At 38.6% G+C, this 72,089-nt stretch overlaps 1 protein-coding gene across 1 annotated transcript; it reads left to right on the top strand.

Moving 5' to 3' along the window:
- The first annotated feature begins 16,188 nt into the window (after positions 1 to 16,188).
- Positions 16,189 to 35,114, top strand: LOC131679109 (potassium/sodium hyperpolarization-activated cyclic nucleotide-gated channel 1-like). Its single transcript, XM_058959670.1, has 8 exons — positions 16,189 to 16,289; positions 16,354 to 16,958; positions 17,026 to 17,139; positions 17,195 to 17,414; positions 17,474 to 17,665; positions 34,271 to 34,410; positions 34,486 to 34,629; positions 34,719 to 35,114. Exons 1-8 carry the CDS (start codon positions 16,220 to 16,222, stop codon positions 34,914 to 34,916), a joined length of 1,683 nt encoding a protein of 560 aa, XP_058815653.1. The 5' UTR covers positions 16,189 to 16,219; the 3' UTR covers positions 34,917 to 35,114.
- The last annotated feature ends 36,975 nt before the right edge of the window (positions 35,115 to 72,089 follow it).

Here is a 72,089-nt window from a genome sequence, read left to right as displayed (position 1 = left end):
ATTAAAAAGTTCACGAAAAACGGGGAAATTACCATTCGTGATGCAGATTTCTCAGACACAGCCGTCATTAGAGGGTAGGTTAGTGGCTCAATCACAAACGAAAAGTCATAAATAGAAGCAACGCATGTCCGTTTAAATCAGTTGTTGCTCTTATCCCATATGAGCAACATCGTCTCCGGGCGATGCAATAAGCGCTATCGATTTTCGGCAACGTTGGCATTCGCACACACTCGCACCTAAGTGACTAAACCATATACGGTTAGTTTATAAATAGAGGTGACGCGTACCCGTTTGAATCAGTTTTTGTTCTTATGTCGAACGGGTAAGATCATGGCTGCAGCGTCTGGGCACTACAATAAGCGGTAGACGCTATGCATTTTCGGCAGCGGTGGCCGTGTGCGGATTTTTCGGGTACCAGCACGGTGTCACAGAATGATTTGCAAAGTGGGTGGGTGGGGTGGTTTGGATTTAATTCAATACGGTGTGTGCTGCTTAAGAGTGTTGCGTTTGAAAAAATATATTTATTTTTATGCATGCGTGTGCGTTGTAACTTGTTAATCCATGTTTACGGCGCTTTGTAGCTGCGTAGGGTAAAGAGCCTATTGGTTTTCATATTTCGGTTATATGTTTTTTATGAGTAAGGCATCTGACAACGTGCTTCTGTAGTTATTGCACTGTTCAGCAGCGTAGTATTTTATATAGGAGAGTACACTCAGGTTTTTTTACGCGGATTTTGAAATTTACGCGGTTTTCATTAACGCGTTTTTTTAAATTTTACGCGGTTTTCATTTACACGGCCTGTATCCCCTGCGTGAAAAATCTGAGTGTAATTGCATCGGAAACAATCACATTCCCAGCAGAACTTTTTGTTTTCTAATTTCAAACACTTTTGTTTCGTACTGCACACAACGGAAAATTTTAAAACAGAACTTACCGTCCCAGCAGCAGTTTAAGCGGGTGTTCTTTTTCGATTCAAATTCAAGCCATGTCTTAAGCGTTACTGGACTTAAAATTGTTTTCCCAGTTTATCCAGTCAGAATATCTGTCCTACCCTATGTATTTAAAACACAGTTCTAATTGCGTTTTAAAGTATACAACAAAGAGAACGGTTGGGTATACAATTTTAATTTTAAAATAAATCTGTTTTAAATTATGAAACAAACCGCTGTACTGAAGATAAATTATGTCAGTCCTATTACCACATAAAACGCCTATATAACATAAAACGCTGCAGAATTGGTTTAATTATACAATGTTTACACTACAGAGTTATAACACGTTTTAATAATTAGCAACAAGAAAAATGTCACCAAGATAGCATAAAAACCCGTTTTAACTGGCAGTGCGAACGTTGTATAACAATGTAATTTATCAAATAATTTCATTTGTTCAATCACTAATCGATCAAGGACTACTTAATCTTAAGATTGTTTACTTAAGCTCATTAGTACATTATTGAAAATTTAAATGAAAAATGAAATTTCATATTTCATGGAGAATCTGTATATTTCCGTTGGCGGGCGTGGGCTTCCTCATCACAGCTCTCAATATGGAACTTTTCTTTTGAATATATTTTCTGGACAGACCAGCCTATTTTTACTAGATGGATCAGCCAAATAATGCCAATCACCTAGTGAGATACTTGATTAATTAATAGATTACCGTTAAAAGACCTTCAATAAATTATGTTTTGACGGGGAGGGTATATAGCAAATTGTAACATATGAAAACAGGCGAGTGAACAAGAGCGTGAGTCGATATGTGTGATAGATAAAATTCATTTGCACGCTCTTGAAAAAAGCTACATTTTTAATGTCACCGTGGTCGTGTCCTGTACACAACCCTTTCATTTTTTAATTTTTCGAGTAAGTTGGTGCACAGAAGAGTCCCAGGTGCACAGCACGACAAAAAGGTGATCAAAATTGTTTTGACCATGAAGAAAACAAATTTTGAGCTATTGTGTAATTAGTAATTTTAATCACGCAAAGACATATATTGAAAAAACTACTAAACCACTATTATTAGGCCATTCACAAATTATACTACACATTTAAGTGGTGTGGTGATTAATAGATTTTATTATAATTTTAATTTAAACTAGAAGATTTTGAATTTTATAAAAGAGAATATACATATATCCAATGCATATTTTTTTCTAGTTGGGATGCTTTTAGCCCCCTCCTCCGTTTCTTCTCTCCACTATGTAACAAGATGCTTTATGCTTCCTTCTTTTACCCTCAAATATGTAGTGTAATTTATGAACGACCTCATAGTAGAGTTTTAGTCGTTTTTGAATACAGTGAAGACCCGTTTTTATCAGCCCCTTGGTGAATTGACATTGACAAAATGTGCACATATTTTTTCTGGTTTTGAAAAGACGATGTCGAAACGCAAACACCAAGACGAATACATTTTTTTCCTTTCTTTTTAATAAACCGCAGTGGTTAAAATAATCTTCTTTAATAATCGACAAAGCCTCATAACCCGTTCTTATTATTTAGTAAAAATTTCGCTTAGGAGTACAGTACAGTAGTATTATTTTTGTATATTTTGCAGTATATATATAGTGTTTGTTTTGCAGATTCGTCTTGGTAAAGCTATACCTGCGGAAATTTGTGGCTTCCATACCAAAACATTGCTTTTTGGACACTAAATCATTCGATAACTTCTAAGTTGTAAGAGATACAAATAAACTAACATTACAAAAATTCTGTACTTTCTTTGTTGAACGAAATCTTGGAACATTTTGAAATTCTACAAAATTACCAGGAAAAGTATTTTGAAATAAGCAATTTTGTGGGGTATATCAAAGAAATCTTCACAAACGTATAATTAAATCGACAGATAGACACATAGTCTCTTCAGCGAAATTAATACTAAAGATATTCTCAACAACTTTGTCAAAAAAAGGTTTTTTTAATTTTCATTTAAATGACCAAACAAAAACTTGCTTCTCAGCTTTAGAGGGATTAATCACCTAACTAATACTTTTTAAATGCAAAAAATATAAATAAACTTTGCTGAAGACACTATAGCTAAAAAATGTTTTTCGTGGTTCAAAGAACTTCTTTCACCTTTTTGCCATTTTGGAAACACTGTGCACTGGTGGATTCTCCTGTGAATTGAAAATGTCCAAAACTATCCATTTTCAACTGCCAACAACCTACCCTTCAATATAAAAAGTTCGCGAAAAGTTGAAAAAAAATTTATTTAGACGCACCGACGGTACATGTCCAAAACTATTGATTTTAACTTATTAATAACTTCTTCAATATAATAAACTTTCCCTAAAAATTGAAAAAATCCATTTTGACACATCGTCGAACCCCCTGTGTATTGAAAATGTCCAAAACTATTGATTTTCAACTGCTAATAACTTTCCCTTCAATATAAAACACTCCAGAAAAGTTGACAAAAATTCCATATTGACACATCGTCGAACCCCCCTGTGCATAGAAAATGTCCAATACTATTGATTTTCAACTGCCAACAACATGTCCTTTAATAGTTTCTAAACAATTGAAAGTTAACCGTATCAACTTCAACTCCAATAAACGGGAAAGTAACGCAAAATGTATCGCGATAACCACCGATGAATTATCGACGATGACGATGAATCCGACGATACATTATCGTTAACGGAGTTTCCGATGACGTTGACGGGTGGTTAACGTTATCGACGATGACGATTAATTATCGATTAACAACCCTGCTCAAGACCTTTTATATGCATATTTGGTTTGATTCATACTGGACGTTAAGCGCTTCTCTAAAGATGAGTCGAATTTTTGTGATACTTTAGATTGATTGGTAAATCGGCTATATAGTTATCGAATTGACACCCAAATTTTATTTCAGCTTACAAACGTCTAGTACAGCTTACATACAGAGCCTGTACATTCGTTTTCGGTATGTTTTTTTTCTCAATTTCTTCTCTTCCTGATCATTTGCTTTTCGTCCTTCGCTACTCCTTTGGTCTTCCGAAGTTCGCGATTCATCATGGCCCAATAGGTTTCGATCGGACGGAGTTCAGGACAGTTCTGTGGGTTCATGTCATTCGGTACAAAATCCACAGAATTTCCCGCATACCACTCCTATGCGGTTTTGGAATAGGCCAAAAGAACGGGTTTTGATCGTGCTGTCTCAAAAATGGCAAAATACGTTTTTGGAGGGTCTCATTTTTGTAAATCTCACTGTTCATGGTGCCTTTGGGCACGATTCCCGATCGGAATGAAGTAACAAGTTTATAACAGAACGCATTTTCTGTAACACATTGTGTTATAAATTAGGTCTCGTTAGTAGTTAAAATAACACAAATTTATAACAAGTAACAATTCGAGATAAAGTTTTGAAATATTTCTGTTATGTGTTTCTAATCGCGTTGGTTCATTATGTTTGCCACAAGTGCATATGGCCTGCCAAATCAGGTACTTTGAAACGATCATCCACATCAAACTTGTCTCGTGAAATATTTCTATTCCGACTACTGCTAGAATTCCGCTTTGATGTAGTTTCCATCATCAATGACGCAGCACCGGTATTTCGTTAGCCGCGTCGCACAGTGGCTCGACGAGTGACAAAACCACAAAAATCAATGTCTTGTAATTCTTTTGTAAATATTTATTTTATTTTTCTCTCAGTTTGAAGAAAATTATCTCAAAATTTTATGATAATTGGATGAAAAATTAATTTTTAACATGTCGTTGAAGCAAGTGATGTCGAGGATTTCTCTTCCATTTAATTCATGAAAATTGTTCGTACCGTCGAAGTTCAAATAGCGATATCTCAAGAACTACATGGCCGATTGTAGTAGTTTTAAGTTCTTTGGAAAAAAGAATGAATATGCCAAACTATAGATGTGATCTTTTTGTGCAGATATATTTTACGTTTGTTCTGAGTCAAGAAAAATCCATTGAGAAATTCAATGTCATATCAGAAATTTATCTTTCTACGTCTCACAATTTTTGAGATGGTCTCCCATGGGTCACTTATCATGAGTCTGACTCAAAATTGAGTATTGTTTTAAGATATATAGGCGTGATGGCGCGCATTTTTGCGCCGAAGTTGCTATATCTATGGATTTGAAAACACCCATGTGGAGACGCCCTGTAGCTCATATATCTTCTTACAAATTGGTTGCCTAAACAACTTCATACTACTGAAAAATTAGTGATTTTTACTAGTTTTGTCATCCATTTTTGTTATCCAATGTGATTGGCTACTACTATTAACGTGTATATTAATCCTTTAACAACCAACGCCTTTCCCAAGTAAGCCATTGCACTATATTAACTATACATTTGCACTAATGTCGCATTGAAACACCATTACAGCATTAACAACGCAAAAAAGCTCCATGTTAGCATCAATAATGCATAACTGCACAGCCGACATATAGCATTATCGATTGCTCTATATGCGTATATAAAGCTGATATAACGCGTACATGCTTCAAGGATCTTTAAAGCATGTAAGCTTCATATGTGCATTTAGTGCCATTATAGAGCAAATAGAAAGCCGATATAAAGCTATTGTAATGCTGTGGGTTTATTCGTTCTGTAACTCTTCTTGAAGATTATATTCGGCATATTTCATTTCAATCGAACATATGCAATATAGTCCAAGCAGCAAACGCAGCGCACTTACCGTGAAGAACGAGGCAAGGTACCTCAGTTCGAGACTTACTAAAGGTAATTTTCGTAACATATTCATATCATGTGAGAACGAAAACCCATTACAATGCAGTAGAGGAGAGTCAATTACGCTTTTAAACAGAACATTTTATTTTAAAATTTTTCCTTTTTGCGCATCATACCGAAAGGAAACATGAGAAATGGTTTTAAAACCATGGCGGACAATGACAGCCAACTGAAGCTTTTTAATAGCATTAGTAGTGCCAATATAAGGCTTTCAAATTTGACATTTGTGCGCTGGTGCTATATCATAGCATTAGTACTGCAGAAGCGAGCTGTCAATCTCTGCACAGTAATAGCACTATATTTCGCCTTTTCTGGCATTATACCAGCATTATATCAGTATTTATGGCTTCACGGTTTTTAAAACAGTTTTATATGTGGATCTAAAGCAGATATTAGGCTACGTTATTTTTTTTTTAATTCGTTTATTTGACACGGCTCAATGCGTTAGCTTAGAGGAGCCATGGGTCTTTTATATATTTACGATATGCAAAAAATAAAAAATAACAATAAATTTTATTTTTAACCTGTAAGATCCCGTGCGCCTAACTTGGTATTGCGAGCGGAGATCTTTTTTCGCGTCGGGAAGATGTTCCTTCTCTCGCCAATTTCGGGGTTATCCATGTCTCTCTCGTTGTCGTTTACGCCCGTATCAGCATCTTGATTACTACCTTGACACTCGCGATCAGATGTTCTTCCTGGCTTCTTGCCCTTGCTGGTCACGAATGTGAACACTCCATCCTTGGTGGTAGTTTCTTCACTGGTGGTATTATTTGTTAAGTTTGAAGTACTTGACGCAGCTTTTACAGTTGTCATTATTACTTGAACAGCAGCCACAAATTTGGCAACCGTTTGCGGTTCGGGTGAAGATATTGGAGCTTCGGTGTTGGCATTTCTTTCTGCAGGTGAGCTTTCCTCGGCGGTTTCTGGGCAGGATTGTCCGTAGTGTGCCGTTTGTTCACAGAACTGGCACGTATTAGTTTGTCCTTGATATGTACAAAGAGTTCGCTGGGTAATGGTATCACCCCCTTCTGTGTTGTACTGCAGGGTAAGGTAGGAGGGAATGGGTTGGTCTACCCGCATTCTCACCACAAAGCCACTATTTGAAATACTTGGGAAGTAGTTTTTCCATGTGTCCTCCGCAATAGATTCCACTGTTCTGAAATTCGACATGAATCTTTCGATTGCCACTTTGCAAGTAAGTGGAGATAAATCATGTAATTTAACTTCAATATTCCCATTATCCATGTATATAGGGATCTTGATTTCAGCGTTGTCACAAACAAGCACGTTGTTTAAGTTGTTCTGCAAACTGAATCTTTTCGCCTGGGCGAATTTTGTTGAAGGTTATCAGCACCGCATGCCTGACGTGCTCAAGCTGTATGGAGGTGACTTCCGAAAACCGAAGCTGCATTTTCACCTTCAGCAGATGTTCCACATCACGAATACTTGATCTTATGCGAAAAGACCTGAAGTCAATGGCCACTGTGCTAGGCCGAATAATCACGTTTTGTTGATGAGACTCAGTCATCATGATAGGTCACGCAAGAATAAAATTAACGGGATCCTTTGTTCTTCAGGCAATGCATACAAATAACTGTTTTTTTCGTTCGCTTTGCACTGGCGCGGATAGAAGCAGGAGCACACTGAGTATCGTGACCGATGTGCTTGATGGTTGCAAATAGACTGGTGCTACGTTATAATGCTTATTGCTTACGGCGCTCTACTCATCGCACGCAGTACGGCCAGAATAACCCGGTAGATGTTTGCTGTCAGCTCTTCAATAGCGTTTTTCATCATTTTGACTTTAACTTAAGTAGAGAAATGTTCAAATTGAAAATAGGTTTAAGTTAGTGTAGTATTTCAGTCTGTACGAAAATTTAGTAATTCGAAGACAATATATTAATTCTAAATAATTCTACTTGGGTTGTATGAAGAGGTGCCACTGTGCGTCGTGTAGAGTTTTCGGGTCTCGATTTGGAAAGTTCTGCACCTTGTGCGTTTGCAGCCCGGATCGTTTCTTGCCCCTCTGGACGAAATTTTGTGAAACATAAAAGTTTTTTGATGAAATCCCGCGTCGAAAAGTTTGGATCCCGATCGGAAATACATAACAGAAACATTTCAGAATTATATCTCGCGCTGTTACTTGTTATAATTTGCTGTTATTTTAACTACTAACGAGTAACGAGACTAAATTTTGAGTAAGCTTACTACGAAAATTGCATTTTGTTATAATCTTGTTATTTCATTCAGGTTGGGATACAGCTGAAGGAGAGCAATTAGGTATTTTTACGAGGTGCGCCCGGTTTTCGTACGGCTTTCATTTGTGGTCCAGTGTCTTCCGGTCCTGCACGCTTATTCAGAATTACTCAAAATTTGTGTTGATTGTTTTCAAAAGTAATAGTAATATGTCAATAAATGAGTTTTAATTTTAGTAGAATTAACTCATCTCTTGAGTAAGCGTTAAATTTTCAAAGCTCTGAGTGAAAAAAATTCTCTCAAAAAAGTGTGCGGAGTCAGGCGTCGACTTAAACTTAAAAAATAGCTTGCACTTGAAGACGCTGATCGTTCTTAAAGCTATAAGGTAAGTTTCATTGAGTGTTGCTTGTTTTCAAATGTAACTTCCAGTTGTTTTTTGTAGTTTCTGCATTATCTACAAGGTGCCGATCAGGTAAATGACAATTGAAATGCCAATGAAAATCTCTGTAATTTTATTAAAAATGCGGAATGATTTTCCTTATTTGCCTTTTGAGTACATTTTATCCCAAACTCAAAACTGAATAAACGAGGAAAACTCAATTTTTGACTACGTGTACTCTTTATGAAATTGAGTGGCTGGTAACTGTTATTAATGAGCCTGTGGAACCTTCCAGTTTTATCAAGGCGCGTTGCGACAACACAGGCTTTTGCATGTGGATGAACAAAATCCTTTCGCAATCGGTTTACGAAGTTCACTTACAACCTATCTCGAGTATTTTCCAAGATATCGACGTATTTATATCTATAACTCTACTGGAGACAACAAGAGACAAGTTAAATCCATTGAGTTTTATAATGTTGATATAGCACTTCTAATTACAATTAGAGCTGGCTGTCCGTTTTTGCCTGTTTAAAAGTTTTTACTTTTAAAGCTTTCGATAATTTTATCAAAAATTACCCAATAACTTCTAAGCTGCAAGAGACATATCGCCGATCTCTTTTGGAAAAACACGTATCTTAACAAGGCAAATAACTTTCTGGAACATGCTGAAACTTAAAGATTGTTGGTCTTCAGTAAAGATGTTCGTTTTCTCGATCCAGATGAATTACACTAAAGTCGTGGATGCGAATGCGAATGCATCATATTTCAAACTGTTTAGTAAAAGTTTGATAGAATCGATTTTCGGGACGATACTTCTGCAATTCCACTGTAGAACAGCAACCGAATCGGTGACCTCGCTCGATGACTTAGCCATCGAAGAGGGCCATTTAGAAGTCAACAGCTTCAACAGTGTTCGCACTATTAGGGGAAAAAGTATCAGAAGTAAGAGAATCAGAATTAAAATTATGTCCACTTCAGAAAATTTCATTTCATACTGAACTGAAAATTCATTTCATACAGAACTGAGCATCTGTTTGAAAAAAGGGGACACTTAGAATTTTTGATGTTACTGGAGCAGCTGGGTACTCCTCCTTGGAATTGAAAATATCAAATCCAGCAGTAATTTGCTTAGGCTTTAAGGCAGTACTACCAATGTTGTTATTACATGTAGTTGGCACAGTCACAGAGGAGGATACCTTTTAACTCTTGCGAGGCAGTTTCGGGGTGGACAGATTTTTGCTCATCCTGGACGTTTCTGGTTTAACGAAAGAGGATCCCTCTTGTGGATGTGGAGATTCATTCTCAACACGAGCCAAAAGAGCAAGGGAATTTTCGGTGTGGACAGATGGCGAGACATTCTTAAGCATTTCTGCAGAAGAACGCTTATGTTTATCCCCGCGCGGCTTGTAGCCAGCACATGAAGGGAAATAATGCGGAGTCCCCCCGCAGAAAACAAACGTTTCAGTTTCTTTTTCCGCACGAATCATCCTCATGTTCTTCCCCATATTCACCACCCTGTTTCTTATTGCCGCAATAGGTGACTGTGTGGCCTAACTGCTTACAGTTAGTGCACTTCACCAGAAGGACATAATTGGGAAGAGAAGACCCGGAAAAGGTCGCCCGAAGCGAGTCTGATGGAGAATAAGATGTAAAAGTCTGACTGTCTGAAATACTCGCTGAATACAATTGCTTGTATTTGAAGATCTTCACCTGCTGAAGTGAGAGCTCCTCGAAGCAGCCAACCTCGTATTTCAACATGTCTTTGCATTTCAAACCCGGTTCGGAGATGACCCCATTGATCTCTACGGCCTTAGCAAGTACGGAGACACTATAGTCGTAAAATGTAAGCAATGTGGTTTGCCTGGTGGAGATCATTTATGGTAACCCGTACTTTGTTTGCACCCGGGCTACGGCCGAGTACTGCGCTGTCAGGTCTCGAGAAATTTCCAATAAATTGACTACTTTCTTCTCGTTCCGGAAAAGCACCACACATGACGCAATTGAGTGAAGATCATAGTGTTCAATTCGGGTGTATTAGGTTACTCAAATGGGCCTTTTGGAACATCATCAACTTCCATGTTCATATCAGGGGATTCATCGCTCTCGGCCATTTAAACTCGAAGGAATCACGTTATGCAAACGAGAATGTGCGAGAGGTTGACAGAGCCAGAAAAAACGAAAAAACTTCTTTTCACTTGCTCTGTGATCGATTCCTCTGCACCAGTGAGAACAATGGCGATCCACACACCACCTACTAAAGGCTGAGCATCACTTCACAGAGCTAAACTGAACTTGGTTCACGGATTTAGGTAGGTGTTAGCTCAATTGACTTTCCGATGACCCATTTCGTGTACAGAGCCAGACATGTTCCGAGGTCATCGGTCCATCAATCAGCCCCGCCTTACTGTAATGTTTGTATCATTTGGATTTTAACATTACAGTAAAACTTTCGATTCCTTTCAGGAAAGAAGAAATCGACGTGTATTTAGTGTATTACTTTGATTTCCATATATAAATGTAAACATGTGTACTAGAAAACTTACCATTTTTGCAGTATGCTACCTTTTTTTCCTGCCTCCTATTTACGTTTCCTTTAACTCCATATTTCTTGAAAGTCCTGCTTATTGAAGAAAGAGAAGAGGAAATAATAAAAAAGGACCGATAGAGCCTGTGTCTTCCTCAGCGCATTCGTTTCTCTTAGCCTGTTGTCACTGCCTGTAGGACTTGCGCAGGTCGTTTCATTGGAGATCTCCAAGGAGCTGTAATTGGAGGAAGATCTGGCTGCTATCTACAAGTTTTTGACATCAATACATTATATGAATGTTTGCATGTAAAATGCAAACCATTGTGTGTACATTTATATATACATACCCACATACATATCCGCACTTTCATACATGTATATATACACAGGAAGGAGGATCCCACGATTAACAGCTCAACTCCCAGTGAAGAGGCAGAAGTTAAGCCTTAAGCCCGGAGACGGTGATTGTGTGTAAGGACCTGGATGAGATCACGACTGTAGATGAGGTGAGAGGTGCACTGAACCAGCAGTTCAACGATCCGGTTAACGAAGGGGTATGGAGAGACTCAGACATCGATGATTCTTTTATCGGTATCCGCTGCTGACAAGGCGCTGGAGGTAGGCCAACCTACGGTTGGATGGTCGCGATGTCCATTGAGAGCCGCCCTTCGAGTGAATAAACAAGCGGAGAATTACCTCAGGTGTTTGAGCCCATGTTACTAAGTATATGATAGTATACAAAGCATGAGCATAAACATAAGCATAAGAGATCGCCCGAGGTTGCTACTCCGTTATTGATCAGAACCAATTGAGATTTTAAAATGTTCATTGGAACAACTTGCTTGGGAATAGCACGATGAGTCACATTGTACAATCTCTATTGATCCCTGCATGCTGATCAATACCGACGCCGGCCACGTCCGAATGCAGATCTTCTGGGGAAGGAAGGAATGTTAGTCCGATATATGTTGCTGCTAGAGACCGAGGAATCCTCTGCATCTCCACAAGTATCACGGGAAGGGGAGATTTGTTAGTAAATGTGCCGGTAGCGTTATCATGTAAAAATTGTTCTGGGCAGCCGGCTGCCGAGAATTTGGGAGATTTATCATTTGTTGCATTAATGCGATTGGTTAAATATGCAAATTAAACTCCAGATATCCGTCTATGAGGAGTATTGCTTATATTTTAATAAATCGATATAGTTCAATTTTTCATCACGCCGCGAATATTTTGCGTATTCTGCCGTGTCTATGTAGTTTTCCCGGCGAACGTTTGAATAAAATTCCGAATCTTAGGTATTTGTGCGCGATTTCCTTTTTCTCGTGTCAAATAATATTCTTATAGATTGTTGGAATTGCATACGTATATTGTTTTCGTAGTAAGAGGAAATTTTACTTCTTGAATTGCAAAAATAGAATGCCGACTCTCAGCAATCGTTTCTGGTTATACTAAGTAAGTACAAGATAAGTGTAAAACATGAGATAGTTAAAAGAATTAGTTTTATTTTATGTTTACGTAGATATAGGAGTCTCTTACTCCACCCTCCGAGATATTAAAAAAACACAATTTTTCACTGAAACGGGAAGGCAAAACGGATTGAGACCTCCCTGCAAACTACAAAAAACATCTCGGTCCCGAGCAACAACCCCCACTCCTTAGAAGAACCGAAATCCCGTTCCCCACTCCAATGCACAAAATAGATAAAATGCGGCATCATGAACCGGGGCTCGCACGTTCACCGAAAATGAACAATCTAAAAGGGTCCCAAAACACATTAAATCCAGTCCAGTCCACGACCCATTCCCCTTCAAGCAATCATTAATATAGTATTTATTATATTTATTTATTAAATGGCCTTCCTTCTTCGAAAAATTGTCCTCAATCGCACCTAAAAAACATTTACAACCAAAAACATCCAAAAAAGATGGGTCAAAGACCACATAAACCAACGAGCTTTTAAACGAAAGAAGGGAACGCTTTAGCTGATCCTGAGGCATCCATGATACCAGTCCTGAAGACGTGGTTTCGAGAGAAACGCAATTACTTTCATATTCTAATCCGGTCAAACAATGCACCGCATTACTTCAACAATAAGACGCATAATCGAAAGATTGCGCACCGACATCAGAATGCGAGATGCGAAAAACCTGCCTGCCGCAAACCAAAGACATCATGTCAGAGTGAAATCCGAGCAGATCTGCGCCAACTACTTGCTTTCACTCTGACAGGCTCAACCCGATATGCTGCAAGCAGGCCCCTCGCATCCCGCATCACACCGTCATCAACCCATTACTGATAGCACATGCGTTTCATCCGTCTACGCGCACGCGGTGTGCTTACACGAATACCACCAAACCAAATTCCGCAAAACTGCACTTCACTCGCTCGAGCCGACTGCTTGAGGCGAAGACCGATACACAGCTGCCTGAGAATGCCCCGTGCGAAATCTCGCACACATGCGTAATCCGATTAATGTTCAATATAATAAAATGCAAAAATAATATAGTGAAATTGACAAAGTAAAGCGAAATCGAGCTCGTTAGATTATGCTAAGCGTACGGTAGAAGCTAATATAACTACCATATGGATCCGTCCAAAATGACAACATAATGAAAATACTCAACAACAAACGTTTCACGACTGTACCAACAACCCTGCTCGCAAATTAAACATGCATTTGGCGAGATGGACCGTGAACGGCCTTAGCCGTCAGTCAATCCAGACACACACAAAAAATAAGACATGAATCGTGCAAGTCTTCTCCGGTTAGACACTACATTTAAAAAATAATAATCCAAACATGCGCCACTCTTTCCATTATGTCAGATACTGGTAGTGGAACATCGGAGCAATATAGAGAACCGCTATACGTTGGCGCAGTCCTGTCCGACCACAACCGTTAAATACAAAGATACTCCTCGGATCCTCCATTCAAGCACCGCAGGCACTCGAATCACTTGGATAACATGCACTGTCTCTCTCACACCACTAACTAATTAACAAACCCAGTCGCTCCGAACACGCCATAAAATCAAGATGCACACTCACAATACAAGACAATCCACACAGCCTCGACGCGTATTCAAACAAGCAAGACAAACTGCAAAACCTCAGACGGCACGCACTGTACAACTCACACAATGAAGCCATTCGACTCTACGGACAATGCTAGGCTAAAGCGGCCCTTACACGTTCAATATTTTTGTCAATACCAGTATTGACGGTATTGTTACAATATTTCAGTCCCGTTTGAAATCCACATCGTCAATAAAAAATTTTCCATTACACGTACAATACTTTTGTCAATACTCTCTAGTATTGACAAAAATATTGAACGTGTAAGGGCCGCTTAAAACACAGGGCCGTTCTTTACATAACATGCCCGTAGAAATCCCATAAGCGGACCCTACACGAGACAGAAATATTGTCAATAAATATATTGACAAGACTGCATCAATCCGTCAATCCCATTTAAATTCTACAGAATCAATATTTTCAAGATGACCTTACACCATCAATACATTGATCAACATATGATTTATTGTCAATATTTCCGCTCGTGCAGGGTCCACCATACATGAGATTTTTTCATTCGTCACGCAGACAGCTATGCGTAAAATGGCATGTACAACACTCACACTACCAAATGGAATAATTGTAGGAATGCGCCATCGCTAAAAAAGTAGTTTGATTTATATGGACTGCTTTTTGGAACTGAAACCTAAATCCTATTAAGCAAAATCTATTTATTTTTAATCAGAACAAGCTCACCCAGTTTATTGGCAATATTCTTATCCAACTGCCTTCCTTCTGATAACTATTTCTCCACCACCGCCTGAACTTTCTCTCAGCTAGGGTATAGCCGTCGGGCATCTGCTATATAAAACCTGTGCACTCATTTTTCTTTCACTTTATTTAGTTTATGAAGTACTTTCATTAAAAATTTCACTTCGCTGTATTCCGGAATCATCAACACATTATAGCCCTCGTAGGGATAATTTATATTCTCTTTTATTTCATCTACAATATGCGGCGAAAAAATATAAGAGCAGCAGGCGCATCAGACGTCCGAGCGCGGCAACGACACGAAGTCAACTCTCACGAATTAAACGAGATATTTGAAACAAAATTTCAAATGTCTCGAAAACCATCCCATTTTGAAAAAACATTTTGACAAAAATGTTTTTTTTGCATTTAATTTTTTTTAACATAATCGGATGCATTTTATCATTGGAAGAAGATTCTCGGCCTCCTCGGATTGCGCAAAACTGATTCTTTCTATGGATCCATTTCTTTTTGGCCCTTCATACAGCGATAATGTGAATGTCATTTTTTACTGCTCAAAATATGGTAATCGAACAATTTGTTTTGACAAAATGATCTGATTGACTAAGGAAAATGTTTATACTTCCATGCCGGGTGGGAACAAATATTTGCAGGGTATGGTGGACAATACGAGTTACTCAGAATTGCGTAAAGTGTCTCAATATTACTCACTGTCTTACCCCTCGGATAAACATTTGAAATCTTGCTTTTTCCAACATTTTGAAAAGATGCCTCTACATTGAAAGGTAAGCCGTGAGAGATATGATGTGATGTGTGTTGCAGCCACCATCAGTACAATTACCACGTGAGTGGCTGCAGTTGTTTTTAACAGCAAGGTCAAAATTATTCGAGCGAATATCCTTCATTTGTGGCTATTTGTAGGGGTCAACAAAGGTTGGATTCATAAGCAGAAGTTCTTATGCGCACTCTACAGCAGTGATTTTCAAACTAGGGATCGTTGCTGGGGGTCCGCGGAGAAAAATAAATTTTCGGCGCTCATATTGAAATTTCAAGTCTTATCAAATTACATATTGATAGCATACAAAATCGATGTATATCCGTTGCGGTCCGCAGCAACCCAGGGTGATTTCTAAGGGGTCCGTGGTAAGAAAAAGGTTGAGAACCGCTTCTCTACAGAATCTCCTTCCAGCAATAAAATTTGAATAACGCAATTTGCAATACTCGTTGAGACACTGGGTAAGCCGTTAGTCTCAAAAGCTAGTCGTTGTAAGTTCGAGCCCCGATCAGGAAAGATTATCAGTGTCAGTGGGGTCGTAGCTCTACCCGATCAGTAACACATATCAGAAACCTTTCGAAGCTATATCTCGCGTTGTTACTTCAAATTCATCGTATTCTCGTAGGAAGTCTAATCATTCCCGATGCTATTGATACCAGGATGTTCCCAGGACTGAACCAAAGTCAATTTGTATTTGACCGAATGTCAATTATAACCATACAACTGAAGTGCCTTGCCTGGTGAATCCGACGAAAGCTAAATCTGCCATTTTCAAAGTAGGCTATACTCAATAGCCAATCAATATTGTACGCTTTGTTAACTGACACAACACGGCTATCGTGTTTCGTTTTGAATACATGACAATGTCCTCGGAGAGACAGAAATCTAAGGAAGTTCTTTCTCATGTCCATGAATGCAGCTTAAAAGGTAGTATATTATTTTTTCCTCCTAAAATATGTACACTGACACCTACTATCTTCGCTGATTCCAGATGAAGCCCACTATCTGGTGCATCGGATCAAGTCACAAGGGAGCTTCGCATTTCGGTCCCGCACCTGGTTTCTCATCGATCCGGATCACCCTCGTACGAAGCGGTTCTACCGTTCCGGCTACATGTTCCGAACCGAACTGATTCGTCACATTAAAAGTGACTACTGGTACATAATACATCCCTTCAGCCGATTTCGGTTCTATTGGGACATCTGGTTACTGTTGTACTATTGCGCTCTCATGATTCTAACCCCTCTGGTGATCTCGTTTGCCCAATCATTGAGACATTCCAACAAAATTTACTATGTAATGGCTGTCATCAACGTGATCGCTGGTGCTGAGATTTCGATCAATTGTATCACTGGCTACTCCACGGACAAGTATTATCGGAATATCCAACTGAGTCCGTGGGCAATCTTCAAGCACTACTTGAGTGGAATGTTTGTTATAGATTTCCTGTTTGCTTTTCCGAAGTCTACTATTGCAAGAATTTTCAATTTACAACAAAAATCGGATCCAATCGTTCGAGATGTTATTAACGCAGTATTATTGCTGAAGTTGGTCTCCGTGCGATACATTTGGGCCATCTTGACGAATCTTTTTGAGGTGAGTGAATCTTTTTTTCAAATTTTATATGTTTCAGAGAACCAACTTTTAAGAATGAAATTCACAGCGTTTCCGTATTGATATGTTGAAATACTATATATTACGATTGATAATGATATCGGGACTATTTCTGCATTGGTGTGTTTGTTTCTACAAACTTGTGGCAACTGTAATGGATGACGTAAGTTAGTTAATTGGAATGTTAGCTTTTTATTCAATTCTTCAAATAATTGCAGCCAGAGGTTGGGTTTGATATATCCTGGGATGAGCACGTGGAATACCTTCGAAATGTCGACAATGACATCATTGATCGTTATGGAAAATGTTGCACTACGATTATGTACTATTTATTCCCGAGAAGTTTCGGTGAGTTGGGCGTACCAAAAACGTTTTTCGCCAAATTTGTCGCATCGATTTGTATCGCTGTTGGGATTAGTTTCTACTGTTACTTAATTGGTAAGTTTGTTTGAAATTGCCGACATCAACTGCAGGTTTTTGTTACGTATATGTTTTAGTTCAAATATACAAGTTAATAACCATTATGAGCTCGACCAAGCGCAAATATGCAGAAACGATAAGCCAACTGCAGGCGTATATGAAGATGAAACAGTTTCCCGTAGAAATGAAGAATCGATTGTTGTACTATTATGAGAAGAAGTTTGAGAAGTGTTATTTCGCCGAAGACAAGATCATGGAAACGATTTCGGGTAAAGTAGTTGTTTATGTTTATGTTTATTACCTTCACCAACATGCCCCTTGGCCCCAATGGAGGTACTTTAAACTAATTACATTTTAAAATTGCCAACATTTTCGCTTTTATCGCATTCCGGGTCCGGTTGAAGTCAAAGGCCGTCGCCACACTGTTCGCTGGAGTCCGGTAACAGCGCTCTGGCAACCATAGTTGGTTCTCCTGAACGGAACTCGCAGAAGAGAGTTATTACGTAGAGCTCAAACACGGGCTTGAAGATCCAGACGTCCGAGGATTGTAGGGCAATCCACTCTGGCAGAGAGTTACTCGGAGACGAACAGGACTCGAGAGCAGTCCCTCCGAATGCTGAGTGGATCGATGTGTATTAGCTGGTAACGGTTTTCATAGCTCGGCAGCTGAAATCTGTTTCGCCATGGGAGATGCCGAAGGGCGAAGCGTATGAACCTGCGTTGGACAGCCTCGAATCTGTCAATCCCGTTCTGGTAGTACGGATTCCAAACAGCAGAACAATATTCTAACGTTGAGCGGCCCAACGCGCAGTAAAGCGATTTAAGAAAATATACGTCCCTAAAGTTTTTCGCTATTCGGAAGATGAACCCAAGCTGTCGTGATGCCTTATCCACGATGTATTAAGTATGTGGTTTGAATGTCAGTGCCGAATCCATGATGACTCCGAGATCTTTGATGTGAGAGTGTCTTGGAATGCTCGAGCCGAATAAATGGTAGTTAAACTGAGTCGGATGGCGTTTCCGCGTGAACGTAACGATTGAGCATTTGCTCGGGTTTAAAACCATTCTGTACAGATCACACCACGTACTAAAGCTGTCCAGTTCCCTCTGAAGAAGCTCGGCATCGGTTTTATCCCGTATTTGTTGAAAAAATTTCATGTCGGCGAAAGAAAGGCGGGGTCCTGTCCTGTGGGGTAATGTGGTATTGACGTCATTAAAGTAGAGGAGGAATATTACTGGACCGAGATAGCTTTCTTGTGGTATGCCGGATGTAGCGAAGAAGGGTGCAGATAGACAGTCCTTAATGCTGATTTGGAGTTGCCTTCCATCGAGGTAGGAACGAAACCAGTGCAGAAGTTGTCCATGAATCCCGAGTTTGTCCAGCTTCTCTATTGCGATATCATGGTTGATTTTGTTGAAGGTCGCAGATAGATCCATGTAAATAGCATCGGTTTGCAATCCGTCAGCGAATCCATCTATTACATATGTTGTGAACGAGAGCAGGTTTGTCGTTGTCAATCGTTGAGGCATGAAACCGTGTTGGTCATCTGCAATGTAGTGTTTGCAGTGAAAGAAAATAGGATCTAACACAACCAACTCGAACAGTTTTGATACAGCACTTAAACACGAGATTCCACGATAATTGTCAATGTTCGATTTGTTTCCTTTTTTATGAACTGGAAACATGTGCGCTGCTTTCCAGCAGGAAGGGAATGTACCAGTAGTGAGTGATAGCTCGAAGACTCGCCGAAGTGGTTCAAGAAGCCCGCTGATGCACTTTTTGACAAAAATCGAGGGAACACCATCTGGACCCGGGGAACAAGATGCTTTCAGTTTGGCATTTGCTGCAAGAATGGCAGCATTATCGACACAAATTCGGTTGATGGTTCGTCCTAGAGAAGGAGTTAAATTGGCGGCGGCAGCGACTTGTTGCGGTGGCAGGCGCTCGTTGGAAAAAAACGCTTGAAAATTTGTCGGAGAACAGTTGGCAAATTTCCTTAGTGTCGGTGCCTAAAACTCCATTAAACGACATACAAGATACCCCATTCTTTTCGCTGCTCGTTAACATACTTCCAAAACGACTTGGGCTTGAATTTCAGTTGACGCTCGACGTTTCGCTGGTGTCTAAAAAGGCGCGTCTGCTTTTTTGTTTGTATTCGTGGTTGAGTTGAAAGTAGTGATTTCGTAGTACAAGTGTCTTATGCTTCGAAATTTTTTTTAAATGCAGTTCGTTTGGCAGATTTTAAACGTCTAAGGACGGTTGATAGCCAGGGAGGGTGTTCATCGGTACTAATTGTTCGTTTTGGCACATGGCGGTCGATAAGGTAGTTAATACTAGAAAACGTCATCGCTGCTTCGTTCGCGTCTTTATTGTTAAGATTTTCGTCCTAGTTTATATCCAACAGCGTGCTAACGATGCTGTTGTAGTCAGCGTTTTTAAAATCGTAGACGATAGAGCTTGAGACGTCTTCAAAATTCACTCCTAGGTTACCAGCGAATACAAGATGTAGTGGGGGATGATGACGCACCTGCTTGACTAAAGGAGTCGGTGCAGTGCAGCAGTACGGAGCGCAGTCCCGGGCACTTACAAAGCAGAGGTCCAATATACGTCCATTCTCGTTGGTGACATTATTAATTTGCCGAAGAGTTGCGCTGCTGTAGTTGTCCAAAATACAACTGGCATAGGTCATAAGCGCAGATTTTTCGATATTCAATCGTAGAAAACCATTACTTGCCTGGCACCACGTCAAGCCAGGTAAGTTGAAGTCGCCCAGTATAACAATATCATCAGACGGGGCGGCGATCGAGGCGATAAAAGAAACGGATGAAAGATGTACATCGATCAGGCTGGAATCACGAATTCTGTCATGTGGAAAATACACAACACACAGGAACAGATCGCGATCGGCAAGTTTCACTGATATACACACTTGCTCGGAGCTCGCCCACCGGTCATCGTTGATCACTTGGGCTTTTATACCATGGCGAACGGCGATAAGCACACCACCGCCTGATGTCTTTTGACTGTTGAGGGCATTGCGGTCACAGCGGTAGACATCGAATGTTGAACCAAAGACCTGGCGAGACAGAGTACGGTTGTCGAGCCACGTCTCGGTCAAGGCGATAACGTCGTAACAGCAACCCGTGGTCGCCCGAAAATAGCACTCCGTTGATGAATTTAAGCCACCGACTTTCTGGTAGTAAACCTCGATGTTGCTAGAGGACGGATCAGGTATAAGAGAGCGCGAAGCCATGTTGCCATGTAGGAAGATTCTTTCGTCAACCCCACGAACAGTATCGGAACGGTTCACGGTCGATTGGTCGACTGTGGTGAGGGATTCGAGGCATCCCGAATCAACTGCGTCGCGCTCCAAAATACGACTATCGTCGTCGTCGAGAGAAATGGTTGGCATCTGATAACCAGATGTCGGAGCAAAAGGCAAAAAACTGGAAGCGAAGAATACATCAGCGCTTGAAGTGTTCGGAACAGATGTATACTTGCCATTTGCGGCAGGTTGGAAGACCCTTTCACCCATCCCACACACAGGACCGGGACGACTGATGATCGCTGGCTGCAAGTGCTCGACTGTGGCGGGGGATGGAGGGCTTCCAAGGTGCCAACTGCGGTGCGTCCCAATATGCGTTGAAACTCGATGGCGGAATGCGGAGAGCAAGAACGGGGTGGTAGCAGCTTACACCGAGAGTCGTACGTTACAATTTGTATAATACTTGCCGAGAAAGGCGGCTTGGAAGACCCTTTCTCCACCCATACATACAGGACCGGGACGACTGCTGAACGCTGGCGGCAAGGGCTCGACTGTAGCGGGGGGATCGAGGGCTTCCATATTACCAACTGCGTTGCATCCCAGTATGCGATCGACATCGATACTCCTTCACAAGGGCGGTGTAGCTTTATATAGTGGCATGGCCAATCGTTGCGGAGTCCTCTGCAGGACAATTGACGGTCCGGGTTGCATTAGAGAAGTACATGCTTCATTTGGAGGCGGTGGAAAATCAGTTGGCGGGCTCCAAATGTTCTGGGTACGGCTGTCTTCAAATTCCCTGAACAGTATGCCTTGCGGCCATGTGTCAGGGTTAAGAGCTGCATCACGGTACTTTGGGTGAACTACAACTTTGGAGGATGTGAAGTTCAAAGTACTGATGTTGCTATTTTCGACTAGCTTTCGACCACCAACAAGAATATCGCTCGGATTAGGGCCATCCTCGCGACGACGTTTCTGAGGTGGTCGAGAGGTACCGGAGTTTGGCCGGACTGGAGTAACTGTTGAAACCTTTTTAGCGAGGCGCGAAATTTACTGGTTATTTTTGGATAACTCGGCCTTTAGTTCAGGACAGCCGTCATCCGTTTTCCCAGCGATAGCAGCGATAACACATCCAAGTGAAGAAACGGTGTCGCGCAAGCGAGCAAACTCTATCAGCTTGACACATTCATGGCACATCCAAAATAAATTTGGGTTTTCCGCAAGTTTTTTTCAAAAACGGCTTGTTAAGTTGTTTCCCACATTGCATATGTACCACATTTTTGAAAAAAGCCATACATTCGATAAAGTCGTCATTCGATTTGACGGTTTTCGCGCAGTGAGAGGCATGCACTTGCCATAATGCATGCCGATCTGAGAATGCGAACAATGAAATATAGATGGCGCTGCGTTCGGTGGAAAGTTTTGGTGGTTAAGTCACAGAAGTTCACTCAATTGCGTTCTTCGGGTTCTTTGCTGGTTTTTTCGCAACACAAAAGCAAACAGGAGACACTTTCACACTGTATAATAACAATGTTAAAAACAAAATTCTCAGTTGATTAACACGACAAACAACGATAAAAACTTCACAAATCTCGTAAAAAAGTAAAAATGGTTGGAGCGATTTTTGTAAACAACTAATCGGTAGGAATACAATGAACCAAAAAAAAGTTGTGCGTAGTAGTTAATACATTGGATCCATTGATAATAGTTCGCCAAGGCATGTACGTCCGAGGAACATTTTGAATGTATCCCTTATCTGCTCGTCAGTCACAGTCCCATTTTGAGAACCTACATTAGGGTTCTAAGTCATCTTGTCGTCCTAACGAATTTTGCATATATTTACCACTGAGAACTGACATACAAGTAAAGTTTTCAACTTGTGTAAGAAATAAAACTGTCGCTTTGAAATGACAACAGCGAGTAGCAACTTGCCACTGGCCGGCGCTTCGGTCGGCCAGCAATCGCTATACGGGGCTTGCGTGCAAATTTGGATACAATGGTGACTCACGCATGCGAACCTGTATGCGAGGGTGATTTTCAACGTATTTTCATTTAAATGTTTACACAGGTTTTTCGGGAATGTTTGTTCTAGCTTATATGTCTGTTTTCTGTGTATTTACTATTCATGAAACAATATTTATTAAGAACTCGTCTTTCAAATTTGTGTCACAATTCTCCGATTTTACGAAATTTTGGTGCTTTTTTATGCATATATTGGATGCACGTAGATTCCTACTTTGACGGGTAGTGGGGTAAATGGGGCAGTGAAAATTAGTCCGAAGAAATAGGTAGAAATTTTGAAATCTGCCCAACTCTGGTTTAATTTGATGAAATTTAATTCTGTTAAAAAAAAGTTGGAATAACCCCTTGTAATCGATGTATTTCAGTACATCAATACAATATTTAGATTTTTGACAGTATTAAAATCGTTTGCATATTCTTTGCGAAAACCAAATTGAGAGTAGGTTTGTATGAATGAAATTTAGAATTAACTTAGAACTATAAGCTTCTGGTAATATTCTTTGGGGGTGTCTGGAAAGTCGTGAAATATTACATTTTGTCCAGAAACTTCATATTTTCAAAATATATTTTTACGCTTCGAACCCTTTTTCTGTTCTCTGATAATTGTACCCTAATTTAATGTACCTATAGTAATTTTTTTATATATTATATATTTTTTATAATATATGTAAAATCCTTTGTTAAAAAATCTGGGATTCAGCACAATCGATAGACTTCCATTGAAAAAATGCAATCACCTGATGGAATTAAAATGAGAGCTACCTCATTTTATTTTTCATTTTTTTATATTTTAGTAATAAACAGAAATAGATTGCACCAAGTTAAATATATTTTAACCTATTATGGACCAGCATATGAAATTTCAGGCGCAAAAGCAACGCAGCTCTGAATTATATTTTTTATGCAATAGTGGTGTCTTGAAACTTCCTGTCTTCGTTGAATGTTAATTAATGCCTAATAACACGGTACAGTGATTTTGTATTTTTCAAGTGACCTAGTATAGGTTGTAGATCTCGCCAAATGCAACACAAGACAATGTTTGTAAAATGTTGTATACCCTGAAAATCTTGATTTATGGCTAAAAAAAACTATTTTTCGGGATTTTCGGCATTAAAATTTTTTTTGCGCGGTCATTTTTCAACCGCGATTTTAATTTTTTTGAATGTTCTGGAGAGAAAAGGAGGTAAACTTTCCAACAGTATGCTATGTTATGTTCTTTTGTCAAAGATACTTTCCATTTTGGGTCAACAATATTAAAACAACCATAATTTTGCGATTTTTCCATGAAAACTAAGAAAATTGCTCAACATTCTTCTAAGGAAGCGCCTTTGTTTTAATGAACTTTTCGAGAGAGCATTCAATTTCGCATCCAACGCATCAAATTCGGTTGAAAAAATGGCAGTTAATAATTTTTTTTTCCAAATTACAAACTTGCTCGCATGAACTCTTAAGGGGTTAGTGAGGTATTGCCTCGCACTATAAGATGCTATAATTGTATCTTCCGTTATTTTTTTCCAATTTCAAACTCAAAGTTCACACACATACCTTTGAATGTATACGTAATCGAGCAAAAAAATATTTTTTTTGAATTTTATATGAAAAAATGATTTGGATCATAAATATTTCGTTGGATGCGGAACTTAATTTTCTCCCTAAATTTCTTTGTTAACAAGGACGCTTCCTAATATAAATGTGAAGCAATTTTCATATTTTTAACCCTAGAACATTGCACTTGCGTTTTCCACCCTAAAACGTTGCACTGGGGTACAAATGTACCCCACGCGGTTGATCGCAATTTTCGCAGTAAAAATGCAAACAAAAGAAATGTATAATACATCATTTTCTTCGTTTTTTAATTGCGAAAACAGCTGTGTAAGAAAAAATACGGAACTTATTGAATGAAAGATACATAAACTGGTTTGAATAATAAAATTTGAAAAAATCGTGGTTTTGACTTTTTTCACAAAAATTACTATATCTTGGCGAATTTTCAACCGATTTGAAAAAATCAACTGATTCTAAAAGTTGAAAGAATGGTCTAGACACGCTATAAAATGGAATTTCGATTTTTTTTTTAAAAAAATGCAGTTATTTGGGAGAGTGAAAGTTTAAAAATTCGGTTTTGGAAAATGCCACTAAATGGGGTGGAAATTGAAATGACAAAAAAATATTTCTGATTGTAACACGTAACGTTAATGTCACAGCAGATACTGTGCTCAAATTATACTTGCGAGTCATTATTTTGAAAAAACTATTGAAAATAAACTTTTTTACATTTTAACGACATTCAATTAGCTAGAGATTATTGGGTAGGGAAAGTTATGAAACTTAGAGCCATAGTACTCAAGGGAGAGCAAGGATGTGAAGTAAACAGATCGGAAAATTGGAAGTGGCAGGGTCATTAGAACAGGCTTAACCTTTACAGTACCAAGCTAAATTTTTTCTGAAAATTTTGTTTAAATTTTGCTCTCATTTCGTCAATTTTTGACCGAATTGGATGGAACTGGCTTTAACAGATCTGGAATTTAGTCCAGTTTCTATATACCGAGTAGTGTTCAAATCCGTGGACCGGTTCCGGAACTAATCCGAATTCCCTTGGGGTATATCCGGCATCCCAGTGGGGTGACGGACGAGTTTTGAAGAAACATCCCGTAAATTTAAGTAATTGTATTTTGAAATGTGCTACATATGACTATTTCCCATTGATCCTTCACAATAGACATGAATTGGACCAATCTTGGCCACCGGAGAACTGTTCCGGGAGAACCTAAGAAAATGTATATATTTTTCTATCATTCCAGCGATTTCGGTTCATAGCTTTATACGAAATGCGAAGTTCTTCCAAACATACGGTTCTACAGCTCCCTCAAGGCCATTCCGGCACCGGTTCCGTACGGATGGACATTTGACGCCATTTTGAAAACCAAGATGGCAGCTTCCGGTTACCACAAAATAGTGAAAACCACCATCAATATGGGTGTTATTTGAAAGAGAACGGCCAGCAAAAGCCGGAAATTGATAATGACGCCATTTTGAAAAGCAAAATGGCCATTTCCGGTTACCACAAAACAGTGAAAAGCATCATCAATATGGGTGTCACTCGAAAGGGAGTGGTCAATAGAAGACAGAAATTGATTTTTGACGCATTTTCAAAACCAAGATGGCGGCTTCCGGTTATCACAGTGCAGTGCAAACCGCCACCAATAATGGCGTCATTGTAAAGCGCTAGCGATCAGCAAAAGCCGGAAAATGATTTTTGACGCCAATTCGAAAACCAAAATGGCGGGTTCCTGTTCCAAAGAAACAGTGAAAACCGTCATCAATATGGGTGTCATTAGAAAAGAGATTGTCACTTGAAAACTAAGATGGTAGCTTCCGGTTACCACAAAACAGTGAAAACAACCATCAATATGGGTGTTATTTGAAGGAGGAAATTTATAATTGACGTCATTTTCAAAACCAAGATGGCGGTTTCCGGTTATCACAACAGTCAAAAGTATTGTCAATATGAGTGTCATTCAAAAGGGGGGGGGTCAATAGAAGACAGAAATTGATTTTTTCGCCATTTTCTAAGCAAAGATAGCGGCTTCCGGTTTCCACAAGGCAGTGAAAACCACCGTCAGTAATGGTGTCATTGTAAAGCGGGTGGTCAGCAAAAGACGAAAATTGATTGTTTACGCCATTTTGAAAACCAAGATGGTGGCTTCCTGTTCCAAGGAAACAATGAAAACCATTGTCAGTATGGGTGGCATTTGAAACGGGGTGATCAGTAGAAGACGGGAATTGATGATTGACGCCATTTTGAAAACCAAGATAGCGGCTTCCGGTTTCCACAAAACAGTGAAGACTGTCATCAAGATGGAAGTCATTTGCGAGTGGATGGTCGGCAGATACGGATATTGATTGACGCCATTTTGGAAAGCAAGATGGTGGTACCACAAAATAGTCAAAATCATCATCGGTATGGGTTTTATTTAGAAATGAACGGTCACCCAAGCAGCAATTTTTCACACCAACAATAAGTATGTGCTGTTGTGACAGACAACTAAGTTTCTTCGTGACTCAAAAGGTACAGATTTAGACTAATTTTCAATATAGTTCAGCGAAACTTTTAAAACTTGCTCCCATTTCGTAGTCATTACTATGCGAGAATAACCGAATTAAATCATATTGTTGTCAATATGTTGAACGCAGATCTGAACAAGATTAGTTCATTCTAGCCGATGTTCACATGGACTGTCCATCGGCAATATTATTATAATAATAATTTTCGATTTGGACATGTGTATTTCCTCGTTCAATACTGCGGATCGTGATCGTGCGTTGCATTGGAGATGTATTTGTTGATTCACGCGTTCGTGGTTGGTGTCGGTGTCGGCTTCAAAGTGTGGTATACGTGCAGGTGTGTGGGGCTTCTTCAATGACTTAATCGTTTATGGAGTGATTGCTGGCCTCAATTAAAGCAGTGGATGATATCAAGAAGTTTTGACTCGTGAGCCGCTGCTGAATAATGTGCTGAGGGAACGACGGCGACTGAGATGCCGCGGTTGCCTACTTTTTTCTTTACTTTGTAAGTAAGGGTTTTCCACTATTCGGGTTCTTGTTTGCACGGCGTACCCTTCTTTTCAGGGCGGCCTAGGTGTTTTTACAGAATTACGGATTTTCGTTTCACAACAAAAAGGTAAATAAACTAAAAAATAAACTAATAGATTTACCGACTTTTATTCCACCAAATCTCCTCTTTGCTGCACTCTGTCGATGAAGTTGATCAGCTGCTTCTGACGATGGCGGGAAGGCGGGCGGTTTCTTCCGACCGGCCGAGAACACAACGGCCGCGTTCTCCTGCTGGTGTCGTTGGCTGCGCCGGCAGCGGTCCTTGACTTTTAGCTAGGGATGTGAGCTTGGCTCCTTTGTTGGAACCTCCCTAGCGACGATGGCGAATTATCACCGGATCTACTCGCTCCCCGCGAGAGATCCCAGAAGTCACCGCAGTGTACTTCCCAGGGAGCACCTTTGGCCACCCTGCTTCGCTCTCCTTGAAGCTTAGCTGTGAAGGAGAGCTAGGCTCGTTCGGCTGATCCTTCACAGCGAGAGCGGAAAGGCGTCTTCTGGGTTCTTTATACTTAGCCGGGGAAGCGAGTTGCTCCTTGGCGCTTAGCTTCCTTTTCCGGCGACCCGACACCAAAACACTTGAGTACCCGAACCACGGGTAGGCACTTTTCGAACGGGATTGTCACCGTCGCACACGCGCACTTCACCGCACTGATTATTGTGGCTGGAAACTGTCCCGGAAAAACAAAAAAAAACTCGGGGCGTCTATTCGATGCCGTGGTCCGTCACTATCTAAAAACCTCGATGGCCTCCTTCTCCACGACACGAAAAAACAAACACCAACGCCAAAAAACCGTACCGCCGCATAGCTATGTGTAGCATATCCAGCACACTTATTGCAGCAAGAGGAGAGCGGTTGCCTATCCAACCCCTTTGTTTCTTGTATACAAACTTAAAACAAAAATTAGTACACCTATCTGATTACACAAAACCGTTCAACGATTGTAAGGACGTGACCCCTATCGGCCTACCTCTGAGTCGATTCCTAGTCCCACCAGGAGTACTTGCTCTAAATTTGAAGCAAATCGAACAAGTCTAGCTACCGGACCAACGTGCCTGAAGTTTGTATGGGATTTTTCGACAATTTATATGAAGAAAACCCACTAGCTCGCATTTTCACCGCTAGGTGGCACAGTATGCATCGAATTATGACTGTAAGTGAAAATAAGAAATATAATTTAATTGTGTACAACTTTGTCGAAGACTGCTAGTCAATTCGGCTTTGTTAAAAGAAGTTATTAAACTTTTAGCGAAGTGGTGTCTGAGTCAGTTTTGCATGGGGCCTAGCAGTGCGTGGTAGTGTATCGGTACTAGGTTCTAACAAACTAAACATTTTTGTAGAATAATGGTTAGATTTAGCTGAATAGTATGTTCGGAAGAATTGCAATACATAATACGAGTTATGTCTTGGTTAGAAAATTTTAGTGCCACCTGTGACCGCATAGATGGCGCCAACACTAACTTTTCAACGGAGAGAGATAGAAATTAGGTGTCTTCTACGAATATCACCGGTTCTATTTACTATAGAATCCATTCGAAAAATGGTTTTTGAAGAAAATTGCTCAAGGAGCTTAACTTTTCACGGCAGTGATGCCAAGTATGCGATTTTTTTCAGTTAAATATTAAAAGTTTTTTTTCTTATAACAAATATTTTAATTTTGAAGATTCTAATGCCATCGTGTTCTGTAGATATTTTTACATAAAAAACGCTTATAATGTCAATATAATTTGAGCGCATCCTGAGATGCACTGTTTTGAAGGGAAGAACTCAAATTTTCTCATATAAAAATCCATTTTTATTGGCCGAAATTGAGAAAATCTTCAAACAGTCATAAAAATTGACCCTGACCAAAAACGTAATTTTTCATAATTTCTCGTCTACTTCACGATAAATTATGTGTGAACTTAGAATACTCAAGTTAGTTTTTTTATTGTTGTGCGCCTGAGATTTTATATGGGAAATAGCGTTTTTTGCTTCAATATATCGCTGATTTGCTATCTGGCTGAAAAAATCGGATAGTTGGCAGCACTGCCGCCAATAACTAATATATTTTCTAAACTCCTTGAACAATTTACTTCAAAACCCATCTTACAGTTTGGTTCTAGAGTAAATAGAACCGGAAATATGTTCAAAAGGAAATCAAGAGTTTTGACAATTTGCCAAAACGGGGGGGGGGGGGGGGGGGGGTGCTCCCATTGCCCGAGGGATGATTGAATAGACACAAAAATTTAGGTTTTTATATATTGGCCCTAGATGAGCAATTCCTCCAAATTTGATTCAAATCCGTGAAGGTCGATTACACGTGCCTTGATCACTGCGCGTGGAATGACCCTTACATAGAAACATGGGAATTGAGAGGGACCATCAAGCCACCTGATTGAAACGATTTGGGCAGGAAGAGTGGAGTAGCCAGATTCTTGTTGCTAACATTTCGTGAACATTGCGCAGGATTTTCTCCCCACCTATTGAGGCTACTTTTTATAACAATGGCTTGCATTGTAATTGGCTTATATGGTCTTGTTATTGGAAGCAAAAGCTTCCGTAGTACATGTAAGTCACTTTCCGACCACGCAATTCCTTTTTGGCCCTTCGTACAGTAGCATGCTGAGTATGGTCAGAGAGTAATGCTTGAACACGTCATGCTTGTCGTGTAAAAATTGCTCAGTGCTATGGAGAGTGTTCCTGTTACAAACGTGGTAGTACCACCGCCACCACTACATCTACTGACCACCCCTTTCAAATGACACCCATACTTATGGTTTTCACTGTTGTTTGTAGTAACCGGAAGCCACCATATTGGTTTTCGAAAATGGCGTCAAAAATAACTTTATGACTACCCCTTTCTGATACCTATACTGATGATAGTTTTCGCTGTTTTGCAGTAACAGGAAACCGCAAACTTGGTTTTCAAAACTGCATAAACAATCAATTTCGTACTTCTTCTCACAAATCCCTTTCAAATAACACCTATATTGATGGTAGTTTTCACTGGTTTTTGGAAGTTTTCAAAATGGCGTCAATCATCAATTTCCGTCTCCTGCTGACACACCCCTTTCAAATGACACCCATATTGATGACGGTTTTCACTGTTTCTTTGGATCATGAACCCGCCATTTTGGTTTTCGAATTGGCGTCAAAAACCAATTTCCGGCTTTTGCTGATCGCTAGCGCTTTACAATGACGCCATTATTGGTGGTGGTTTGCACTGCACTGTGATAACCGGAAACCGCCATCTTGGTTTTGAAAATGGCGTCAAAATCAATTTCTGTCTTCTATTGACCACTCCCTTTCGAATGACACCCATATTGATGATGCTTTTCACTGTTTTGTGGTAACCGGAAGCTGCCATCTTGGTTTTCAAAATGGCGTCAAATGTCCATCCGTACGGAACCGGTGCCGGAATGGCCTTGAGGGAGCTGTAGAACCGTATGATTGGAAGAACTTCGCATTTCGTATAAAGCTATGAACCGAAATCGCTGGAATGATAGAAAAATATATACATTTTCTTAGGTTCTCCCGGAACAGTTCTCCGGTGGCCAAGATTGGTCCAATTCATGTCTATTGTGAAGGATCAATGGGAAATAGTCATATGTAGCACATTTCAAAATACAATTACTTAAATTTACGGGATGTTTCTTCAAAACTCGTCCGTCACCCCACTGGGATGCCGGATATACCCCAAGGGAATTCGGATTAGTTCCGGAACCGGTTCACGGATTTGAACACTACTCGGTATATAGAAACTGGACTAAATTCCAGATCTTTCAAAGCCAGTTCTATCCAATTCGGTCAAAAATTGACGAAATGAGAGCAAAATTTAAACAAAATTTTCAGAAAAATTTTAGCTTGGTACTGTAAAGGTTAATATCGTACGGCTTTAATCTTTGTCTTCTGTTAATGAGGGTCGAGCTTAGGCAGAATAACTACGAATCACTCGATTTCACTAACATGTGTCCTGATAAAGATAGACACGTCTACCTTTATCAGGACACATGTTAGTGAACTCGGGGGATTCGTAGTTATTCTGCCTAAGCTCGACCCTCATTAACAGAAGAAAAAGATTAAGCCCGTACGATATTAAGCCTGTTCTAATGACCCTGCCACTTCTAGTTTGCCGATCTGTTTACTTCACATCCTTGCTCTCCCTTGAGTACTATGGCTCCAAGTTTCATAACTTTCCCTACCCAAAAATCTCTAGCTAAATGAATGTCGTTAAAATGTAAAAAAGAAAATGTGACTAACATAGTCGAAATAAAAAAGGAAAAAAAATATTAAAATAAACAATAAAACAATAAAAATCAGCAAAAATGAGAACGATTTTCTTCTACTTCAAAATTAAATTAAATTAATTAAATAAATGATTAAAAACGAATATATAATACTAATTGTTACTTGCGTAGTACAACCAGTATTTAAACTGGTATTGTCACGAATCACATATCCACTGACAGCACGATACCTGACGAAACACCAACGGTAACCGTACACTGACACCTGCTTCTACGAAGGCTATAAGCAAACTGGCTATAACACCTTTTCCTACTCTTACTAGGAACTCTAAATTGAATTATGGTTAGGGTCCCAGGTCAGTAAATGCTGAATTCTCGTCTTCACACGGTTCCAAAGATGGCGTGGGGTATATGTTACCCCAGTGCAACGTTCCTGTATAAAAAATCGCAAAATAATGGGTTCTTACAGATCTACAACCTTTAACAGACCACTTCAAAAGCACATTCAATTTTTTTTTTATTTTGTGCACCGTGTAATTGGTAATGTGTATGCTCAATCACCTTTTCAATAAAATTCGACAGCGTTTTCGAATGTCGAATTTGAACAAGATGTATATTAAAGAATACATTTGATTAAATTTCTTTTTTAAAATACTAATTCTTGCTTCGGATTGAGATCAAATGGTCATGAGCGGTGTGTGAAGATGCAAGTCAGTGCGAAAAAAATGGAAGAAAGTGGTGAAACAATTGCAAAAATTCTGCTGGTAGTTCAAGGTATGAAATTTCATACGCTTGACTGAACCGATATCTTTATTTCGAAAGGCAAATTTTTTTCCTAACTAGTTTTGAGGGAAAGATAGTTTGATGCAATGAGCTGAGATTACTTTTTTCTTAACACTTATTTGGGCACGAAGTATTCTAAAAAACTATAAATTTTAATATAGTTGGGTTATAAAGGTTAACCTGCCGGCAGTCGCGCTAGTGCACTGAGTGCACGCTGCTCTGAAAATCTAGCGAAATTGTCTTAGGGCACCAGCGGGTGCTCGTTTATTGAGCCATTTGCGCGTCTTCCGGAGGCTTAAGATCGACCTTTGCAAAATATCATAAAATGTGTTCAAAATTGATTGGATATATAATGTCAGCTCACTGACGCATATTGACCACTTTGGAAATCTTTGGCGAAACCAGAAGCTTTGGGAAAGTGGCTAAGTTCCTAATTGAATTCACATCTGCTTCTCAGAAATGTCTTACTCGACTTTCTCAAATTTATTCTCAAATTGACTGCTATTAAATTCCATTGGAATCGAAATTCTGGTTCCTGTGTTACGGGTTGAAGTATGCGGTCTTATGCGAAATTCTCATATAAACTTATATATTTACTATATCTAAATGATGCAAAACTAATTGAGATGAGTTCTAAATTGCTTGATTGTTGGTACAAACCACTAATAGCAAATCAAAATCTCTTTGACCACATTGAGAACCGTTGAGGACTCCGTAAGATCCGAGGAAATGGCCATTACTAACTCGATTCTCAAAATCTTAGTCTTAAATGAAAGGTATAGTAGTCTTCGTATTAAATGAAGGGTATAGTATTTTTCGTCCCCCTTATTCATCCACTTAAATAAGTTAGCAAGAAGACAACATTGAACTACTGTCATATTACCCCATGTCAATTTCAGGGCAGCATAACTAAAGATGACAAAACTTGAAAATAATATTCAATATGTACAAGCGCTAATGGGAGTATAAAGAACACTAAATGATACTCATGGAATCAAAACATCATTTTCTCTTTTCTGAATAAGCAAAAATTATACCTGTTGCAAGTAACCCCTACATTTGACGTAACTTGCAACATATGATTTGCGTTGAAGCCCACTGCAGTATATTTTCGTTTTATCTATTACTAGCTAATACCAATCGCGCGTTGCTGCGACTTTCAACGAAATAGGAGGAAAACACAATTTGTTCCGAAGCGCCATCTGGCGTATAGATAATCCCCAACCAATAGCACACAACACACTCGATAACAAATGCCGACAATGTATAAATTTTTGCGGCAATCGGTTAAGCCGTTTGGGAGTCCATAAATCATATTCATACAAACATTGTTTTTTATGTATATAGATATAGATATAGATATAGATATAGATATAGATATAGATATAGATATAGATATAGATATAGATATAGATATAGATATAGATATAGATATAGATATAGATATAGATATAGATATAGATATAGATATAGATATAGATATAGATATAGATATAGATATAGATATAGATATAGATATAGATATAGATATAGATATAGATATAGATATAGATATAGATATAGATATAGATATAGATATAGATATAGATATAGATATAGATAGATAGATAGATTAAGATATAATATGCTTTCGCAGTTAAGTGATGTTTGCAGTAGGAAGTTTAAACCTACTTGTCATGTGAATAAGGAGCTAAACAAATCTTATAAACTAACTTATAAACTATAAAGAACTATAAAGAGAGCTAATCGTTGCAATTGGTGATTGTAACGATTTTTGTCGGAAATTGCTCATAATACCTACTATTCGTCATAATTTCTGATGTTTCTATGTTTGCGAGTTTTTGTAACTTGTTTGAGCTAAACCAGGACGGACGCTTCAAAATAATTTTGTTCTGAATCCTTTGAAACGATTTCAATTCTTCCACTATCCAGCTGCTAATGTTAATATGCGCGTATTGTTTATAGAATCTCTGAGACATCAAATTGCCGATCATAACGCAAGTCGCTTCTACGAGCAGATCCCGGTGTTGCGGGAGGTTCCCATACACATTTTGCTCCCACTTGTCCGATCCATGGAAATAGAGATCTATCTGCCCAATGATATGGTTTGTATGGAATTGCAAAAGCGTATTTTTTCCACGTACAATCAATCACATCTTCATCCGTGCAATCATTCGTAGGTGATAAAAGCAGGGACTGCGGCATCGAGTATCTATTTTATCCAGTACGGTTCCGTCGCCGTGTACACACAGTCCGGAAAGGAGATTGGCCACATCACCGATGGTGACCATTTCGGCGAGATCGCACTCTTCTACAAAAGTAAGGTAAGGCATTGATTGAAATCGTACCCATGTCGGAGTCGTTGTTTGATGTTGAATTTTGGCTGTTATCTCATAACCATTCTCGCTTACAGGGGCTTGTCAACATCATTGCGATCGAGTTCACCAAAATTTTTGTATTGCGCCGAAAAGTATTTTTGGATCTGGTTCCACCAGAATCGGAGTTCTACCAGCGCCTGGAGGAGATTGCCAAGGAGCGGATGCAACGAGTGCTGCTCGAAGAGGAACAGTACAAAAGTCACCTGCTGATGGTGAACGCGGGTAACGAATGAATGGAGAAAAAAACGAACAAATTGATCGAGATGTGCAGAACAACGAGTTGTTGAAGTCACGTGCAGTACGGAACGGAAAATGGGACAAAAGTAAGAAGGAGATAAAATTAACAAGATTTGCCCAGATAAGCTCAATTTGCGAAGTTAGCGTGAAAGATGAGAAACAATGGATACCAAATTAAGACGTTTTCGACACGGCCAAGTGATAATTTTATTGAGCAGATTTGGTGCAATAGATAACATTCATTCACTTGTTGTGCTTTTATCGCTTATGTTATGAGATAAAAGGAGTGTAAGGGAGAATACACCGTTCCAATGTGCCACTTGTTGGCGGTGCATACTTAAGATATAATCTTCGGGATATGCATTGTTCTAAAGAGCATCGGTGCATCGAAGGATTCATTTCAAATTCCGGTAAAATGTCACCTGGAATTATCATCGCATGGAAACTACAACGATACGTAAAAACCAGCACGTTCTGATGTCAAAACATCAGTATGCATCGGCATAGCATCGGATGTGATAATTTACTTACTCTGCAGTTTGCTCCCTACGTTTCCCGCCAAGTGTGAGCTTGAGCTGGGTAGGATGTAAAACAAGAACAAAACAAAGCACACATTGACAACCGGCGAGTTCTTATCTGATTTTTTCGGCGGGATTTTATTTGCATTTGCGCGTATCTCCACTCCACGCACTTTATATCCGTTGCTAGCGACAACTAGATATTTTGTGTTTCATAGTCTACAGGGTGCGTGCTGTATTTGTGCACTGAATTCACTGAATTCATTCTAACGTGGCAAGTGCGTATACTTTAAGGTGTATGATTCAGATTTCGCGTAGGAATTCGACGACAAATTGCAAATTTTTCTAATCTGTTTCATCATTATTTGAATTCCGAATAACAATGCAGTCCATTAATTATTGCATGCCGCAATATGGAGTGATGTGTTTCATTTGAGATATGGAAATTCTTCTTTCCAGGTGTTCTCATACACAGAAAACAATATTTTGTAATTTTAAGTTTATTTTCATGCACATATTTGGAGCATGAATATAAATGTAAAATTAAGTTCCACCACAAATACACACGACTTGTCGTGCTTTCTTCAATGAATTTTATTGTAATTTTACACGTGGATTGAAAATTACAGTTTCTTTAAACAGAAAACCAATGCACTTCAATGTATTTTTACTCGAATATTGCTGAAGGTGAATGACATGTAATATTACACGAATGAACGTGTAAAATTGTATGCTTTTTGATGCTCCAATTGAGTACATTGATTTTGACGCAATTTTAAATCAAATTTTTGATGCAATCTTTGTATGTCTACATTCGTATTGATTTATATGTCGTTTAAATTTCATTATTTTTTGGTGTGTATGACAATAACATCTAAATTCTTTCAATAAGCTCTATTTAGCCGAAATTCAAATATAAAAACGGAAGTATTCTATTATATTTTTCCTTTCGTACCTTTTCTGAATCTCAGCAATTTGCTTACCATTACATTATCCAACGTGAATACTACCAGATTTTAATTGGTATCTAACAATCCATAAAATAAAACAACATTTACTGCTAAGCCCCAAGGCCGCTTGAACCGTAATTGTTATTCAGGCAAAAGTAAGTGCACCCGATTCGGTAACGATAATATACCTCGAAATCATGAGGTGCCAGAAATTGATTTTGACGCCATTTGGAAATCAAAGATGGCGACTTCCAATTTAGCGAAATTTGATGTAACCCAATCAATATGGGTATTTTCGGAATGGTCTTAAAGAGTAGGTGCCAGAAATAAATAAATCTGCACCTTCCCCGCAACGTTTTCCATGAAAAAATTATTTTTGGCGCCATTTTCAAATCCCAGATGGCGACTTCCGGCTTAGCGAGATTCTCTACAACTCAATCAATATGAGTATTTTCGAAATGGTTTTGACGAGTAGCACACAAACGTCGATGTTTGGTGTCATTTTAAAATTCTAGATGGCGACTTCCGGTTTACCGATATTCCCGCATGAATAATCTGGGTAATCATCTAAATCACCCTCAAATATAAGATCTAATCATAAACCAGCAAAATGCAAAATATTTTTATGTGTTCATCCAGAAGAGTGCGGTGAGAATGGAAGAGAGAGAGAGAGAGAGAGAGAGAGAAGCAAGAGACGTATGTGGTGTGAGTTGGGGGTTTGAATTTATTCAAATTAACCCTTGTGAAGGCAAACTAAAATCCTAACATTAAAGGGCAAGCCGGTCCTCTCAGGCCCGTCTAAATTCAAGCTCCTTTTTGCCGTTCTCATATAGAAAGGTTATGCAATCGGTCGAAATTTCGACCTTTTAACTGAGACCCGTAGGGCCAAATCTCTTATACCATTCGACTCAGTTCGTCGAGATCGTAAAATGTCTGTATGTGTGTGTATGTGTGTATGTTTGTATAGATGTATGTATGTGGCAAACAATCTCACCGGTTTTTCTCAGAGGTGGCTGGACCGATTTGTACAAATTTAGTCTCAAATGAAAGGTACAGCCTTCCCATCAGTTGCTATTGATTTTTTTTATTGATCCGACTTTTGGTTCTGGAGTTACGTGTTGAAGAGTACAATCACACAGCAAATTTCCATTGAAACTGATACCACCATGATGTCCAAATGATGCAATATATATTAAAATATGTGCAACATTATTTGGCTTTGCATGTCTAGATCATTAATGACCCACCGAAGGCACTTCGACCACATTGGCCAGCTATGGCGGTTCTTGATGCCCCGGGGAAACTTACCAAGTTCCTAAGAGAATGTCATACCTATTTCTCAGCGAATTCTTTACCGATTTTTACAAACTTGGTTTCAAAAGAAAGGTACAGCATTCCCATTTGTTGCTGTTGAATTTCTAATTGATTCGACTTCCGGTTCCGGAATTACAGGATGATGAGTACGAACACGCAGCAAATCCCGATTTCAGCGTATAAGGCGATGGATGTAAAAAGGCCAAATTTTTTTTTCCAAAAGGTGAGTACTCAGAAGATCACGTCGACTGTCGATTGGTTCTGAGCTCCATTTCGTTTGAACACGACCAATAAATGTTTCTGGGTTGCTATTAATTTCTTCTGATGCATAACCGGAGTACATATTCAGATTTTTCTTCCGAGTCTGCATCAGATTCATCGTCGGAAGCAATATCATTCACATCACCTTTCTCGCTTTGCAAATCAGTTTCGGAATCGTCTGCTGTTGAATTTGCTCGAATTTCTTCCATTATTTCAGATTCTTTGAGACGATTGAAAACATGGGCATATCGTCTTATAGCCATTTCAATTTTTTATTGCTTTTAGATCCTACAATTTGAATAATTACGACTACTATAACACAAAGAATAGACAACAAAAATAGACAATAACGACAGAGTTAGGTTATGTTGTATCCAAATAATTGTCAAGTAGACCACAGTGGGTGAAATAAAAGTATTTACCCAAAAAATATGACACACGTCATTATCGTATGCTATTTTTACATTTCCTATAAAAGAAATGTATAGAATTCGCTCAAACTTTCAAGATTTTTTTCTTATAAGAAAAGGTAAAAAGATAAAATCAATCAAAACATGAAAAAAAATTCTGCTAATATGAAGCTGAAATCATCAAAATGTTTTTTCAGATAAATAATAATGTATAAATACCCGTGGTATTCCTAGTAAATATTGCATGCGGCTTGCCTTTTTGTGCATGTAAAAAAATTCAAACATAGCTGCGCATCACTCCATACATGAAAATTTCACAATTCTTTATTTTTGTTATAGATTTAAAAGCTACTTATCAAAATTTCCATGCCCAAGCTTATACTGCATACACATTTTTTTGTAACTAAAAAATTGTAACGTGCCGGGCCTCTGAGGCCCGCTTGCCATTTTGAGGGTTAAACATATGTATTGCTTAAATTTAAGTAAATTCACAACTATTTGTACTACAACTTCAACTTCCATTTGTACTACAACTTCAACTTCCAAAAATACCCATATTGATTCGGTTATAGCGAATTTTGCTTAATCCGAAATCGCCATATTGGATTAAAAAATGGAGTCAAAAATAAATTTTGGGTACCTACTCGTTAAGATCATTCCAAAAATACTCATATTGACTGGGTTATAGTGAATGTGGCTAACCCGGAAGTCGCCATCCTGGAATTCAAAATGGCATCAAACATCGTTCTTTGTCTCCTACTCGTCAAGACCATTCCGAAAATACCAATATTGATTGGGTTATAGCAAATTTCGCTAAACCGGAAGTCGCCACCTTGGATTTCAAAATGGCGTCAAAAATCGATTTCTGGCACCTACTCTTCAAGACCATTCCGACAATACCCATATTGCATGGGTTGTAGAGAATTTCGCTAAACCCGCAGTCGCCATCTTGGATTTCAAAATGGCGTCAAAAATCAATTTCTGGCACCTACTCTTCAAGACCATTCCGAAAATACCGATATTGTTGGGGTGCGGCCCATAAGGAGTCTTCTAGACCCGTCTCTTCCATCTTTCCGAAAATCTTTTAAGTGTTTTGCATTCAAAAGGACTTCGAATATTTTTTGCAAAAACCGTGTGAATTGCGAAATCCGCGCAAAATTAAAACAGCATTTTTTGGTAAAACATGATATCGAGATTATTAACGTTTAAAGTTTCGCGCCATGCCCTGCGTTCACGTAAAAGAACAAGATGAACAGCGCTATAACTACTGTTTCTACTACTTAGACCTCTAAAAAGATTCATTCTTAACAATCTATTCTTTAAGATAAAAGAATAAAAAAGTTCGACTTTTTGACCGACCCCATCGTATATAAACCCTTAACGAAATATTCCGAAACCCAATAATAGGCTCATTACCCTACATGTAAATAAGCAAATCAATTGTAGAAATATCTTAAAGGTGTCAGGACATAATATGTGGCTTAATTGGATCACAACGTAGTGTGCCTTGTCTGTTTTCTAAAAAGCGTGATATAAGTGAGGGTGATATAAACGAGTATTGATATAATCGAAACATTACTGTATACGTTTGACAATTCGTGCTCGTCAAATAGTTCGCGAAATTATGAAATATTATTCATGGATTCGTGAACTAGTTCATGATTCATAGTACATTATGTACGATATATTTTGTGTGCTTGTAATATTTAAAATATATTCCTTATCATTTTCGAATTTCATGTAACATGGTAATGAAATGAATGGTAATAAAATTTGAGGGGTAATATTCGTGGAATAATTTTTGTTCCATGCACTTTTTCATGAAATGTTCAGGTGCTAGCTGCCAGTAATAGGTACGAGCAGTAGATATAAGAAAGCTATTAGGGCATCGAACAACATTAATCATTTGATAAGGTTCCAGTGTGATGTCTTGTCACCTGTCAAATTGAAAAGTAAGCTCTATAATAAAATATCAGGATAACGTGAACAGAAATTACGAATGTCGTGACAAAGATCTTGAAATCATGAACATAAATCACACTATTCGTGACAAAAATGTCAAAAATCGTAACTAAGATCCTGAAATCAAGAACATAAATAAACATAAATCTCTACTCGTGACTAAAATATCACGACAACGTAAATAGAAATCACGAAAATCATGGCAAAGTTCCTGAAATCATGAACATAAATCGCCTTACTCGTGATAAAAATATCAAAAATTGTGACTAAGATCCTGAGATCATGAACATCAATCACTCTACTCATGACTAAAATATTACGATAACGTGAATGGAAATTACGAAATGCGCGACTATGATCCTGAAATCATGAACGTAAATCCCGTCAGTCTGAAGAAAAATCCGATAGCAAACTCATGCATAAAATAGCACGGTAATGTGATGAGAAATCAAAAAAATCGCGAATAAACTCCTGAAATCATGAACATCGTTTGACTGTCGGCTGTGTATTCTCAAATTATGAACAAGAATCATAGCAAAAACTAAACATGTCTGGGGAACAACAACAGTAACCCAACCAAACATTCGAATGTAACGCCATGTATATACTTTGGGTGAACTAGTTTTTTAGAAACACAAATAGTTTCATGAATACGAGGTTTATTACTCACAATTTCAGGAATTTGGTCACGATTTTTGTTATTCGTTCAGTTCACGATATCATGATCTTTTGTTCATGAATTTATGAACGAATTATTTTCCGTGTAGTGCACATTAAGGTCAAATATAGAATCTGCGTGTACTTAACTATGATCGGCGGCACAACACAAAAAAGGCAATCTATTTCTTTTTCTGAAATCGGCGGCGTGAAAACATCATCGACAACGGCGGCGTGGCGCGACGGCGCGCTCCTTTATTATTTTTACACAACTTTTACGCTAAAGATGGAAGTCAGTTTTCTGTGCCCTCAGTGTGATCATTTTTCAACATTATACCAAATGTCTCCTGTTATACGCCCAATTAGACTTTTGATCTTGATTTAAGCTGGAAAACCCCTAATTGGAAATTAATTCTTGAAATTATGCCCAATGAATATTATGTTAAACAACTGTTTTGTCAAATGTCCGTTATGCTTAACGCTCTTATACCAAAATAACTTTATGCAAATGGTGACAATCGGCGGCAAAGCACTTCATACTAAATGACCCAGACCCAATGCTTGTGATTAAAATCCTTGATGTACCACGATTCCATTGCACAAAGGTACCTCAAGTAATTTTATGTGAATGTGTGCGTATTGCGAAATAACGCCAAATACCTGAAACTTTGTACGCCTTCCACTTGATTCGTCATTTTACCAAATTTTTATTTTTTTATTTCGATTATGCAAATTTTAACCTTAGGTATGATTCGCCTCTTTGTTTCGGATTAGAAAAACTTCTGGAACAAGAATCTCTAACCCTATGTGCGGGGTTGGGAATTGAACCCAGATGAGCTGTGTACAAGCAATCGATTTGCCAACTACGCTATGCCCGCCCCTTTTACCAAATCTGGCTGTATTTCGGTCAAACAAATTTTTTTATCATCTGTGATAACTAAAAATCTGTGTAAAATTTCCAACTAATCTGTGAAAAATCACAATATTTCCAAAAATCTGTGGAAATTTGTGATATTTTCATTAAAATACCAAAAAAATTTCATCTATGAAGAATAATTTGTGATGAAAAATTGTGGAAAAAAATCTGTGACATTGCTGAAAAATTCGTGAATATGGTTATCCTGACCCTTAGGCCCAAACCTATACAATAAAACAAATCTCGATTGTAATAAATAGTCCAACTTGTGTTAAGGTTGGAGAGAGAATCGGCAAAAATCGAAAACGAAAAAAGCAGTTTTCTTCCACACCGAGTGTTAGATCTTCATAAAAATCAATCAGCTTATGTAAAATGTTGTTACAGTACTGCTGATTGATTTTTAAGAAGATGTAACACTCGGTGTGGAAAAAATCTGCTTTTTTCGTTTTTGATTTTTGCCGATTCTATCTCCAACCTTAATGTTGCAACATTGTAACTCATCAACAATGGAAAACGAATGCAGCATGGTAACTGAGTGATAGGACCTAAACGTAAATTTTTATGTTGTTTTGAATAAGGAGAATCCAATTATAACGAGCATAAACTTCCCTCATGAACCGTTCCCATGTTTGTCTCCATCGCAGGCAATGTTGCAAACACTTGTTTGCACGCAACATACTACCGATGCTACGAAACGTAATCCAAGCTCTCCCGCCCGAACCATGCAACAAAACAAAGCATGCAGCATGACGCACTACTTACTCCATGCTATCTATGCTCAACAGCAAGCACGTTAATATAGGCGAGCGGGGGAAAATCTGGCTAAGCTGTTGTTGGCTGGCTCGCGCGGCGATATGCTGGTAAGTCGTGAGAAGCGCAGCATAAGAAAAAAAAAATACAAATAAAAGGGATGAGAAGGAAGCGGGCGGTTATGCGATGCGGCATCATATCAGCTGTATTGTGTGTACGGTGGCCACCGCGCCACTTCCCGGTGGTTCTGTTCGCAAATATGATTGTCGGAGGCGTTAGTTATGTTTCAAATTTTGTAACGAGCGGTCACACACAAGTGGAAAGGCTGGCGCGCGCGCTCTCAAGTGTTCACGAGAAATTTCTTCCTTCGTTCCGTCGTTGATAGGTCGGTCGGCCGGTCGGTTTTGCGCGTGGTTTGATACGTTTTCTAGCTTGGTGTCACTAGCTGACAGCTTAGCTTTGATGGGAGATGATTTGACTGGCAACAGAAACTAATTGAAAGGAAGGCTCCTGTGTGTGTTATTTTTTTTTCTCTCGAGGTTGGCGTGGAGATAAGAGACAGTGGCAAAAAATTTGGCAAACATATTGCCCATGTCTATTGAGGCTGAGGCGGTTGTCTCGTGGATTGATTAAGTGTATGTTCTAGTGTCTATAGTAGCACAGAAAACAGTTATCAAGGAAGAGGTTATGGATGCTGAGAAAATTAGCACATCAGAATGAATCATAAAACAAAAACTCGTAAGTTCAAAAGCCGAATTTGTTTGTTTGGTAATTAAACACACATGCTATTCAATGCTGATAGAAATATATGCCATCGAAAGCATTCGATCGTAAATTACGCTATGACATCTTTTATGTGTACAATCACGATATAAATGTGGCCTTAATGGATTTGGCTCACCAAAAATGTCTCGGTATAATTTAGCTTGAGAAAATGTATGCAAATTTTGTTACAATAAAAAATAGATTGGTGTGATTTCTGAATATATGGATAACATCCAGATATTGGAATACAGGAAAACATCTCCAGTTAAAGAAATATATGGGCCATTCCACGCGAAGTGATCAAGGCACGTGTAATTGACCTTGATAAATGTGAACCATTTTTGGAGGAATTGTTAATCTAGGGTCAATATATCAAAATCCAAATTTTTGCGCGAAATTGGTAAAACCTTTGATTTTCTTTTGATTATATCTTCGGTTCTATTTACTCTAAAATCAAGTTGCAAATTGTTTTTTTAAGGAAATTGTTCAAGGAAACCAAAAAAAATATTAGTTTTAACGCCAGTGCTGCCAACTATGCTATTTTCCCAAGTAAAATTGTAAAGTTCATTTTTCGAGCAATACATATCTTTTAATTTTGAAAATTTTAATTACATCGAGTTCCTCATACATTTTTACATTAAAAATACTTATAATCTCAATATAACTTGAGCTTATGCTGAGGCAAAACACCCAATTTCTCATATAAAATCGCAAGCGTACAACGACAAAAATTCAACTTTAGTATACTGAGTTCACACATAATTTATCGTAAGGTACACGAGAAATGACGAAAACTACTTTTTTTTACCTCTAACAGATCAGGGTCGGTTTTTATGTCCATTTGAAGATTTTTTAAATGTTTGGCGATAAAAATGGAATTTTATACGGTAAAAAGCGAGTTTTTTTTTTCTTCAAAACGGTGCATCTCGGGATTGGCTCAAATTATATCGAGATTAGAAGTGTTTTTTATGTAAAAATGTCTGAGGAACACGATTAAATTAGAATTTACAAAATTAAAATGTATGCATTGTGAGAAAAATGAACTTTTTATTTATTCCTGGGAAAATAGCATAGTTGGCAATTAAAAATATGATGCTGCTTGTCGCAGTGTACTTGAATATTTCATTTTAAACCACTAAGATGGTATATTGTTTTGAACATAATACTCGGGAAGAATCGTGTTGACTAACAATCGGGCCACTATATGAAAGTAAAAAGCTAGTACTTTTAGTATATTATGATGTTGTTTGCTCCTTTTTGCTCCTTAACGAAACATTTAACGTGAAAGTTACCCCTAAAATATCGAACGAATTGTAATATATTTTTAAATTCAACAGATAGGAAGTAATTATGTTCGTCAAAAATATGTGTTTCGATACCGCAAACAACTTTGTGGAAGATTCCAACAAGGTAGGAGAATGTCTAAAAAAGTTATCATGAAAAAACTAATTTTAGGGGTTTTCCATATAATATGTTTCACAACTATTACAGCTATTGCAGCTAGATATATAGTGTATTCAACAATTTCTTTGATAGTAACATTTGCTACAACTTTGCGGAAGACACAAAGCCTCTATCTCAATTAGTTCAGAAAATAAATTTCGTATATCACTCATAAGTGAATTAATCACTAAACGGTATACTCCTGTAGATGCGAAATCATAAGGGCAACAACTTCTGCGAATAAACTATAGTTCTAAAGGTGACGGTTTAGACACTATTAATTTTGAGCACGAAAACGACGCTTTAAAACTCTTTGCACTCTTCCGAAACCGCTTTGAATCTAGTGTTATTAAAAAGGAAAGAGAAAATCGAGGTTGAAGAGACTATTTTTGCTGTATTTTTGGATGTGAAGCGATTTGAGACCTTTACTTTTGCAAATTTTAGAGCGATTTCTAACGGAGGGATAGCACATAAGTGCACAAAGTTTTTTTTTGCCAAAAACGTGCGAAAAATTATTTACGCGAAAACGGTAAAGCGTACAGTAATTGTGTCTTCTAGGACGTTTTATGAGGATCCAAGACTTTCATTTTGATGATATAGTTAGAGTTATTATTTCCTCTTGAAATGAGATACTTGTCACATTTTTTGAAAGTGCGAAAAATAGGATGAAGTCTTCAGAAATGTTAAAGAACTTGTTTTGCGATAGTATAGTACACTCGAAGTTATTAACCGTTGTTTGTGAATGACCCCTTGAAAAAGTTTTTTCAACATAACTTCTTAAATATCGCAGATAAAGCTTCACCATGTTCTAGAAAATAGTTCGTCTTGTCAAGATACATATCATATCCAGAAGAGATCATCGGTCTATCTCTTGCTACTTAGAAGTTATTGGGTATTTTTTGGTAAAATTTGCAAAAGTTTTAAAAATAATTACTTTTAAAGGGGCAGCCAATTAGAAATGATGTGTTAACAATATAAAACTCAAAAGAGTTCACTTGTCTCTCGTAGTCTCCATTACAGTTATAGATGATTTGATAGTCGATAGTGGACAATATATTCAAAGAATGTTTGATTGGCAATCAGTGATCTAGATCTGCGATTAGAAGTAATTTGGTGACCATTTCAATACTTGTTAGCCTTTGAGGTATTACGATTGTACCGATTTATATGGGAAATTCCAGTGTATCCTTACTAACACCCCTGTAACTCCGGAAGCAAGAGTCAGAACCGAATGAAATTCAGCAGCAGTCAATGGTATTACTGTATCTTTCATTTGAAATCAAGTTTGTTAAAATCTGTAGAGAATTCGTTGGGGAATGGGTGTGATATTAGCTTAGGAACTTGGCGGGTTCCCCGGGGGCGTCATGAACTGTCATAGGTGGCCAATGTAGTCAAAGCTGCTTTGATTGATCATTAGCGATCCAGACCCACAAACTAGAGTAATGTTACATCAATTTTAATATGTTTTACATCATTTGAACATAATGATACCAATCAGTTTATATGGGAATTTGCTGTGTGACCGCACTCTTCAACCCGTAACTCCGGAACCGGAAGTCGGATCAACTAAAAATTCAATAGCATGGAAGCGTTATACCTTTCAGATGAAACTAAGTTTGCGAAAATCGGTTCAGCCATCTCTGAGAAAATTGTGTAAGTTTAAATGACACACACACATACATACACACAGACATTTGCCGATTTCGACGAACTGAATCGAATGGTGTATGACACTGGGCTCTCCGGGCCTCGGGTAAAAGGTCGATTTTTACAGTGATTGCATAGCCTTTCTTTATATGAGAAAGGCAAAAATGTCTAATATCTTCGAAAATACTCGATATATGAAAAATTATGCAATTATAAAAATTGTGTATTTTGACGATTGAAATAACTTCATAGAATATATGGAACCCGTAGGAATGATAATTCAAAAGATATTTTAAAAATATTTTTTGGGTCATCCAAATATTACGAGCTATAATTTCTTAAACATTACAAGAAGAGACTTCATGTGTTCAGAATAAATATTCATGAAATAAATCTCCACAATTTTTCTAAAGACGTTAGCTCATTTCTTTCAGCAGAAAAAAATAGTTGAAAAATATCAGTTATAGGATGATTAATCACAAAAATCGTAGCAGAAAATGACAGGTCTTGCAATTTTTGATAAGTAGGCTGAAAAAACTAATTACGTAAACTCAGCTGCTTCCACGCTAGCAACCAATAACCATTTAAAATACGTTATTTTTTTTTCAAAATTGCAAAATAATTTAGAAAACTTCACAAGATAAACCGTTGTTGTAATATAGAAAGTTGTCCATTTCGGTAATTCCAACTTTTTAACAGAACATACCGAACTTGTCAGAATGATATTTAAAAGTTATAGTAATGAAAAGGCTTTAAAGGGACAAACGACCAGCAATAATGTTGAAGATATTAAAGATGAAGACTTTATGCCTTCAGCGAAGTTGTTGGCAAAAGCTTGCTCTACAACTTCGCCGAAGACATAATTTTAATATACTAATACTTGCAGGAAAATTGGTATTTCGTGTTCGTTCTTTCTTTCTTGACGATGTAGTTCAAGATTATCTGGCATTTCCGTTTTATTTATGGATCCTAATTAGCTATTTGGAAATTGGAGTTTCAACTTGTTTTGGGATTCAAAGATGTCTTTTTGATCACAGATTTCTGGAAAAAAGATGAGAAGATGAGATTCGTGATTTCAAGCCCCTTAAAAGAGAGCGATAGAGAGAGAATACTGATAAATGAGACAGGTAAATATTTCGAAGTATTCGTTTGCATTGAAGCAAATAGACGAAAGGGTACAGTGTCTAGGCTATGTTAGCAGTTATATAATTGTCGATAGTATAAAAGCCACGCAGTCAGCTGATTACAACGCTGTCTCTTTCCAGTCGTCCTTATAGCTTGCAAATTTTTTCGTTCGGAATTCTCGTTCCAATTCCGCGAAAGACTACTGATTGTGACTGCCATTGAAACTCCAACTGAAGCGTTCTCAGTATAGAGCAAATGTGGGCAACTGAAATCTTCGTTATAAGTTAAAAGAATCATTATACTAGTATCCCTTTCCGAGAGTTCAGGGGGTCTTTGGGAGGTTTTTTCCCGGATCTAATTTGTGGATGTTTTTAATAGGCATTTCCAACAATATCATCACAAAAGGTTAATCTTAGTTTGCAGATGACATTTTTGAACATATGTCTCATCCAAAATTCAGTAGCGAGACGTTTAAAAAATGCACGCGGAATGCCTGTTTTCAAAACTTTCATCTTTAAATATTCGTATTACCCAGTTAAGTCCAATATTTTTCTGAGATACATAAGGATTTCATTAAATATAGTATATAAAACACTCAGTCTAGAATCGAATTCAATTGGAGTTCATGTGGTTTTCGATTTTTGATCACATGCCTGCCCATAGTGCAACGTATCGAAGAGATATTCTTTTATCTACAGATGAAAGCAGGGTTTGAACATTAATTAGTTATAGTTTTCTCATAATAAAAACATTTTGCAAATTTTCACAAGACTACAAATATTTTCCTTTCCAAGTAGGATTTAAAATAAAATTTGTTTCCGTGAGTGACTCTGTTGTACACTAAAATGCAAAAATTATTTACTGAGAAACAACCAACAAAAAATGGATTTGTCTTCCTAAACATTGAACATTACTAAATATTTCAGATTACTAGAATTATTTACTGGAAAGAGAATATGCTTTGAACAGTTTATTGACTGTATTGATCGGGCAATTTTCACATGAGATATTGGACATGATATTGCTGCTGTGGTCCAGTAAGCCTTGGGTTAACTAGAAAAGAGGTAATTGCTCTAATAATGTATATGGTTTTACCTCACTATTTTTACAAATATGCAGTCACAAATGTTGGAAAAAATTGTTTAATCTTCGATCGCTTAACATGAGTTATAACAATTTTTCATAATATACAAAAGTATTAAAAAGAATTAACTTTATTATATTAAATGATTTTTAAAAAATTTCGCAATAGTTCGCAAACTATTGAAATTTCGTTTCGTTTCGTATCGTTAAGAGAATACGAAAGAGTTATTCGATTCGTTTCGTACGTATTTCCGCTACACCGGATGTCGCAAATCTTGGTTTTCAAAATGGTGTCAAAAATGCTGACAACCTGGTTTTAGTAACCTTTGAAAACTGAACAAAAAAATCGTAGTGTACATTTCGTCGCCATTCAATGTTGAATCACAATATAGAATAAATTCAATTCGTAAATATTCAATGTGCATATTTTCGATCGATGTACTTCTTTCTATAATACTAAGTAAATGAAAAACCGAATTAATCCACCTATCAGTGAGATGAAACATTTCTTACACATATCACTGTTGTATTACTTATTAGTTTGCCGAACAAACGCAAAATTGGCAAGCAACTAGATGTGAAATAAGCACAGTTTCGAGTCCTGCACGAATAATGCTTCGAATAAAGTGAATAAATTAAAGAAAAATAATAAAACAACTAAAATTTTTGAATAATTATGAAGCAAACAAATAAAAAAGTTATTCATAAAATGGATAGAATGATTAATATAAATCAAATTTATAAAATAAATCAAATTAGCTCAAATGGAAATTAGACAATATTCAAAAGTTATGTAATTAAGAGAGTAAATTAAATTGTTTTAAGCTAACAAACTGTCATACAATAATAAAAATAACTGATTAAACCGAATTAATAAAATGAAGAAACTGAATAAAATATACGAACTGGGAAAAAACAATTTAATAAAATGATTAACATAAATGAAATAAATAATATGCATAATGCAAAAAAAAGGTTGAATTAATAAGATAAATAATATGAATAATATGGATATAATTAACCCTTTCATGCCTAATATTTTCCTAGCTCATATATGGTTCGCAACAGTTTGTTTAATGTGTAAGACTAAAGAAACACAAAAACCTGTTTAGATCAAGATAGATGCTTATCTATCAATGAAAGAAGCTCCTCAATTTTCACATACCGATCCTTAATACACATCTCTTGCAAAGTTTTAGATAGTTCGATTGGTCAGAAAAGATAGCTGAAAGCAGTCTACATTAATAATATTTATCAGTTTTCAACAATATTTGAAGACAACGAAGATATATCAAAATATAATTATTCACCGATAACTGAAAATGTCTCAGGCAGCACTGATCCAGTGAAATCCAATCAGAACAATTGTATCGATTTTGTTGGCTATTTTCGGCAAATTTGAGACTAAGAGAAACGAAAGCAATGAAATTGAAAGACGGATAGGTATTCTAGAGCGAATCAGTTATAAACTTAGAACGGAAAACTAGAACTAGGCAGGCTCATATGGGCATGATCGAAAGGAAATGTGAAGAATTTTTTGCCTTCTGCAGAGTAGGAGTTGGGCGTTTCACCCAAGTCTACCGCATGGTCTATGGTAGAACATAATTCATCATCATGTTTTACCGCCGACGCCGGTGATGATGAGTTATGTTCTACCATAGACCATGCGGTAGACTTGGGTGAAACGCCCAACTCCTACTCTGCAGAAGGCAAAAAATTCTTCACATTTCCTTTCGATCATGCCCATATGAGCCTGCCTAGTTCTAGTTTTCCGTTCTAAGTTTATAACTGATTCGCTCTAGAATACCTATCCGTCTTTCAATTTCATTGCTTTCGTTTCTCTTAGTCTCAAATTTGCCGAAAATAGCCAACAAAATCGATACAGTAGAACCTTGCGGCAATTAAAACATAGTAACAGAACAATTGCAATAACTTCAGTCCTACGAATATTTCTTGTAACTATTAGCGCTCAAATAAACGGTGATAGTCACAATTATTAGTTTTACTTTTTTGTGAGGAAATCTTGTCCAACCCCAAAGTTATAGCTGTTTGAAAACGTGGTTGTTCTTAAGCATGCGGAGTGTTATAAAATCAATGAAATGAAAAGAATGAATAAAATAAACAAAATGAAAAAGTAATAAAATGAATAAAAATGTTTTCTTTTCATGTATTTTATCATTTTTTTTTAAATTTTGTTTGTTTTTAAACAATAAAATGATTGAAATGAAAAAAAAATCAGCGATGTTAAAAACTAATAGAATTAAAAGAATAAATTAAATAGCGTCTAATTAATGTTATAAATAAATTAATGAATTTATTTATTTATTTATTTATCGCACACATCAACAGGCCGCACTCGGCCCCAATGATGGAAACTTAAACTAATTACATCTAGAAAACTGCAGGAATATGAATGATACGAATAAGACGCATGAGATAATAAACTTATCGAAAGAATGAAATGAATACAATAAATAAAATGAGGTGAAATGAATAAAAAGAATTAAAAGAATGCTTAATGAAAAAATCAATAAAATGGAATGATTATATATTCAAAATAAGTCAAATATTCAAAATGAAAAAAAAAAAAATAAACAAAACGAATATAATACATGAACTACATGATCTGGAAAGAATGAGCATATAGAATAAAATTTAAAAAAGTTGGTTAAATGAAGTAAATGAATAAAACGAATTTCACGAATTCCAAAATCATTCTTTTCTGAAGTGTTTGTGAAAACCCATTGAAAAGAGCACATTTTCGTTCTTCTTTTCTTGACGGCGTTTTAAGATTATCTGGTGTTTCTACTTTATTGAGGTACCTTAATTAGTCATCAAGAAATCTAGAAATCAGGAATTTGTCTTAGAATGTTTTTTGGTCACAGATATCTGAAAAATGATTGTTGTACAGCATAGAATTTTCAGGTCCAGTATCTTAACGCGTAACTGGAAATAGTAAACTGAGATGAGGCCAGCTGTAAATAGTATTCATTTGCATTGAAGTATATAGAAAAGAGTGTCAAGTGTCCAGGTTATGTTGGCAATTATATTATTGTCGACGGCACAAAAGGCGTACATTGAGTCGATAACAATGCAGCCTCTTACCACCCATCCTTATCACTTGAGAATTATTTCGTTTGGAATTCTCGTTCTGGAGATATGGGTCCTACACAAAACAATACGTCCCTGGACTGCTTTTGAGAGACGAAGATTCTTGAAATTACAAGTCGTATGTTTTCGCAAATAACTATTTTTTTAAGACACATTGATCATGAAAAATGTATATTGGGGTTTTTAGTACAACTCCGTATCTGTTGTAGTTACACAGTAATATGTATGACATAAATTCAGTGAGATCAACTATCTGTCCAACACATAAACAGTGATTGGAACCTTCGCTAATTTACGTGTAGAATACGGAGCACTCAAACAAAGCGTCTATTGAATTGTCCAATGCCTGTACTAATTCTGGCATTGAAGCTTCAATTGAAGCGTTCTCAGCATAAGGCATTTGGGCAATTGAAACCATTGCTATAAGTTTAAAGCATCCTTTACTGGGATGCAAGTAAATTTGTTGATATTTTTGGAATTTGATCCGTTATTTTTCATAAAAGTGCCTTCCAATACAATGACTCTGCATTTTCAATAATATCAATTCAAAACAGGTGTTCTCAATTTGTAAATGACTTGAGCATATGTTTAATTCAAAATTCAGTAGAGATACGAAAAGTTTAAAAAAGTGCACGTGAGCTGTTTCTTTTCAACATTTTTGTCTTCAAACAACCATATTACCCAATTTGAAATTCCCAAGGATTTTCGTAATTATAGTATATACAAACGCTCAATGTTTCGAAGGAATAGCCCCTCATCTTCAGAGGAAAGCAGGGTTAAACATAAAGTAATTTTCTAATAATACAAATATTTTGCAAATTTTCTCAGGACCACAAATATTTTCTTTTTCAAGTAGCATGTAATATTTAGATTGTTTCCGCAAGTGGCTCTGTTCTACATTAAAATGGAAGACTAGTTATAGGGAAACAGAAGGTTTGTTTTCTTTAACCTGAACACATACATCGCAAGATTCTATTAGCTAGGATACTAACAAATATTTCGGATTAGTTGAAGATCTATGACACATATTAGAAATGGATTTGGAAATATCATGATAGATCTGAGTCGTGACAGTTACCACGAACACGATGTGGGAGAGATCGGGGATGGGGAGGGTCGACAAGTGAGGAATGGTAAATGATGGTTAGTTGTGTGACATTATTTTTGCATATAGGGCAAAATTTTGATTCCTTACATATTTATTATACATAATGCAACTGATAATTTTTACGCCATAATTATTATAACATAAGTCTTATAAAAGAAGATAAACTATCACTAGAATTTTGTTATTCAAAAACACAGTTACTCTCGCTGCTACGAGTATAATATGAACATGAATTATGTTAGAAATCTATTTTCTCACTACTAGGTGGATTATTTGGTGATCTGTGCATTCATATACCTTCCAACGTCTATCTCGCGACTGAACGCAATGCTTATTACAACGGATAAATACATCAACTCTGGACAAATTTTCACTTTGAAGTATATTTACAAATTGTTTTGTCTTTGAAGTAAACTTGCGTATTAATTTTTAAAAAATAGTTAATTAATTATTAAGTTAATTCACAAAATATTTTCGGAATCGAATTCCTTGAATCACGCAGATGTGTTTTCATATCTCGATATTCAAAATCGGTTTAATTTTGCCCTAAAACACCCGTATAGCAATACTCTGTATGCAAAGATCTCATTTTTAGTTAGTGGAAATTGGTAAGCAATGAATAAAAATGCAAAATGTTTAATATCTCCGCTGTTCGTGAACGGATTTTAACAACCTATAGCTATGATTGCATTGCTTTGTTCCAAAGTTATTTGCTTTAAACCCTTTGAGTTTTGATAAAATCATCCATATCTTAGAAAATAAACAACATATCGAAAAACAAAAATAATAGTGTCAAATTGTGTTTTGATAAAATCATCCATATCTTAGAAAATAAACAACATATTGAAAAACAAAAATAATAGTGTCAAATGGCAACCTTAGGCCTTTGATTTGAAACTAATTTCGTTAAGATCGGTTCAGCGGTTGCTGAGATAATTACATGACATTAGTGCACATACATACATACCCACACACTCACACACACAGACATTGTCCCAATTTGTCGGGCTGAGTCAATTGGTATATGAGACTTAGCCCTCCAGGCCCCGGAAAAAGTGTGCAAAGTTTGAGCAAATCCGATACATTTCTTTTGTAAGAAATGTAAAAACAATGAATTCAAGTTTTCCTGTCCATCTAAATTCCGTTTCTGACCTAAACACTATAAAAATGTTATGTTACTGATCCGTTAATATACATCATATCAAGAGCGATTTATTACTTGTGCCCTGCCGGCCCAACATAAAACTCAAACCAGAGACACAAACTAACATGAAACGCGTATTTTACGATCGTTTGCTAATTGATCACTCGACAAAAGATTCAGCCCGCAATTAATTTCATCCATTCAATTAGTCAGCTCATTCGACCATTCCCGTTTACTTCCAGGGCTTCCATCATCCCCCCGCAACTCAATCATAAACTGATGGAATCGAAACTCCCACCTGGCTTTTCCATAACGACGAGCGGACAAAATTGGTTGTGTTGACAAACCATCATACCGGATAGTGAATTAGTTAGTGCGCTCGAACGGGTGCCGGTCTAACACAGGCAGGCAGCAGCATAATAGCGTACATAAATAAACCCATCCGAATAGGGAACGATTAGAATCAAATCATCAGATTCCAGCATAGAAAACGATTTGCGGTCTATTGGTACCTCCTTCTACATTATTCGATTGGTAACGCATCATTGGGTGTTTGCCAAAATAGACACGCACGCACCGAAGGGGGGCGCTTTCAATTGCAATTTGCTGCTCTCTGGGTCAATAAAAACTAGTAGTAGCAGCAGCACAGGCAAACTAGAGCACGACATACAGGGAGTGTCAAGTACCTACCGCCCTTCTTTCGATTCCAGCAGTCGGCTGGAACCGCGAGTGCCGTGTCATCTGATGAGCCGAACCATTAGGGCAGTGGAGATACGTTAAAGTTTCGAGTATTTGCAATGCTTCGATAGATTTGGGTGGGTTGACGGTGCAAATGGTTTCGCCGGTGCTGTTCGGAAGTGTGCAGGAGAAATAGCGAAAAGTTTCCACGGGTGATGGCACAAGCCACATTAAACTTTTATCCCGCTCGTTAGTGTCCACTTTGTGCCGCATGTGAAAATTGAATAAAAAGTCATATTCAAATTAAGCCGTGGTGGTCCTGCGGGAGAGAATGATAGAGAGGAGAACAGCAAACAAAGCGGCGTGTGAAAGTGTGAAAAAAGTCATTAATTTCCTGTCCGGAAGTCCGCGGCAAGTGTGACCTGGTTCAGTTGGGGTGATTCGCGAAAGTACCCCGTGCGGTGAACGTGATAATGGTTGTGAACAATAAAAGCTCCGGTAGTTAAAAGTCCAGCAAGTCCCACAGCAGGCCATAATCGGACGAAACCAAGCTGCCGCGCAACGGTGTGTGTCTGTGTGGTCGAAGCAGTTTTCTGACTGTGGAGACGCGCGGTGCAAAGTTGAATGTATGATAGATAAATATAATAAATCGGTTTGGATTTACCTGCGAGCATATACGAGAGATTAATAAACGAAAACTTTCCATTTGTTCGGTAGCATTGAATCACACTAATAAGGATTAGTGACACGGAGTGGAAGTTACTTGGGAAAATGAATGTATCAAGGTAAGTTATTTCTGAATTTTATTTGATTTAGTGCATATAATGCAGTCGGTAATCAATTTCAATAGCATATTTTCGTCCGTCCTAGTTGTTTTTTTTTTGGATGAAGAAGGACTAATGGACCGTATGGGCGATTCCAGGGGGAGGGTCCTGGGAATCCGGACTCTTCCCCCTTCAGAAACTTTAACTTGTTGCGTAATTTTAAATTAGTTTCTTTGTTTAATTAGCTTCCAACTCAAAGCTATTGTAAACCTAATTTTTCACCGTTTAACGGCTTTTAGTGAATTCATCATGGAACCAAGATGTTGTGAAAAAATCCTAATTCCATCAATTCTAGCATAAGTTACAGTAGTTTACAGCATTTCTGTACTCTAAATGTTGGTGGTAAGTCAAAAAAATTTATAGTCGATTAGTTTTCAAGTTATAGTAAAAACTTTTAAATTTTACTCTGAAATTAGATATTTCCGGTTACAGTGCATCGATATGAAATATGTATTGTACTGTTAAATTATAGGTAAATGAATGTAATTTCGGTTGTATGAACATTTTGTTTGGTACAACTAATAGTTCTGAGTTTGTTGATCTTTTTATTAATTTTTCCCATTTTTACATTTCTTACAAATGAAATGTATAGGATTCGCTCAAACTTTAAAAACTCTTTCCTTCTCATATCATTCGACCCAGCTGGATCAATTGGGATAATGTCTGTATGTGTGTTTAAGCGTTTATAAAGAGCAGAAAAAATGTTCAAAACACTCTGAACAGGAAAAAATTGTACACAAGCTAACAACTCAGGGAGAGGGTTTGGGTAGCCACCCGACCCGCTAAAGCAACTACTCTTGCATGGAACCTGATTCCTCCTCAGCACTACCTTACGGCAAAACTTTGGGGGTGGAGGCGGCGTTGACTCTGCTCCCTTCTGCCTTTCACCGCAACTTCTTGAGCTCCTTTCCTACCTATCCTCCCTATCCGGTGCCTTTTAGGCCCCTTGACTCCCGTAACATTTAGCCCCACTTCCTCGTTGAGCTCCCGACTTGTTCGCGAGCTACTCGGTCTGGTCATCCACGGTGGACTTAGCCTACTCCGACGTAGAATACCCTGGCTAGAGATGTTCTCCCGAAACCGAGTCAATCAACCAGGTGCCGAGGTTAGTTCGGTGATTCCGGTGGAGCGGCGGTTCGACGACCCGTACTGGTGGTGTTAAGTGGCAGCATACTGAGTCTAGTTCCAAGCAGTGGAACTAGCTTACGCTGCAGCGCGCTGACGGATAGTTCCGCGGCGAAAGAAACTCTCCTGATACCGATTCTTCTTTAGTTCACGCCATATTTCTACCGGCCCAACCGGTAGGGTGCCGTGGTCGGTCCGGCGATTCCGGGTGGATCGTAGTGCCCCGACGACCCATACCCATGGCGCTCCGACGACCCATACCCGGCACTCTGTCGCAGTCTACTCGACTAGTCCCCAGCGGTGGATCTAACCTACTGTAGCTCGCTGTTCATCACGCCATTTCCACTGTAAGGCCACTTACAGAGTGGCGGCGAGAAGCTGAGCAGGTGCTGGTACTGACAGTAGGATGCGATATGCGAGAAACCGGCTTGCTGCAAACCAAAGGGGTGATGTCAGAGTGAAAGCTGAGCGGATCGGTGCCGACTGCCTGCTTTTACTCTGACAGGCTCCATTTGATATGCGGTCATGATCTGCGTTACCACTCTGTTGACGGCATTCCACGAATTTGCTTAGCTTGTCATTCTGTAGACGGACCCGGAATCCGGATAATGGGGTTGATGTCCGCTCTTCCTGTTTCAAACATCTCCCTGCACGTCGCTTCGAGCCTCGGGCATTCGAAGACCACATATCCCGGTGTCTCCTTGACATTCTCAAACTGTCAGGTTGTTGTTCGCCTTTCCGTGCATTATATTGATCCACGTCGACAAGTTTGGGATGAGCCGGTATTGTCCCTTTCCTGCTGCCACCATGCTATCGAATCGATTCTCACCGTCTTCCTCGCATTTCTGGTGTTTCTACGATTGTAGCACTCGATATCCTCTGCCAGGTTGATGCAGCTGGGGATCATCCCGGCGATATCGTATACTGGCCATCAGCCGAAATGTTCTGTTCAGCTATTGACAGTTCCGCTTGGTGTTCAGCGGAACTTCAGGTAGAAACCGCATATCGCAATATCGATGACGTTTCATACTGCTTCTCGGACCGCCGACGTTTGGCTTGATCGTCGCTATTGCGTTTGTTGCCTTCGCCGTCTTTTCGCAGGCGTAGTCGACGTGGTTGTTGGAACTCAACCAGGTTGTTGGTGGCCAGATAGTTGGATCGTGCTTCGGGAAGAGACCCTCAACGATTACCTTCAGCTAACCCGGGCGCATTTCGGCTGGCTTCTTTAAGCCCTTCATTTTCGTCATCACAACTCGGTACGCGTCGCCCAGGGATTGGCGAAGTCTGATCTCCCATTTTAAAGCGGATCTAGCTTCCGGAAACGCTGCCTTGCGCTGGACGCCCTCTATTGCTTGTTTCCAGTTTTCGCGGCATTGTGGCGTCAAAAGTCGTCAAAATTCTACTTGTAAGATCAGCCGTATCCACGTTCTCGATCCCGCCGTTCTGCCGAAGTGCCTCAACGAAGAGGTTTTTGTTGAAAGCTCTTGTCTTCCACTTTCGCTCGCCGGTCATCCTTCTCCGTGCTGCAGCAGTGTTCCGTTGATCGATACAGTAGCGAATCGCCTGGTGGTCGTGTACGTTTCGCATACTTCTCAATCCATGTTCGCCGTCAATGAGGGGCTACAGAATGTGACGTCGAGGATAGGCTCCCTCTTGTCACTCCGAAATAAAACTTTCGCCATCTAGCTACCATCACCAAGGGGGACCGGATACAGCTCTACAATTAAAGCGACGTCATACATTGTTTCTGTCGTAGACTGCCACAACAGCTGCTGTGCGATGTCACAATGATTCAGATCTATCTGGGTTATCTCCATTTCCGCTGGCCTGCAGTCGCCCTCTTGTTGGAAGGGAATTGAAGCCACCCGTCTGATGGTTGCTTCCATCCACTGGCCTGGCATGGTTTGCACTTCGGTTACTAGCACCAACTGTGTTCTCGCTTTCTCGTCAGCAAACCAGAGCTTCTGTATTTGCTTCCTAGGACATCACTCGGGACAAGCCAGTTGCTTTAGGTGTTCTCATGTGCCGTGTAAACTATTTGGATTTTGTGTGTAACTAGTACAAATTTGGGTGCTAATTTAGATACATCGTCTAATTAGACACCCAGTTGATGCTAGTTACTGACGATGCATTCGAAACACAAAAATCAAACTTAGTGTACTTCGTCCTTTGCGTGCAGTCTCTTGCAGGATGGCCCATCTCTCCGTATTTTCAGTACATCAGGGATCTATCCGGGCCTTTACAAGCCCCTGCCAAATGTCCAAAGCTCAAACACTTGAGGCATTTCTTCACTTGTTTATTCACTGTTGGGGCGGCTCTCAATGGCATCTGGCCCATCCAACCGTAATTTTTCCTACCTCCAGAGATTTGTCGGCAGCGGTTACCGGTAAACGAATTATCGCTGTTTGAGCTCCTCCGTAACCCTTATTTAACCGGATCGTCATGTGCACCTCACCCAGGTAGCATTGCGGCTTCAGTGCACCTCTCAGCTAGTCTCCCGTCGTGATCTCATCCAGGTCCTTGCAATCAATCACCGTCTCCGAGCTGAAGATTTTAACTTCTGCCTTTTCACCCAGTGTGCCCCGGGAAAAAAACCGGTTGGCTCAGAATCAGCTGTCGAGGTCAGTTCGGCGATTCCGCTGGAGCAGGGCCTCTGGTTCGCTGGTGACCCTTGACAGGTGGTGTATCGTCACGGTTTACTCAGTCTAGTCCCCGGTGATGTAGCTAGCTTACGCCGATAGAGATTTCAGACAGAGAGTTCTCATGCTCCGGTGTCTCCTCGACGTTCTCACACTCGGTGACGGTGAAGTTGTGTGTCCGAGCCGATTGAGATATTTCGGTTTTGATGCCCCGGAAGACTTGCCAATGTTAATTTCACATCTATTCCTCAGAAAATTGTTGACCGATTTCCACCATCTTCCAAATTTGAAATGATTGGTGCAATGCTTCAATTGGCTGCTATTGAATTTCATCCCGATCAAACTTTTGGTTCCGGAGTTATAGGTTGGTTTTAATGTAGTTTTCAAATGGTTTACAATATCGCCTTGAAGTCAAAGGGAGAGTTACAGGAAACTTTATGGGACTTTTGTAAAACCTATTGTTGTTGATGAAGAAACGAGAGTAAATTATGAAAAGGTCGTAATAATACAAAATAATTGTGTTGTTAAAACAAAATTTGAAATATCTCGAGAACTACTGCATTTTAGAAAATTCTTGTTATGAGCATTTTACTTTAAAATTGTGTTTAGATTCATATTCAAAAAGAAAATTGTATTTTTGACTTAAATTATTAAGTTATATCAAAAGTTGTTAGGAATTTTTTTAAAGCTTCTCCATGATCAAAATCCAAATACTGAAAATGTTTCTTTTACGGCTTTTAAAACGACAAACATTAGCACCCAGGTAGCATTGCGGCTTCAGTGCACCTCTCAGCTCGTCTTCCGTCGCACTAGGTACGGTGGGCCCGGACCGAAGAAGCGACTGGTACGACGGCGAATGCGAGCAGTTAGTCGAAGAGAAGAATGCAGCATGGGCGAGAATGCTGCAACACCGCACGAGGGCGAACGAGGCGCGATATAATCAGGCACGGAACAGGCAGAACTCGGTTTTCCGGACCAAAAAGCGCCAGCAGGAAGACCGAGATCGCGAAGCGATGGAGCAGCTGTACCGCGCTAAAGACACACGGAAATTCTACGAGAAGTTGAACCGCTCGCGCAGGGGCCACGTACCACAGGCCGACATGTGCAGAGATACAAACGGGAATCTTCTCACGGACCAGTGTGAGGTGATCCAGAGGTGGCGGCAGCACTACGAAGAACACCTGAACGGCGATGCAGCAGATGACGAGGATGGCACGGTAACGCACCTGGGAGCACGCGCGGAAGACATTACACTACCGGCTCCGGATCTCCAAGAAATCCAGGAGGAGATTAGCCGGCTCAAAAATAATAAAGCCGCTGGGGTTGACCAAATACCAAGCGAGCTACTAAAACACGGTGGCGAGCCACTGGCTAAAGCGCTGCACTGGGTGATTACCAAGATTTGGGAGGAGGAGATTTTACCGGAGGAGTGGATGGAAGGTGTCGTGTGTCCTATCTACAAAAAGGGCGACAAGCTGGATTGCTGTAATTACCGAGCAATCACCCTGCTGAACGCCGCCTACAAGGTACTCTCCCAAATACTATGCCGTCGACTATCACCAATTGCAAGAGAGTTCGTGGGGCAGTACCAGGCGGGTTTCATGAGCGAACGATCTACCACGGACCAGGTGTTCGCTCTTCGTCAAGTACTGCAGAAATGCCGCGAGTACAATGTGCCCACACATCATTTGTTCATCGACTTCAAAGCCGCATACGACACTATCGATCGAGATCAGCTATGGCAGATTATGCACGAGTACGGATTCCCGGACAAACTGACGCGATTAGTGAAGGCGACGACGGATCGGGTGATGTGCGTAGTACGTGTCTCAGGGACGCTCTCGAGTCCCTTCGAATCACGCAGAGGGTTACGGCAAGGTGATGGTCTCTCGTGTCTGTTATTCAACATCGCGCTGGAAGGTGTAATCAGAAGAGCAGGGATCGACACGAGTGGTACGATTTTCACAAAGTCCGTTCAGCTACTTGGCTTCGCCGATGACGTTGATATTATTGCACGAAACTACATACAAAGTACATGATAGGAAGAGGTTCACGAGAAGAGAATGAGAACCGCCCGCCTCGAGTTTGCATCGGTGGCGACGAAATCGAGGTGGTTGAAGAGTTCGTGTACTTGGGCTCACTGGTGACCGCCGACAATGATACCAGCAGAGAGATTCGTAGACGCATCGTGGCAGGAAATCGTGCTTACTTTGGCCTCCGCAAGACACTTCGGTCGAACAGAGTTCGCCGTCGTACGAAGTTGACCATCTACAAGACGCTGATTAGACCGGTAGTTCTCTACGGGCACGAGACCTGGACCATGCTCGTGGAGGACCAACGCGCACTTGGTGTCTTCGAACGGAAAGTGCTGCGTACCATCTACGGTGGAGTGCAGATGGAAGACGGCACATGGAGACGGCGAATGAACCATGAGTTGCATCAGCTGTTGGGGGAGCCACCCATCTGTCATACCGCGAAAATCGGACGACTACGGTGGGCCGGGCACGTAGCCAGAATGTCGGACAATAGCCCGGTGAAAACGGTTCTCAATTGCAACCCGACCGGTACAAGAAGACGTGGCGCGCAGCGAGCACGATGGATCGACCAGGTGGAAGACGATTTGCGGACCCTTCGCAGACTGCGTGGCTGGCGACGCGCGGCCATGGACCGAGTGGAATGGAGGAATCTTTTGTATACGGCACAGGCCACTTCGGCCTTAAACTGTTAATAAATAAATAAATACTCCTTACTTCTTACTCCTTTTTGTTGAAACAAAAGCACAAATATTTCGACAACAATCGCATTTTGGAAGATTTGTTAAATGCATTTTGGTTTAAAAGAATACTTACATTTATATTCTGTAATAAATATGCAGTTTTGTATGTCAATTTGTATGAAATTTAATAACATCTATAAAGTTATTGTTAGAAAAACTTTTTCACCGTTAAGTTCTCTAACATGCAATCACATTTAAAATGTTTCTTTTCTCTTTAGATTTTACATAACAAAATAAAAAAAATCAAAAAAAAAAGTTTTTGGAATTAAAATTTTTAACAGAAATTGCTGTTTTTGTGAAAAATGACACAACATTTTTTTGAGTGCATGTTTTTTCGCGCAGAAGTATTCATTCCCTGTAACTCGTGCTCAGATAGTTTTGCTGTTTAAAATAGAATAATCGAACCAAAAATTTTGAAATTAATGCACGTAGAAACGTCTACGCTCTTTTGAAAAATTGCTCTTGTTGCAAAATATTGCAAATGGCAGAGAATATTACGGAGACTCATAAACCAAACATAACTGCAAAAATTTGTTTGAATCGGCGATTGTCATATTTTGTGGTTGGCCGGTTGCTCATGGAATCCCTCTACAGCAGAGTTAAAAATATTCAAATTCATTGAATGAAAATTGATCATATTCAGCCGCATTCATTTTCAATATTCAGTGACGCAGCTGAAAACGTCAAACGAATAAACCGCCCATTCATCCATGCAGATTTTCATTCGTCTCCGATTATTATACGAAACGAACTTACAGCAACGAATCAAACGTATCAAAGTAGGCCCTAGCACAATGAAAGCGATGATGATTGTTGTTTTATATGCTTTACCGGCATTTGAAAACATTTTCCTAGATAATTAGTGAATTGAATATATTGTACGATATTCAACTGAATGAATAACATGGATAGTTGAATGAATATTTTTTCTATTCACTGCGAGTCACATCAGGTTCATTTTCAGTCGTCAAAAAGAGCTTCGATTTACAAATACAGTATTCATACCTTCAACAAAGTTATTTTAAATGACAATCTCAACAAATTTTCTGAAGACTCAAGGTCTGTTATGAAATAATTCTCCATAATTACTTCTGGGAAAATTAATTACTCAAAGTATTATGTATATCAAAAGATGCTCTGTTTCGTGTTGGAAAACTTTCTCAAAATTTTAAAACTTCAAGCATTACGGTTTCGGTATTATGTCGGTTGACAGTGTGTTCGATTTTCATCAAACCCCTACCAAACCGAATTTCTTAATATGCTACTGAGATATACTAACTTGAATCAGCCGATTACCGAGGGGAGCGAATTATCGAAAAGCATTACGAAGTAATAACATCTTAGTACACCATTTACGGAGCATTAAATTGAATCCAGAACATCGACGTTGATTTGATTAATTTTGTATTGAGAGTTATCTCCTATCCGCTATCCATTTTGCACTGCAGAATTTTAACGCCCATATCAATTCATGCCCTCCAATTCAGCTACTACCGCAGAAGGTTGAATAACAGCCAGTACTTTTCTGTATAAGGCCTAAAAATGTCATGAAGCATGCGATACGATTTTTGTAAGCACTGTACTCAAGTAACAATGCTTACTACAAGTGCAATCTATGTCATCTCACACCAATAATTACAAATAAAGACAATCCCGTTGGAATCCTATATGCACTAGAAAATATTTGGGCATGAGAGGGTTAACGTTTGATCATTATATAATCGAGAAGAAAAGACTATAACACAAAAGAATCATATCGAAATCTGTATCTATACACACTCCCTCACTGCACTGATAGCCCGTCTATCCGGTGCGCTATGAACGACGTTCCCAGAAATCGATTTATGTTGATTGAATTAATCAAAACTTGGGTTGCAGTGTGCAAATCAGTAGAGGGTGGCCACATTGGAAGCTTTAGAGAATGCGCAGACTAGTATGAAATTGGAATCCAGTTACATTTGCATCAGGGCACATATGTATATGCGAATGTGATATTGCAATAGCGTGGGCAGATCGGAATCGGAGGGAATCAAATCGAACCTGTCGCTTGAGCAAGCGCCACTGACTCGAACAGCGCCGGGAACTTCCGGTGTGTTGTTATTCATGGAATATTTTATCGAGCTTATGCTATCACTTTTTTCTGATGATTATCTTTTGTAAAAAGCGATATAGAACTTATCAGTTTACTTTTTTCGTTTATCATTTTTCATTCGAAAAAATGTGTAAAATGAAAAATAGCTGTTTACATACATTTAAATAATTGCTACTCAATTGAAAGGTGCAAAGTGAAAGTTTTACGCTTTTCGGTGAAAGGCGCCACATAAAAAAAGATAAACAAGCAGCACAAGGAAAATGAAAAAAAAAATCACTTCCAAAAATTAGTGTTTGTGCACGTTTCCAAGCATTAAATACCCCCAAGATGGAAACACCCACAAGGTTAAAACATAAAAAAACATCAACATATAAGGAACATTTCTCATATATCTTTATCACATCCACATCACATTGTGAGGAGTACTGGTTTGATGATGAGAAAAGCCATCTCTGACGGTTGGCGGAAAAGGCACTCCATACAGAATTCGGACGTATTAGTAAAGCGCTGTCCAATTTCTCTGACCATTTGTCTTTTCCGGATTTATGAGATTTTTCCCGCACCAACTGGAACAAGTGTTGGTGGGAAATTATAGCTCATACGCGTGGTTGGAACGGAAAATGAAATTGAAAGGAACACTGGCTTGGCACCATTGGCGAATGAAAAAATGTAATTGGCGCTTGCTATCTAAAGCTTTGGTCTAGGTATTTGGAGTAGATACAGAACATAGATTAGGATTGTCGCTGGTGTTCCCATTGTTTTCGCCTCGGAACATGTTTGTTTTGCTTTCGGTATTATATCTGTCAAAGTATCGAAAGTCTCTCTAGTAAAAGTCTTTGGTCCGCGCTTTTGGAACACGCAGAAAAGTATGGCCTGCTTTTAACCACAAACCGTTTAGTTGAACTCTCGGCAAACATGATTACGGCCTAAAAGCCAACTGTCAAAATCCACTTTGAATGAAAATTCCGGACAAACGGTTACTAGCCGAACACAGTTCACAACAGTTTATGAAAGAGAAAACTTTTCTCTTTCGTTTACTACCAACATCTGTGATTGGCGCGTAACGGTTTGTTCGGAATTTCCATTCAATGTGGATTTTGACAGTTGGCTTTTAGGCCGTAATCATATGTTTGTCGAGAACTTCAAATTGAGTTTGCCTATTTTTCCTTTCAGTCTCGTTTATTCTGCTGTGATTTTTATGCATTCAAGACCGAAAACGTCCAATGCATAAAATTTGCAACAGAATAAACGAGAGGTAAACAGAAAAATGATGTGATGTCTGCTATGTAACAAATTTCTATGTGGCATACTATTATATTTTCACTAGTTTTCCCATGATATCTATGCGTGACAGGTAATTTTTATCTGCTACTATAAATTGCAAAAAATATGTGTGAAATCAATATACAGTCGTGATTCGCTGGTTGGGCCACAGCCTTGTCCAACTAACGAATTTGATTCGCTAGTTGGACCGACTGACAATTGTCAAAAACTCTCCAAAGGAGATGTTGGCAGTGTAAATGCATCTGTTCATATCTCTAAATATTGTCAGATTGATTGTCAAAGTAAATTTGACACGACATTTTGATGTTCAGATGCTTTTTAGTTGGACAATGGTCCAACTAGCGGAGGTCCAACTTAAAAGCGGTCCAGTTAAAAAGTGTCCAACCAGCGAATCACGACTGTATTCAATATAACGAATTTTCTCGGTGTAAATTTTCGACTGTTATTGTTATGAAATGAAAGTAGGGTTACCAGAGAGGCTAAGAGCAAAATAAGGACATCCTGAATCTTGACCGAGGCTAACAAATTTTGCTCATCAGCATTGAAATTTGTATGGATATTTGGAAAGACGACACATACTAGATGAAAGGTCTGTTATAGCCTTAATTTGTTCTACGATAGCGAATGTCGATTCGAGATTGCAATAAGTCGGAAATGAAAACTGGTTCCGAAACATCTCAGCGTACAGACTGGAGATCGAGATCAAGTAAGTTTTTGCAGCTTTTTTTTAGGTCAAGTAAGTTTTTACAGCGATCTATGTAGCTTGGTAGGTTCAGTGAGCCCCTCCATGGAAGTCGACGAAGTGCGAAACGACCAAATTTGCTCTGACTAGCTTCAATGCGTTGAATATCATTTTGATTATAAGTTGCTCTACATTGCCGTCTTCGAGGGTAAAATGGACCAAAGACAATATTGTACTTTTAAACAATGTAAATCGTATGTATTCGTAAATCGTAAAGTTCTTAGTGAGTTTAAAAATGAATCCTAGCAAAATAGAGGCCTTCGAAATAGTGTACTCAAGGAGGTGTTTAAAGTTTAGTTCGGGATCTAGGAAGACTCCCAAATCTTGAACAGACGAGTCCCGTTTGAGAACGAACATCCAACTGGGACTGCAAGAATTCTGCGTCTTTAGCATTCCTGATAAGGTGAAATAGTTTGAAATCGTTAGCACACGAAAGTTTCATGTACTTCAGGAAATAGTTTAAGTCGTTTAAATAGAGCAAAAATATGAATGGCCCGAGATGACTACCCTGAGGAATAGAATCCTGTGATAGAAAATGAGAGCTGTTCAAAATGTTATGCTTTGAATTAGAGGACAAAATCATTTTTTTCAGCCAACACCCAACAAGATAAGAAACAAACTTTAGTTTGAAACATTACTTCAATCAATGAACTTTATCAAAGCTTTAGAATCATTAATCTGAACATTAGAAATCAAATGTACCGTAGGGAAGTGATCAACTAAAATGGCGAATAAAATGTTTCATTCGCTTGAACGAACTTAACTTGATTTCAAATATACCATTGACTAAAACTAAGGACAATTGAAGTAAACTTAAGGACACTTTCCCAAATCATCGAAATTAAGGACATGTCCTTTAAAATAAGGTCGGTTGGTAACCCTAAATGAAAGAGTTTGTATATACTGCACAAGGAAATTAAAATTTATCAAAATTCAGTACAAGTTTAGACAATTTGTGCATTCTAATTACTGAAAACACATTAGCCAAGAATGGCCATTGTTTTGCTGGCTAAAAGAAACAAAAATGATTAGTCGCTATGAAACGACGATAGAGGATTTTTTTTTGCTTTTTTTATTTGGCCCATTTGACAGGTATATCCCGGAATCAAAACAATGATGTTCCTACCACTGAAGCCAGCGACAATCCTAATCTAGTGTTCTGTATCTACTGTATTTGGTTAGAAAACGATGCAGTTTTCAAGTACACTTATTTTTGCATAGGAGACGATCCTCTCGGTCAAGACACTTCACAGCAATATTTCAGGGGTATACAGATTTCCTCGTGCTAGTCCGTCTTCAGCAGGAAAAGTTTGCTCATCCTCTCCAACTCTTCAAGATTAGGAAGTGCACAATTCTATAAGGTATTCCCGAGGCCAGATTATCAAAACATTTTGTCCACATAGCTGCATGTATTGCCAACAAGGAAGCGGAAAAATTGTGTAGTGTGTGAAGTGAAATCCCCAAATTGCTGGCATTTTGGGACGTGTTTTGGGTGTTTTATCGCTGGAAAAGTGCACCAAGGGATCGTCGGATAGTCGTAGATTATGGAGTGCGCCGGAGGAAATAGATTCCTGGAGTGTGATGGCCCGAAAAAACGCTTGCTTCTCGGAAGTTTTCCTTTCCCGCAGAAGCATCGTCAGGAGCGAAAACAAGCAGGGCGTACGAATACATCTCAGTACCCACCGGTCAGCACTATAGTTACTATAGTCACAGTTAGGCGGAGACACTGAGCGGAGCCAATTAGGCAATCCATTAGACGTTTGTTTGACAATTCAGCGGTGGGTTCTGTCAACAAGTCTTCTCCTGCGAACAAAAAAACTCGTCCGACAAACAACTTTGTTAGTCCGATTCGTTTGATGTTGGATAGAATCAACGATATTGTCGGACGTCGCATCCCTCGGAGTAACGTTAGAATAAGTAAACAAGAAATAATCAGCTGATCAGAAACGTCTCATGGATTGCCTAATTGAACATGTCAAATGCTGGAGCCAATCGAGCATGACGTCACATAACATGTTTTCGTTGGATGTATATGTAAAAAGTATTGTGATTATGGTAATAACTATTTTACTCTTATCTCGTGTTATCGAATGTAGAGAAACGAAAAAAACCAATTTTTTTCTGTAGCAAGAAGAGATATTCGCACAAGTATAAAATCATATCATCAGACCTTCGAATTGGTTTTTCTATTCGTGCATGTAAAGTTCTAACTCACGACGACAATGAAATTATTAAGCTAGAGTTTGAACATTTACATAGGATGCCAGTGTTTTCTTCCTGAAATAAGAGATGCCAGTTTTCCGGCTTTTGTGTCCGCCTAACTCTTAATATACAAAGAGAATAGTGAAAGAGACGAAGAGTGAAAATCAGTCAAAACGGCAACACTCCCTTTACGATGATTTTAACACTAGAATTTGGCAACCGTTTCCAAAGGCAGCACTTTAAATGACTCCTATTATATTTTGAAAACAAACCTTTTGTCGATCGTTGGATTTGTTTATCAAACGATGTGCATTTCGAAACAAAGAGATGCAATAATTCTAAAACTTGTTTTTACTCATACATAGACTCTAGAATGCACCTTACAATCACGATTGCACTAAATTCTGACGAAAATACAAATTTTTTTTTGATAGATTTACAATACTTATCTCCTCCAACTCAGGCATGAGTAATGTTTATTTACATTGCACGATTGGTCTGCTCAATAAGGTATTTTTGGCTTCACACTATTCGTCTCTTTTCCTATTCTCTTTGTTAATATAGTAACTCTAGTCAGCACTACTCTACACGCCACCGAAAAACTACCTAAAATTCAGTACTTTTGACTCAATCTCGTGGTATCGTGCAGGAATGTAAAATTAGGTAAACCGTGTTGAAGGTAGTTTCCATTTAACTACGGCAAAAATAATAACTCAACCTTGAGTTTAATTTACGTAAATTTAAGTTGAATTTACCTAATTTTGAGTATACCCCAAACAACTCAAAACCTTACTGCACGGAAGACCTCGACTGAGTCAAATCTCTCGTTTTGTTTTTGACAACACTAATAAGTGCGAAAGCGATGCACAGCTCAAAAGTACCTAAATTTAAGTTAAAAGAACTAATTCTGTAGGTTATTTTACGGTTGCGTGTACGAACGCTGTTGCTGCGAGCGAGAGTGTGAGGAGAACAAAGCTATTACGAAGGTGAGACGGACAAACCCGCTGTAAAGTGCAGGGATGCCAGGTGCACAGATTTATCTGTGTGTCACAGATTTTCAATATGCTGAACAGATTTCAAAATGCACAGATTTCCACAGTTTCCTGTTTTTATGCACAGATTTCCACAGCTTTCTTCTACAATGCACATATTAGCACAAATTTCTCAATTTTTTACCTTGCGCTTAATTTTTGCCTCACGTAAAAACCAAAAAAAGGTCGCTACATCTTGTTTTCAGCCAAGTTTGTACATTTGCCGCGCACAGATTTATCAAAATATCACCTGGCATACCTGGTAAAGTGCGTATGCACACTACATGAAGAGCTTCATCGTCGCAGACGGCATGTTTTTTTCTGCCTGTCTCTCGCAATGGAATTTGTGCGTTTTCGGTCCGTTCACTCGTTGAGTGCTGGCTGGGAGCAGGGTTGCCATTATTTTTCAAAGAATATCTGGCAGATCAACTAAATATGTCTGGCAAAATCTGTTACTAAACAGCGATCCCAAAGTCATCAAAATTTATCAATCGATTTCTGATAAATTTGGGAAAATATGCCCCAAATTTCCAAAGTGTGTGTGCAAATACTTATTTAATTTAAAAATCTGGCAGAATGAGAGGTTTGTCTTTTTGTCCGGAAGCTGCAAAAAACTCTGGCTGTGCCAGATAAATCTGGCATAATGGCATCCCTGGCTGGGATTGTATTCTTGTGTGCAGGGATGCCAGATTTATCTGGCACAGCCAGAATTTTTTTGCAGCTTCCAGACAAAAAAACAAACCTCTCATTCTGTCAGATTTTTGAATTATGAAAGTGTTTGCACACACATTTTGGAAATTTGTGGCATATTTTCCCAAATTTATCAAAAATCGATTGATAAATTTCGATAACTTTGAGGTCGCTGTTAAGTGACAGATTTTGCCAGACAATTTTAGATGATCTGCCAGATATTCTTTGAAAAATAGTGGCAACCCTGCTTGGGTGTGCACGGGAATCGTGGCGGAGTGCGAGTGACGGGAGTGAGTGTTGAGCGAGCTCTGTATGTTTTTGTTTTTTGGTGCACATTGCGAAACAGAAATATGGAGAGTTTGCATGTTTTCTATTTCCGTCTCTTATTCTGCTGTGATTTTTATGCGTTCTCGGGAGTGTACTTCTGGTGAGTATTCGGCGAGTGTATAGATCGGTTATGTCTAATACGTGCGGTTTCTTGGCGCGGCGGACGAGGGGCGGATGGAGGGATATGCTGCAGAAGACAAGATGTAGTTTTCTGTGTGTTATTGGTAACATACTGGTATATTTTTCTATAAACATACTTTAATTTATATATAAATTATATTCAATTAAATACACTAAATACGTGTCGATTCCTTATTTCATGTAAGGAATCGAAAATCTTATTGTAATGTTATAATCCATTTGATACAAACATTACATTAAGGCGGGGCTGGTTAATGAAACGATTGTCTCGGAACTCGGTTTGCCCTGTATACGAAATGGGTATTCGGAAAATTAATTGAGCTAGCACCTACCTAAATCCTGGAATCAAGTTATTTGCAGGTATGTATATAAATGCATGGAAATAACTTTTTTCTGTAAACCGCTGCCGGCAGTGGGAGAAAGAATGGTTAACACACACAGGAGACGATCCTCCCGGTCGATTTCACAATAAATTAAAAGTTGATCACATAATGAATATTCCGTCTGAACGATGTTAGTGTTTAATCGGCCATTAAAATCATTTCGTTGATTAAGCAGAATTCGACACAGATCTTTCATTAGGGCCTAAGTCGCAATGTACTCAAATGGAGAAAAATCAGTTTCAATATTCGGCGATGCTTTTCTAAATGTAGTTTTTATTGTAGGTATAAATTACTTTATGACCATGTTTTTCCGGAAGCATCTTTGGTTAAACCTTATGACAATATAACAAAGAATTTAATTCCTATGTGCTTTTAGTGGGTAGAAACTAAAAAAAAATGCTTACGCCCAATTTGCATCCCAGTCGTGATTTCGCCCTTCAGCAACCACCATTTGCGGAAGGGCTAAACGGTGTACATAATTTTCACAAGGGCGCGGTAAAAGGGCTAAACTGACTCTGTCTTGCTGGGTAGGGCTGGGTAAATGGGCGAGCTTGACAGTATACTTTTTAATAGGGCTCAGCAAATGGGTGCATAGAAACCCAATGTAAATGATAGGGCGCGTGCATCTTTTCTTCGAATTTCATGAAAATATCGAAGTATTCGAATGTTTATGTGCAACAACTATCGAGTAGACATGATCATAGTAGATATTGCTTATTATTTATATAATAGAACCGCCGCTTAAAGAATAATTTTGTGAATAATAACCGTACGCCCGGTTCTGTCAAAAAATGTAAGTTTAGCCTTTATATTCCATATGAGAAGAAGGGCCTAAGTCGAAATCTCGAAGAAAATGCATGTTTCGCCGTTTTGTTTGCTTCAATTATAAATCGAACTAAAAACCATTTTAACTAATTTTCACCTCAATCTTGTAGTATTTTTGTCGCATAATGTCATAATAGCGAAAACGCAGTTTGTTTACATTTGCGATTTAAGCCCTAATGAAAGATCTATGTCGAATTCTGATTATGATCCTCACCAGCTTCCCGAGCGAATTCTCATGGAATCAAA

The sequence above is a fragment of the Topomyia yanbarensis genome, chromosome 2 (assembly GCF_030247195.1).
Source record: "Topomyia yanbarensis strain Yona2022 chromosome 2, ASM3024719v1, whole genome shotgun sequence".
Taxonomy (NCBI): Eukaryota; Metazoa; Arthropoda; class Insecta; order Diptera; family Culicidae; genus Topomyia; species Topomyia yanbarensis.
Note: the sequence above shows the minus strand (reverse complement) of the source record. Positions and strands in the feature narration are given on the sequence as shown.

Bases quoted from the DNA above. Each gene is read 5' to 3' on its own strand.
- LOC131679109 (XM_058959670.1), top strand. From the start codon at position 16,220: ATGACAATGTCCTCGGAGAGACAGAAATCTAAGGAAGTTCTTTCTCAT. The intron at 17,140-17,194 runs GTAAGTTAGTTA...AAATAATTGCAG, and splicing joins TGGCAACTGTAATGGATGAC to CCAGAGGTTGGGTTTGATAT. The intron at 34,411-34,485 runs GTTTGTATGGAA...AATCATTCGTAG, and splicing joins TCTATCTGCCCAATGATATG to GTGATAAAAGCAGGGACTGC.